Source organism: Delphinapterus leucas, chromosome 17, assembly GCF_059928025.1.
Source record: "Delphinapterus leucas isolate spDelLeu-1000000601 "Yukka" chromosome 17, BTC_Dleu_Yukka2, whole genome shotgun sequence".
Lineage (NCBI taxonomy): Eukaryota > Metazoa > Chordata > Mammalia > Artiodactyla > Monodontidae > Delphinapterus > Delphinapterus leucas.
The window spans coordinates 1,420,549-1,484,039 of NC_143145.1; the positions used below are offsets into that span (position 1 = coordinate 1,420,549).

The following is a 63,491-nucleotide window of genomic DNA, read 5'->3' on the forward strand; positions in this document are numbered from 1 at the left end:
CAGCATGTGCCGAGGCCCTTTATCTCCAGCTCCGGACGCTCCCGGACAGGGCCAGGTGCCCTCAGCCTCGGGCTTCCCTGCTGGGAAGACTCAGGAGCCCCAGTCGCCTTTTTAGCGACAGCCGTGTGAGCTGGGAAAGCGGTGGGACTCCTGCTTCTGCAGGTTGCGCCCGAATCTGCAACGACACTAAAGGGACAATGGCAGCACAGTGACACTAGAGTGGCTTTGACGCATCAACCACTGGCAGCCTGGAGCACTTATGCGCTACCTGATCCACATTCTGTATCCGTGCCGTCCAGGTGCGGCTGTGAGCGAGGGGCTGTCACCATCCTGTCTTGTCCGTCAGAAAATGGGAGCCCATAGAACAAGGGTCTTTGTCCCAGGATTCAGGGCTAATCCGCGGGTCGGTGGGGATTGGAACCCTCATCCCTGTGACTGCAGGGCCTGAGCTCCACCTGGGCTCGCCCAAAATGCCAGGCAGGGGAGAGGACTCCTGCCGGGGGAGGCAGGGTCAGAGGTCAGGGAGCAAGAGGAGAAACAGTCCTGGGGAAGCTGACCCCAGAGAGACAGCCTGAAGGACTCCAGGCCCCAGCTGGGACGGACTCTGCAATTCGCTGGGGAAGAGGCCGAGTGTCCAGCGTTCCGTCAGTGCCTCAGTAGCTGAAATGAGAAGCATCCAGGCCTCCCAGGTCCCCAGCAAAGGGGCTGCTGCCAACAGGACTAACACCCCTCCCCAAAGGCTGCCACCAGCTAGCACCCACCCACGCAAGGAGAGCTACCCACGCACGCCCCGCACGACACTCAGGGCGCCGTGCTGTGGTCATACACAGCGATCACCGGTAACAGAGTCTCAGGTAACAGAGACACCCCTCCCCTGAGCGCCTCCACCCGAGGCACCTGCACCTGTGGCTCCTCGCACTGGGTGGGGCCTCCACATGGTCCCAGTCACGGGTCTGGTGCTCGTCCTTCCAACACCTGGTGCACAGCCAGCGCCTCCGATGCTCAGGCCCTCCTTCCTGTGAGATCTGGGAGAGCAGCCAGGGCCGAACCCAGAGCTGCCTGGAAAGAGGGCGCCCGCACCCTGCAGGAGGCCGGGCAGCATGCCTCGCGTGACACAAGTGCCTGGGAGCCTGACCAAACCCCTCGTGGCAGACATCGTCGGGTCGAAGCCACAGAGGTGGGCAGCCACTGACCTGGTGTCTGCTGGGGTGATGTGCCTGGCAGGGCCTTGCCTAGTCACCAGAGAAGATTCCAGAGGGAGTAAGGCTGATTCTCGTGGCAGGAGGGAAAGGCACTCATGAATCAGCCGCCATCCGTTTGGGGAGCAGTGAACCCCAATCACAGGAAGCCAGATGAGCACAAGGGGCCCTGGGGTTCCAGAACGGTCCAGACAGGGCACTGGCCTCAGTCCAGGAGGAGAACGGGGTGTTCTCACAGTCCCCCAGGAAGTGACCCCCATCTGGGGAGGCAAGAAGGGCCTGTCCGCACTGGGGCAGTGGTCAGGGCGTGGCAGCAGAGGTGACACAGACACGCTCTGGAGACCTCACCGTGTGGCCACCACTCTGTCCGCATCGGGGTAGGTTTCAACCAGGGTGACCAGCGCTCTCTTCTAGAGACCGGAGCCCTGGCGCCCACCTAGCTCTGATATGGAACTCAGAATCCAGTGCAGCAAAGAGATGAAAAGTACTAAGTAAGAAATGTCCCTCTCGCCCCACCCAGGCATTTGATGGGAGTGCCTTCCCGAGCTGGAGAACAGCTTCTTGCCCACTTACTGGTAAACACATGGCACGTGCTCTGTGCCAGAAACAGCTCTGAGCGCTTTGCAAACACTGACTTGTCTAGTTCCCTTCACAGGCACCACGATTCTCTCCACTTTATGGGAGGCGGCTGGGGCACGGAGTCAAAGGCTCACCACGGCCGCACAGGTGGTGATCCAGGGAGCTGTCACCCGAGGAGGGAGCCGTGGGTCATGGCCTTAGCCACTAGAGAAAGTACTCGACCTCTGCCCCACACCAGGCCCGGCGGGGCTGGGCCAGCAAAGTGGAGGGCGTGCCAGGCAGGGCGATGAGTGGGCAGACACAGCGTGGATGCAAAAGCCGCCGTTGCAGGGCAGCTCCACTGCAAGGATGTCCCCCAGTTAGCTGACGCCTTGGGGATGGAGAAGGACCCAGAGCCCCGCACCTGGCGCTTTGCGTGTCCCCTGCCTTCTCCAGGGCCCGCTCAGGCTCACCCTCCTCCCCAGCTCCTTCAGGAACCGTCATCAAATGACTAGCAAACCGAATTCAGCGACATCGAGAAAGAATTAGACATTCTGAACCAGGGCGGTTCATCCCGGGAATAAAAGGTTGATTTCATATCCAAAGGTCAATTAATTGTAAGAGGACGATAATACCATCAGTAGAATAGAAAAGAAAATTTACATTCTCCCCAGCTCAGTAGACACAGGAAGAGCATTTAACGAAATTCAGCACCGTCATCGTGGTAAGAGATACAGAACAAACTAGGAGTAGATGAAGGGCACCTATGGAAAACCCACAGCTAACATCATGCTTCATAGTGAAAAACTGGCTGCTTTCCTCCTAAGATCAGGAAGAAGGATGTCCGCACTCACCACTCCTACTCAGTGCGGTCCTGAGGTTCTAGCCAGAGCAGTTAGGCAGTAAGCAGGAGTCATCCAGGTTGCAGAGGACGAAGGAAAGCTATCTCGATTCACAGATCGTATGATCTTGTATACAGACTAGCCTAAGGAGATCATCTTCAAACTATTATATCTAATAAAGCAGCTCAGCAACACTTCAAGATAACGTGCACGATACAAAAATCTATCGTATCTCTCTTCATTTGTAAGGGTGAATCTGAAAATAAAATTAAGAAACCCATTCCATTTGCAAGAACGTCAAAAGGAGTGAAACACCTAGGAATGAGTTCAGCAAAAGATGTTCAAACTCTACACTCGGAAAACCACAAAGCACCGTCAAAGAAATGAAAGAAGATCTGTAGAGTTAGAAAGCATCCTGCATCCATGGGTCAGAAGCTGGTATATTGCTATGATGACAATACTCTTCATATTGGTCTCCAGATGTGATGCAACCCCTGTGAAAATTCCAGCTGACTTCTTTGTAGAAAGTGCCGAGCTGATTCTAAAATTCACATGGAATGCAAGGAACCTATGTAGCCAATGTAATCTTAAAAAAGAAGGACAAGGTAGGAGGACTCAAGCTTCCCGATTTCTAACCTTACTGCAAAGCCACAATCATCAAGACAGGGTGGTACCGGCACAAGGACAGACAGACCAATGGAGGAGAACTGAGTGTTCAAAAATGAAGTGATACATCCGTGGTCACTTGATTTTTTACAAAGGTACCAAGACTCTCCGCCAGGGAGCATATATTTTCAAGGAATGATGTTGGGACAACTTTATAGCCACGTGGGAGAACATGAAACTGGACCTTTACCTCACTCAGACCTTACACAAAAACCAGCTCAAACGCACCAGAGACCTAATCATACGAGCTAACACTGTAAAAACCTTCGACGAAAATATAAAGGTAATTCTTCATGATCCTGGTTTTGGCAAAATATCCTTAAATATGACAGCAAGGGCATGAGCGCCAAAAGAAAAGCTAGATAATTTGGGCTTCATCAAAGTTAAAAATGTTTGGTCTTCAAAGGACACTTCCAAGAGAGTGAAAAGACAAGCCACAGAATGGGAGAAAGTATTTGCAAAGCATATGTCTGATAAGATACTTGTTTTCTGAATGTATAAAGAACACTCAAAACTCTGTCATAAAAAGACAATCCACGGGACTTCCCTGGTGGTCCAGTGGTTAAGACTCTGTGCTTCCACAGCAGGGGGCGAGGGTTCGATCCCTGGTCAGGGAGCTAAGATCCCACATGCTGCTCGGTGGGGTTAAAAAAAAAAAAAAAAGCAACCCAATTTAAAGTTGGGCAAGTCATTTGAATGGACATTTCTCCAAGGAAGATGCACTCACAAATGACACACATGAAAAGGCGCTCAACCTCATGAGCCGTCAGGGAAACACAAATCAAACCACAGAGGGGTGCTACTGCATACCCACTGGGATGGCTAGAATAAAAAAATCAGAAAATAACAAGTGCTGGTGAGGGTGTGGAGAAACCAGAACCCTCATGCACTGCTGGTAGGGCTGTGAAATGGTGCAGTCACTGTGGGAATAGCCTGATAATTGTTCCAATGGTTAGAGAGTGATCGTAGGACCCAACAACTCCACTACTAGGCATACACCCAAGGGAATTAAAAACCTATGTCCGCATAAAAGATGTTCACATGTATGCTGGTAGCAGCATTATCCATAATGACCAAAGGTGGAAACAAGCCAAATGTCTTTCAGCTGATAAATGGATAAACAAAATGAGGCATAACCACGCAATGGAATATTATTTACCCAGGAAAAGGAAGTACTGCAACACACCACAACGTGGATGAACCTTGAAAGCTCTAAGGCAAGCTAAAGAAGCCAGTCACAATCGACTCCAGGTTATATGATTCCATTCACAGAAAATGTCCAGAACAGGGAAGTCTATAGGGACAGAAAGTACATTTATGGTTGCCTAGTGACGGGGGGTTGAGCCTGGGTAGTGTAAAGGGATAATCACGAATAGGTATGGGATTTCTTTTCAAAGTGAGGTAAATATTCTAAAATGGACTATGGTGATGGTTGACATAGCTATGAATATACTAACAATTATTGAATTCTATACATGAGTGAATGGCATGGTATGTGAATTACATCTCAGTAAAGCTATCTAAACAAACAAACAAACAAGGTAACAACACATGTCACAACAGGGATGAAGCTTCAAATATTATGCCCAGTGAAAGAAGCCAGACACAAAAGGCCATATATTGTACGATACCTTTTGTGTGAAATATCAAGAGTGATGGGTGATTTCACGTGTCAGCTTAGCTAAGCGATGGCGTTCAGTTCACTGGCCAAACACCAATCTCAATGTTGCTCTGAAGATATTTTTAAATGCGATTAGCTCTTTCATCAGGAGACTCTGGGTACAGCCGATTATCCCCCATAACGCGGGTGGGCCTCATCCAATCCATGGAAGGCCTTAAGAGCAAAGACCCAGATTCCCCAAGTAGAAGAAATTCTCCTTGAGAGACTGCCTCTGTGCATGGCTGTATGTTCTTCACTCTCGTAGTTGCATACCTGCCATTGATGAATATAAACCACAGTTTACTGTTGATGGACATTAGGGCCGTTTCTGGTTGCAACTACCCCAGGTGGTGCTGCAGTGAATATTCCAGTCCTTGTCTTGAGGTGGGGCATTGTGAGTGTTTCAGGAGCTCCGTACCCAGAAGTGGTAATGCCGGGTCTTTGACGTGCTTAAGTACAGCTTTGGCAGGGCTGTTGAAGAGATTTCCACAGAGTGTACCTATTTATACTCCGCAGGGTCCCGCACATGTCAAAATCTCGCCAACACATGGTGTGGTCGTCTTTGAACATTTAGTCACTCCCGTTGGGGTCATCGTATTGTGTTTTCACGTTGGATTTCCACCAAGAGGAATCGTGTTTTTCTTTTCTTATACTTATTACCCATACACATTTCCTATCTGGTAAACTGGCTTCATGCCTTTTGCTCAAATTTCTATTGGATGATCTGCTATTTTAGTTACTGATTTGTAGGAAGAAGCTCATTCTATATTCGGAATACGAGTCGTTTAGCAGATACGTGTTTGAAGTGCTTTCTCCCCATCTATGGAGCGCATTTTCACTGTCTTATCAGTACCTTCTCAGGGGCAGACGTTGTGAATTTTTACATAATGCCAGTTATCATTTTTTTCTTATGTGACCAGCAGAATTTTGTTCAGTTTTGAAAATTCTTAATTTTCCAAAGGACATAAAGATAGCCGTCTACATTTTCCACTGTAAAAACTTCATTTTTGAGTATTTATTGAGATCCACAAACGTCCTGAACCTGCTTCTTTTGCGTGGCGTGAATACTGTGTACGTTATCTTGTGTATCCACCGCTCGTCAAGGCAATCAAGAGTCTATCCCCACTCCAGGGCAGCGTCAGCTTCGTCAAAAAGCCCGTAACTGGATATATGTGCTTTCTGACTTTGCTTTTCTCCTCTGTTGGTCTATTTGTCAATCCTGAGCCCAACCCCACACTGTCTTCATAAATGAGACGATATAAATGCCCTTGGTAGTTGAGAGTGCAAGTCCTCCAGCGTTTTTCTTCTCCCACTAGCTTGCCTTGGCTATTCCTAGCCCTTTCCATTTCCATAAACACTTGAACATTTGGAATCAACTTCACGCGCGCACACACACACACACACACACACACACACCACCTGCTGAGACTCTGGCTGCAATTTCATTGAATTTGTAGATTAATCTTTACTCTATTGGGACTCACCATCAATAAGCTTGGTGTATCCTTCTATTGCTTTAAGACTTTAACTTCAATAGAATCTCTGGTTCATAGGGTTTTTGAAAAATATTCAGGTCATTTCGGCCTCCCTCTCTCATTGTGTTATGGTTAACAGTGTTTTCCAAGTTTTTGTCGTCATCAGAAATCTCACATTTATCACAGGGAGCCTACTCATAACAGCCCCTTATTTTCTTTATAAGGTCTATGAGGGCTGATTGATGGCTCCCTTTCGATTTCTGATATTGGCAAAGAGAATTTTATTTTTCTTCTTTGTGATCTCCTTCTGTGTTACCAATACCCTGAATCCTTCCAAAACACCAGCCTTGGTTTTGTGGATTTACCTCGTGTTCATTCTGCTATCCTCTTTATACTTCCTTCCTCATTTCTCTGGGTGGATCATCTCTTCTTTTTCTAACATCTTGAATGGAAGCTGAGAAAACATTCACCCTGTTCTTTCTTCTACTAGATGCCTGTGATGTGATATATTTTGCACTAAGCACTTTTTCAGCTGCTTTCCCCACACTCTCAACTTGTCATAACTTCATAATCGTTTAGACGTTACTATTTCCCAATTTCTGTTGGGGCTTGTCTTCTGTGTAATTGGTTTAGAAGTGCCCTGAATAATTAGTAAGCAGTTGGGGATTTCCTGTTCTCTTTTGACTAATCATTTCTAGCTTAATTTCACTGAAGTACAGAAGGAACTCTAAGTAACGTCAATCATTTGAGATTTGTTGATGCTGGGTTATGTCATGGCATGAACTCAACCTTGTAGAGTCACATGCGACCCTGTAAAAAGCTGTATCTGGTCATCTCTGGGTCTGTTGTTATGTATACTGATTTTTCCTAGTTTGTTAATGAGGCTGCTCAGAACTTCTATAGCACAGGTTGGCAAACAGGAGTGTGTGGGACAAACCCTGTCCACCAACCGTGTCTGTAATTAAAGCTTGGTTGGAACACAGGGACGATCATATGTTTACTTATCCTGTATGGCTGCTTCCACCCGCACAAAGACAATGTTTTGTAGTAGCGACAGAGGCTAGAAGGTCTACAAAGCTGAAAACATTGCTGTCTGCTCCTTTCAGGAAAAGATTATTGATCCAGGTCTATCGCTGTGATGTTTTTTTCTCCTTGCTCCAGCATCTAGAAGGGAGGGAAGTGTTGATGATAACTAAATATAGGATAATGGAGTTGTCTACAGTACCTAAATTCTACCAAGGTATCTTCTGTACGTATTTTGAGCCCGTGTTAGGGGTGCGTATGGATTTTGATTGTAATGTCTTTCTGCTATTTTGTCCCTTCGCCTCTACACAACGTGGCTCTTCACATAAGTAACGCTCTTGTCTTAATATTTACTCAGCCTGTGTGTGTGTATAAGAGGGTCCTTTGGGGGGCAATCAAATTGTAGACCATTTTCTATATTTCATTTCAATCTTTTCATGTCCTTGTTTTAAAGCATGTCTCTAATAAAGAGCATTTTTTTTGTTTACCCCAAAAGTCTTGAGTTCCTAATTGTAGCCATTTAAATAATAATGTAATTAATGATATGTTTGTTTAAACACTTCATTTCCATTAAACGTTTACTTTGAGATAATTGTGTATTCAAATGCACTTGCAGGAAATACAGAAAGATCCTGCGAGTCCTTTACTCAGTTACTTGTTAATATCTCGCAAAATACAGTGCAGTATTACGACTAATAGGGTAGTTCCATTCACAATAGTGAGGAAAAACATTGGTTTCATCGCTGCAATTTCCCTTATATGGACTCACGAACCTCTTTTCCAGCCATATCTGGAAACAGTGGCCCCTGCAATACTAATTTCATGTCCATTTATAAAAGTTTGTCACCTGTATGACGGCATATAAAAGAAACAGTGTGGTATGTAACCTTGGGAGATTGTCTTTTTTCACTGAGCATAGGTCCCTGAATATTCATTTAAGTCAGCGCATGTATCACATTTTCCTCTCTTTACTGCTGCGTAATTTCCCAGGTGAGAAAGTTACATGGTTTGTTTACCCACTGCAGGACATCTGGGGTGTTTCTTTTCGTGGGATATTACAAATAAAGCTGTCATATACAGCCATGCATATGTTTTCTATGGACACGTTTCAGTTTGTCTGGGGAAAACAGAGAAGTAAATTTGGGGATCTTATGGTAGTTGCTTGTTTAGCGTTTAAAGCAACTGCCACCCTGTCCTGCACGTTGGCTGCACCATTTTTCTGGGTCACCAGCAATGTGTGAACGATCTGGTTTCTTTGCATCCTGCCCAGCATTTGGTGTGGTCCCTCTGGAGACCTCCACGCCACCCCCGTCCCGCCCAGAACTTCTGGAACCATCTCCCCCTTCCGTGTCCTCCGAGACCTTCGGGCACCAGCCCGCCACCAGGCGCTCTGAGGGAACCGCCGCTGGGGACGCGCTTCCGCCCCGAGGCCAGGCCAAACCTTCTAGAGGCCGCGCAAAGCCTGACGGGAGACGCCCTTCAGTACTTCCTGGGTGAGGTCTGGGCTCTGAGCCTGACCAGCCTCTCCTCACTCACCTGCGGCGGCTGCGCTCTCTACAGCCAGTGGGAGTCCGTCTTGAGGTCGTGTCCCTGAAGGTTCCATAAGGTCTGGGCAGGACGCAGGGATGTGGGGGAAGGTTTCAGAAGGTCCGGGCAGAGCGCGGGCTGGGAGGGGGGAGGGGAAGGTTCCAGAAGGTCCGGTCAGGACACGGGCCGGGAGCTGGGAGGGGAAGGTTCCAGAAGGTCCGGGCAGGACACAGGGATGGGGCAGATTCCAGAAGATCTGGGTAGGAGATGGGGGGGGAGGGGGACGGATGCGGGGGCAGGGGGGATGACGGATGGGGGGGCGGGAAGGTGCCAAAAGGTCTGGGCAGGACGCAGGGTGGTGGGGGCAGTGCTGCAGGCTTGGACTGGGTCTTAGGTCAGTGTCTGAAGATCCTAGGGTTTGGCCCTGCCCTCCTGGAGCAGGGGTCGCAGATCCCACTACCACCACCCATCCGTTCTGACCACACGGCATCCCTCCCCTGGGGTCCCATGGCCTCTCCTACCCACCTAGCAGCCCTTCCTGTGGGTGTCCCTTTCACCACCCCCTGTGCCATATAATATATGATGATATATGGCATATATTATCACCTTTCTGGGTACGGATGGCCCACTGAACCCACACAGCATCTTCACCACTGAAATCCCTGTCCCACCCGGACCCCACCTAGCATCCCCTCCCCTGAGTCCCAAGGCTCCCGGACTCATATACCCGTGCCTTGTAGATTCCAGTTTTATTTAAATTAAGCCCCTAGGAGGATCAGGTATTTCCTGCTAAAAGCAATTCACAGATATGACACCCTGTTATCTTTCTGTTAGCCGACACCCTCAGTGGAGGACCAGCACAGAGATTTGACCAGGTCATCATTTTCCTTCCCAAACTAGTGGCCCCAACAGAGAGGAAAAATGAGTTTACAGGCTGCTGCTGAACTTTGCCTTCTACAACTTTTTGTAACCTCTGGAGCTAAAATTGCAGGGGGGGGGGTGCTCAAAATAATCCAGGGTCCAGAGTAATCCCCAGGATCTTTTTTCCAGAGATCTCTTCAGGTGATTTCTTTCCAGGTGGCACTGAATAAGGTTACTTATCACACATTTCTTTGAGGGAAGTCATGCACGTGGTATTATCAGTGTAGCTACTCGCTGATTCTCAGACTGAGACCCACCACACTGGATTTTCACATATGCTGGCAAATTCAAACTCCTCTGTGGCAAAACTATAAACGTATGATGAGTTTCATTTCCAAAGAATACACCTTTTGCCTGAATTGGGAGAAGAGGGCCTTAGCTAAGTTGTCCTCGATACGTCAGTTCTCCCATCAGCCGTTTTTCTTCTCGCACAGTCTTTGCCGTATCAGGGACAACTGGAGTGGTGCGAAAGGCCACCTGTTTTAATTCTCATTCATTTAATGATATTCTTATTCCTTTTTCCATCCCCATAGCTTGTAAGACTGTGACTAGCAATCCTAAAACATTCTAAATACCACCCCCAGCCCATTGAACTCTGCAAAAGCCTTAGATTCCTACACTCAGGGTTATGCAACCAAATCCTGGACCTTCAGTCTTTAGCTGAGGAGGCGAATTCAGCCTCTTGTTGAAATATTTTCTGCTCCGTGTCATGATTCTCATAATGGATTGAATCTGGGCTAAATCACGTACAGCCCATTTTTTTTTAATTAAAAATAATTTTTTTTTGCCCACGCCACTCATCTCACGAGATCTTAGTTCCCCGACCAGGGGTCGAACCGGGCCCGTGGCTGTGAATGCATGGAGTCCTAACCACTGGACCGCCAAGGAATTCTCTGTAGAGCACATTTTTAATCCCTGGCACTTTATATAAATTATTTGAAACAGTAAAGTTGAAAGAATTTACAGCAAATACAAGGATACCCACCACCTAAAGTCCACCCTTAACATTTGACTAGTTTTTCCACGTATCCATCCATCTCTCCAACCATGCTTTAGTTCATCTTATCTTTTGATTCATTTCCGAAGGAGCTACAGGCATCAGCATTCTTTCCCCTGCAAACTGTAGCAGTTTTGCCTTGCATGATTCATGCTTTGTGTGTCTTATTTAAAAATTCTTTGACTAACCCAAGATTGGAAAAATTGTTCCTGTTTCCTTCTAGAAGCCTTCTAGCTTTGTATTTAGATAAGTTTTATAGCTTATAGTTATACCTGTGATCCATTTCCAGTGGATTTTTGTATATGATGTGAGGTAAGGGAAAAGTCACGTTTATGTTTTTGCTTTTCTTTTTTACAAGTTCTTTTCATTTGGGGGCGTATCTTTTGCATTTGGTTGCTCAAAGGTCCCAGCACCATTTGTCACAGAGGTGGCCCTTTCTTCATTGCATTATCTTGCTTGGCACTTTTGTCTAAAATCAATCAATCACACATGGGTAGGTCTGTTTCTTGACTCTTTAGTCCGTTCTGTTGATCATATGTCTAAGCTTTCTGCAGCTGCAGCCTCACACTGTCTTGGTTACTGTAGCTTTTTTCTAACTACCATTCAAAATCCAGAACCATAAAAGAAGAGATGGTGATAAAGCTCCTCTCCTGACTAAACTCCAGCCAGGCTCCTCTGGGCCTTTTATCAACTAAGCCTCAACCTTGGCCTGTAAGGACTAAAGCAAACACTAAGGTCGCTTCTAACAGCTGAAGGCCGCATCCCTAGGATGACCCAAATCCCCCCACCCCTGCCTTAAAGTACCCGCCTGAAGAACTGTGTTCCGGCGGCCACCTGAAGATGGGCCCCTTCTCCCAGCCTCCGTGGGAGGGCGGGAGCTTAACTTAGATAAGTGCCAGTTAGCAAACCCAAGTGGGTTTCACAGGGACCAACCGTGCCTTCCCGCTTTTGTAATTTTCACCTCCCTGACTCCACTGAGCCCCTCTCGCCACCTCCGAACTCCCTCACTCTCCCTTTGAGATGCCCAGTCACCCCTGTGCAAATCCAAGTGGAGTTCCCTTCACACAGACTCTTTTCCCCACTGAAATAGAACGTTCCTGATCAAAATCCATCCTTACCACTTTAACTAGTGTCTGACTTTGTTTATCTTTGACGACGAAAAGCAAGCACTTCTGCTTGGCAAAAATACCAAGACCTGTATCAGATAGGAAAAAAGGTTTTTTTGACTTTTTATGGCAGACAGTGGATTTAGACGACAGACTTGAATAGAGAGCACAGAAAAAGGAATACACATATCTACCTGAATGCAAAAACTTGCTCAACGTCACTCATAATTAAAGAAATGCAAATTCATGCTACGGGATACTATTTTTATCTACTGGACTGGTGAAAACCCAAAGGGTGGATAAGAATGCATTCTTTTTTACGATACTGTGGGAACGGGCACTCACACTTCTCAGAGATGGGAGGAGAAAACTGATGTAGCTGCTGGGCAGGTGCATCTAGATTGCAAATACATTGAACCTGAGACTGTCAGTCGAATTTCTGGGAAACCGTCCTTCCGGTGTACCTGCACTCCTAAGAAATAACACTACGGACAACTGCAGCTCTATTTCTAGTACGACACGCTGTAAACAACACAAAGGCTCATCGAAGGAGGCTCTGTAAATACACTCTCTTACATCCAGGCCGTGGATGCTCCGCCACTGTAAAAAAACAGAATTCCTGCGAAGGTGCTGCCAGTGCTAACAAAGGCACGTCTGCAGGAGAGGGCTGCGGGAAGAACGCCGGCGGGGAACGGCCACGCACCACGCTGCTCTGGGGCCACGACGTGGGAGAAACCACAACGCGATCCCGTGCGGCCCGGGAAGCGACAGGGTGCGAGCACCAGGGGCACCCGGAGCAGCCTCTCCCCTAGCGCCAGGCGCCGGGTGCGCGTGCGCGGCCCACCCTCAGGGGGCAGGGCCTTGCGGAGTGGGATGGGCGGTGGGTGTCCGCTCCCTCCGCGGGAGGGCCCTGCCGTCCGCAGACGCGTGGCCAATGTCTCGACTCCTTGACCCGCCACCCGCCAGATAGCAGGGCGAAGGCGGGTGAGGAACTTGGGGAACATTCCAGAAGGAGCAGGAGAGAGGAGCCCGGAAGGGAGCGGGCAGGAGTGCACGGGGCACGTGAGGCCTGCAGGCTTGGTGAGAGGAGAGCCGGCCTCGGCATCAGGGGTGGCAAGGCCAGCCTGGGATGGGCTGGGTGCTGCAGGGGTACCCACGCCTTCCTGTGCCCTGGGGTCAGGATGCACTGGTGATGCCCTGGCCACAGATGGAGAGGGAGATGAAGATGGTGGAGGAAGGCCGGTGGTGCTGGGTGGGAGGGTGCCCCATGAGGGCTCCTGAGAGCAGGAGTTCAGATCCGCGGTGGGGGAAACCTGGTGCAGCCTTCAGGGAGCAGCAGCGGGCACACCTGCCGAGCAGGTTTGCTGGGGCGTGGGCGAATGAATGCAGAGTTCCAGGGAGTGCTGACGTCCCTGGGGATAGAGGGGACTTAGTGGCGGTGACAGGCCACCCAGCACCGAGAGGCCACACCTGGCCCCAGGCCCATGGGCGAGGAGGAGAGGGTCTGCCTCGGTGTCCAGCGGGGAAGGGCTCCGAATGCTGGTGGACACACAGGGGCCAGATCTAAGCGCGGAGCCACAGGGCTGAGCACGTGGCCTGCTCGCTTCTCACGTTCAGGGCCGGACGTCCTCGGAGATGACCGTCCTCCTTGTCTGGCTGCTGCTCATGAGCCTGCCACGGGTGGAGACCAACGTCACCGTGTCTGGAAGGCAAAGTAAGTTCCAGGCCCTCGGCCTCCTGGGCTGGGAGGAGGCGGTGGGCCGGAACGCCTGTGCGGACTCGGGGGTGGCCATCCCCGTTTGGACGCCGCCCTGGCCCCAGGTGGGCTTGGACAGTTGCAGCACAGAGGACTCAGTGGGCAAAAGAGCGTGAAGAGGGTGGTCAGCTCCTGGACGCCTAGTGGGGGAGCCTCTTGATGTGGAGCCCCCCGAGAGCAGGTCTGGAAGGCTGGCTTTATTCCCCAGCGCCCAGCTCTCCCTGCCACAGCCCTGCCTTCCTGGGGGAGGTCAGGCTGGAGGCCAAGCCTGGCGCAGCCGTCACTGGGCCTTCTGGGGCTGCCTTTGAGAACAGAGAGCTGCAGGAGTGTGACCAGCTTCTCCCCCAAAAGCAAGTCCCGCCGTGACGCAGAGCTGACAGTGGGCCACCGCTCCGGGGTCTCGGGAGGGGAAGGGGGAGCCGGGTGCTGAAGGAGGTGGGGCGGGCCAGGAAGCGGGGTGGAAAGGGTGTGTGAGAGCAGACTCCAAAGCTGTGGCGTTTCTTTTTCTAGAGAAGTCAGAGGTGAGACGCCAGTGTTGTGTGTGGATGGGGCACGTCCCTGAGGCTGGGCGGGGTGGGGGGAGGTGAGCCTTGGGTGTTGCCATAGGAAGGTGGGAGCTTGCGTGTCTCTGCGGCGAGTGTCTGTGCGTGTCGGGTTCGCGCGGTGGGTCTTGGTGTGGAGGTGTGAGAGAGACACACCCTGTGCGTGGATGAGGGAAGCCCAGAGAGCAGAGAAGGAGCTCCGGGCATGGGGAGGGCTGTGGGGAGCTGGGAAGACAGTGGGACCCCAGGCTGTTCTCATTTGGAGGAAGGAGAGGATGGGGGGTGTTGGTCTGACAGGACCTGAGAGCTGCCACATTCCATTTTCTTTTTATTCCTCATTTCAGACGTACTGAGGTGTCACGTTTGCGAGAAGGAGAACAGTTTCGATTGTGAAAGACCAACAGACTGTAAGCCGGGCGTCCCGTATTGTAGTTCTGTGGCCGTGAGTAAGTATCTCAGTTAGTACTGGGCTTCCACGGGCAGGTCAGTGGGATACTTTCAGGATTCAGGGTCTGTCTAGTTTTCCTCAGTAGAGAATAACTAATATGAAAGCTACCCTTTTTTTAAGTTTGAAGAGCAAAGTCCTGTGAAGCCAGGAGGGCAGGTGGGCCATGGAGGAGACCCAGCTTACGTAAGTCACAGCAGGGCCGACGTAGGGCAACACGCATTGCCCGCCGTTCAGGGTGAAGTACTGAAGTGTAGGAAGAAAGTAACGGAGATTTCTTTTCATTCACTTCTAAGTGAAAAATTAAGCTTTAAGGACTTCAGGTGTCCCACCAAGAGTAGCTTTCACAAGAGATGTACATAATTAGGGGCGTGGGCTTAAAATATGTTCTGAAATGAGTGTGCATGCTTTAAAACGACTGGACACCACTGCTGGGTCATCTGTAATTCGCCCGAGGACTTCTGGCCGCATGAAGAGCTCTCTCCCGAGGGCGAGTCTGAGGGCCCCGGCGTGACCCATCAGTGGCTTCGTCAGGGCTGGAGAATTCACTTTCCGTTCGTCAGTCGCTTCTGGAGGCTTCCATGTTCCAGGAAGTATGCGGGGTGCTGAGTGGGTCGAGGTGTAAGCCCCACTGAGGCCTCACGTGGACCTGATAACTTAGTGTGGAAAGATGACTGCACGGTGAAATATGAGATGAGGTGAAGTCGGAAGACTGGCCCTGTCACCCAGCGCTGAGCTGTGCCCTTGCGGCAGGCTCACTGGCACAGCACTCACACCCAGGCCCTGGGCAGCGGCTCCCCAGGAGGCCAGCTCCAAGCTCCGGGCAGTGGCTGGGGTGGCCAGAGCCCCTTGCTCTCTTGCATCTGTCCGTGGTCACAAAGGCCTGAGCGACCCTGCGTTTGAGAAGTTGAGGCCTAAGGAGCCTGTACGTTCCCAAACGGAGACTGCCAGGCCCAGGTTCCCAGTGCGCGCGGACAGGCCAAGGCTGGGGGCATCCGATGCCACACCCCACTCCCAGGAGCAAATCTGAACACAAAGACCTGATCCTCTTCCTCTGTGGTGATGGCTCCCGACTCCCCATCAGGTGCCCTCTTTGAGCGGGGCTTCTGAGAGGCGCCACCGGAAGGGTCAGGGTTGGGCAGATTTCAGACAGAAATGGTGTTGGTGTCGTTTTCAATTCTCGTGACTCCTTTCTGTCTCTGTCCTTATGTCCCATTAGGAATATTTCCACGGTTCTTCTATGTTTCCAAGCAGTGCGTAAAGTACTGTGGGACAATCAGTCCGCCTCCACAGATGGCCAAGTCGTTCGTGCTCATAAAGCCCACGCCCTTCCTGTTCATGGCGTGCTGTAAGCAGGACCTGTGCAACAACCAGAAACCAATCATCAAAGAGAACATAGAAGATAGATACAAAGAGGGGGGCGTCAGCAGCAGGCAGGGCCGCAGGGGCAGCAGTGCGGGGCTGGTGACTTTCCTGACACTGGCCTCTGGGCTCCTGGGCCTCAGGCTGCCATGATGAAGCCGACTGGCTGCAGACGGTTGGAACCTGTTGCATTAAACTTGTTTTCCGTTGATTAGCTCACTGGTGGTCTGACTTTCCAGGGACCTCGAAATGGGGAAGGAGTGGGGAGATCGAATCTGTCTGGCTCTAGCCGGCAGGTCAGCAGGTCAAATTAGAGCAAGGCCAAACCTTCCCCACAGCGATTTCGTCTACAAGTTGTTTCTCTCTGAAATCAAGACTTGTAAGTCTGTTTATTGCTGACAACCACTCTTGACTCCCCTTCACCTTGGAGGGCCTCAGTATTGTTGGAAGCGTGGGCCTGAGGCCCACCCATGAAGAGTAGTGCTCAGATGCTTCTGACCTTTGGGGGGGCCCAGGGTCAGTGGGGGAGACACAATGATTTGGGCGTAAGACATCCCTGAAGCGAAAGAAATACTGCTCAGCGTGGGGAGTGGGACATCGTCCTGGGGGCAGCCCTCTTCTGACGGGGGAGGCCCCATGGCTGCTCTCCGTCAGCTCTTGCTACCAGCTTTCAGGAGACAGAAGACAAGGAATTCTGCTGAATAAGCATGGACTTCACCCACCAACTGGCACAGGTGGGTGGACTCACGAATTCTTTCCCATGCATTTGTCCAGCATGTCTACCTTGAGCAGGTAGGCAGCAGCAGGGTCAGCCTTTTCTCGGTTTTCAGTTGAGATGCAGCTGTCCAAAGACAGCTGAAAAGTCGGAGTCACAGATGCACACAAAACAAAGGCTTTCTCCCCCGTGGCGTTGACTCGGTGTTAGGATGGGTGCAGCGCCGTCTGCAGCTCACCTTCCTCCCCCGTCTGCCCACACTCCAGCCCGCCCCGACCTGGTCTGACTCAGGGAGACTGCTGGTGGGGGCAGCCTGGGAACCTTCCAAAGAGTCTCGGTGGCCGCAGAAGGAGGCCCTGTGGGGCAGGCAGGGAGGAGGGCCCTCTCTGTCACATCTGGACCCTCTAAACCAGAGGTCTAGGTGGGCCAGAAGCCCCCTGAGGCTTGGCCAGCAGCTCCAGGACTGAAGATTTCCAGCCTCTGTTAGGCTCCTACTGCACGCATGTCCCTTTTCCAAGCACAGGCTTTGCGCTCACACCCTGCTACTCATGCCGGGGTCCAGGAATGGCATCCCCCAGCTTCTCCCGACTCAAATCCTAGGATAGGAGCTTGTGGAGCATCCCTTTTGTTAGGGCAGGCAAGAGAGGCAAGAGGTCAACTACGTGAGAGTTACCATGGCAACCTGACACTGGCGTCTCTTCACCAGGAGGACGGTTAGGTGCAGTGTAAGATAACCAGGAGGTCAAGACGTGTGCATATGGAGAATCCCTAAATTTGGACCTGGTGGTGTTCGGTGATGTGATGAGGATGCTTTCAATGGCAGGTGATGGGAGACACCAGCGCATTGCAGCGTGAGTTCAGGTGAACCGGGAAACGTGTTGTCACCAGTGTGACAGATACTCCTCCCAGAAGTCACTGTGGAAGGAAGGAGCTGCAAGAGGGTAGAGTTTAGAAAAAACAGATCAAGGGTCAACATCGGTGCCACATTAAGAGTGTAAAGACTTGGGAGCCTTTATCTGCGAAGAGTGGGGAGCCAGTCGGCGGAGGACAGAAGCAGGAGGCGGGGGCCCAGCTGGTGCAGGCAGAACGGAACGGGATCCAGAGCAGAGGCCGCAGCCCCGGCAGGGAGAGCGGACGCTTCTCCCGTGAGCCAGCAGAGCGACGGGCAGGAGTGCACAGAGAGCGTGCGTGTGGGAAGGGGCCGGGAAGTTGAGAGGATGCACTCCCCACAGTCACACTTGCTCCGTGAGCAGCAGACGGGGTATCTGCTGAAGAGAGGGAGCGAACAGACGGGGTGGGGCATGATGGCAGCTTGGGACCGTCCCTGCAAGCTGCAGAGAGGAGGTCGTGGCTGAGACCGTGCAGAGGCCCAGAGGAGCTTGCTGGCAAGAGGACGCAGGAGCGGTCGAGGCACAGGAGCCAGCCGACATGGTGGAGGCTCTCTGAAGCCTGCCGTGAGCTAATCCCCTGGGTCACCAGGGCAAGAGGGAACTGCACGTGGTTTCAGGAGAGCAACTGAGTGACGACCTGTCGAAACTTGGCCGGATAGAAAAGGAGGTCCAGCCAAGGTGAGTAGGCCCAGGCCAGGCCTGCAAGGCCACGTGGAGGCAGAGGGCAGAGTGTTGGCTAGAGCTGAGGGAAGAGCGTGAAGGGAAGCGCCTACAGTCACCCGGACCCCTCAGAACTCCATGCAGAGTACGAGAAAGCTCACGTGCTGGGGAAGGACGCGTGATTCCGCAAGTGGTGTTGCTAAGGTGGGCTACCGTGTTCCTTAAGAGCCGGTGTGGGGCTTCCCTGGTGGTGCAGTGGTTGGGGGTCTGCCTGCCGATTCAGGGGACGTGGGTTCGTGCCCCGGTCCGGGAAGATCCCACATGCCGTGGAGCGGCTGGGCCCGTAAGCCATGGCCGCTGAGCCTGCGCGTCCAGAGCCTGTACTCCGCAGCGGGAGAGGCCACAGCAGTGAGAGACCCGCGTACCGCAAAAAAAAAAAAAAAAAAAAAAAAGCCGGTGTGGTGCAAGTGACAGAAAACCCCAAACCACGGTGACCTCAGCAAGGGCAGAAAGTATTTCTTTCTGGCTCACGTACACGAAGCGCAGCGCTCAGCAGCCCAGAGCGGCGCGGCGTGGCGGGGAAGCACGCTCCGCCTTGCCGAGCGCTGCTGCAGCTCGGGGCACACGCTTCAGGGAGGGGAGTGTGTGGGCCGCAAAAGCAGCATCTCTTTCAAAGTGACAAGTTCTCCAAAATATATATGCATGCCCAAGTTGTCACCTGTACATAGGCTTTAAAAACCAAGAAAACTGAGAATTTGAGGGTCCACTTTGAGTATAGGAAGCACTCTTCTAGGGAGAACAGGTACCTCAGGTGCTCTGAGCTGCCGGTCCCTTGGACGGTTGGACTCAACGGGCCACGTGAAGACATGCAGAGGAGCTAGGGACTGTAGCCTTCAAACGTTGCTCCTCAACCACAGCAAAGGCCCCCCCCCATCCTGATACATATGGAGCAAATCACAAGGTGCTGGACACAGGGTCGCCAAAGCCTGTGTGCACCTCTGAACAAGCACGTCCACCTTCTGAAACGTCATCTTCTGTCTCAAGCACTTGGAACGCTCCTACCAACTCACTCCCTTCATAGGCCAAGCGCAGAACCGATACTACCACAAAACAGAAGCAGTACAAGAAAGGAACACTAGAGGTCCACATAACTGTGAACTAAAAACAAAAACTGGCTAATTGGCTGTATTAAAATAATAACAGGTTATGACCAAGTACAATTTGCTCCAGAAACGTTAAGAATGAGTCAGCCTTAGAAAAAGATGTCAACCAAGGAGATAAAGGATAATAACCAGAGGATCATCAACATTCACTTATATGATTTTTTAAAAATCCTGGATCACTAGGAACTGGAAAAAATGTCAGTAATTTACTAAAAGTCACCCACCAGAAACCTAAAACAAACACCATACTTAGTGGTGAAGCATTCCAAATGCTCCCACGTAACCCAAGAACATAACGTGCACACACACTGTCCCGGCTACAGTCAAATGCTCAAGTGGAGGCTTAGACATGTCACAAAGGAAGGAGAATAAAGGAAGGGCTATAGAAATGCTTTCCCCCAGCAACAGGTCTAACCGGGCAGCTAAAAACCCTCCTATTACAAAACACTTAAAAATGTTGCATGAAAAAACATTCTAAATACTTTTCAACTGTATGCCAAGCTAATGTGAACATTTCAGAAGAGGAAGAAAGGAAAGAAGAGAGGGAGGGAGGGCGAAAGGGAGGCAGGGAGAAAGGAAGGAAGGGGAAAAAAAAGAAAAGAAAAGGAAACAATCTTGACAATATATGGACAGCAAGTAGTGAAGCTGGCAGCTGCCTTCAGGATACTTGCTTCTTTCCAGTCACCTAGAGCCACAGGCTGGGTGGCAGACAAGGCACTGGTCTCCATAAGAGAGGAAGTGAAGGTAAAAAAACATAAATGAGGAGCTTCAGAAGGGATATGCCCTAAATTAAACACTAAACTAGAAAAAAAGATACTCTCTGCACAAGGAAGCTTGTCTGTGTCAGTATTGGCTCTACGTGGAGAAAACATATGAAGAGAAGTTATTCCTGAGAATTAGAAACTCTCATATGACCTTGCGGCTTGTATTTCCACTACTGGTTTATTCCAATCAACCTCAAGCCACAAAATAAATGTTAAGTGGCAATGATGGGTTTCACCCTGTAGATACCTAGAAGAACAAAGGAAAATCCTCTCTGAAGGAATATCTGCTCAACTCAGAAGTCAGAGTCCCAAAGGTATTATCTCAATAAATACCTGCTAAAAAATAAAAAATCACAAAAGACACAAGAAAACAAGAAACAATGAGTAAGCAGAAGTAGACCACCAAAGGTTTCAAACATTGGAAATCATAGATATATAATAAAAAATAAATTTTCTTTAAGAAATAAAAGAGCATAGAAAACATGAGGAAAGAACGAGATACCATCAAAAAATATTAGGCAAAAAAATAAAGGAAACTGCTGGAAGCGAATGATGTAATCTTTGAATATAAAAACTTTAGGGAGATGGTGGTGGGATGAATTGGGAGATTGACATGTATACACTAATATGTATCAAATAGATAACTAATAAGAACGTGCTGCATAAAAAAAATAAAATTCAAAAATAAAGACTTAAGGGAGAAATTAAATAACAGATTACACATAGATGAAGAGAGAACAATAAACTGGAATCTGAGCTGAACAAATTATTCCACTGCAACCTAGAGATTAAAAGAAATGGAAAACACAGAGAAGAAACTAGAAGACATGAAGAACAGAAGGAGAGAGGCTAATACAGAAACAAGCAGAATCCCAGAAGAAGAGAACACAGAAAATGGAGTACAGACAATGTTCAAAGAAAAGAGCAATGGATGATTTTCCAAAAGTGATGAAAGACATGAATACTCAGGTCAAGCAATCACAACAGACCTGTACTGAGACACACTCAGAGTAAAATGTCCAGATTTCAAACCAAGAGAAAATCCTAAAAGCTGCCAGAGAGAAAAGACACGTCTCGGAGGCAACAGCAGTTACACCCTATGCAGACCTCAGCTCAACATGGGAGACAGAGGACAAGGCAGTGATCTTGGACTCGCAGCCTACACAACTGTGAGAAATAAGTGTCTGCTGTTTAAGCCCCCCAGCCTACGATGTTTTGTTGTAGCAGCCCGAGCAGACTAAGACATGTGGATAAAGCAAAACAAACACTGACTAGAGAGCACAAAAATAATAATTTCTTATTTGGGAGGTTAAAGAAAATAAGACAACGTGGGATACAAACAGCATGAAAAGACAGGAGGAACGTGCTTAACGATGAAGTGTTCTCTGGTTTCTACGTGGTTCACAGAGAGGTTAGAGATGCCATAGGCATAAAGGGTCAATGCCAAAGGGTCATAGAAATAGCGTTTGTTACCTTCCGCATAGGTACAGAAAAAGGAAGTCATAATTGAGAAAAAAAACGGATAGAAAAAATTAAAAGTACTACATAACTGATGATAGAAATACATCTGCCTGCCTTAGCAACCACAATAAATAAAATCACCAGCTCAGAGACAGATTATTAGATTGAAGTTTTTGTTTTCATCCAGAAAAACACTCAAAACAAAAGACCACAGAAAAATTCATCATAAAAGATGGAAGAGGGCTTCCCTGGTGGCGCAGTGGTTGAGAGTCCACCTGCCAGTGCAGGGGACACGGGTTCGTGCCCTGGTCCGGGAGGATCCCACATGCTGCGGAGCGGCTAGGTCCGTGAGCTACGGCTGCTGAGCCTGCATGTCCGGAGCCTGTGCTCCACAACGGGAGAGGCCACAACAGTGAGAGGCCCGCGTACTGTAAGAAAAAAAAAAAAAAAAAGATGGAAGAAGATATCATGGACTTATACTACTAATGTTAGACAAATAGACTTTAAGGCAAAAATCACTAAGAGATGTAAATGACAAAATATTCAACTCACCGGAAAAAAAATTTTTTTAACAACTTAAAACTTATGTGTATGTATCTAACAGAAGTGCTCCAAAATACATAAAAAGTGCTAGAACAAGGAGAAATGGACAAAACCAGCAACACTGTGGAATGTTTAAACACACCTCTCCCAACAACTGACAGACCTGAGGGCAGAAGTTTAGTAAAAACACTGAACAACACAGCTAACATATCTTGTACTCTGCACCCAACAATTACAACATAGGCACTCTGCTCAAAAACAAGACACCATGATGAAAATTTTCAAGTACTTTAAATTGGACAGTTAACAAAGTCTACAGAAAACAAAACAGTACACAACAAAACACTGGGATAAAGCTAGAGCAGCTTCCAGGGGAAAACTGATAAGCATTTTTAAACTCAAACGCTTATAACAGAAAAGAAGAACATCGGAAAATTAAGGAATTGGACATTCCATTTCAAAAGTTAGAAATTTGTAATGAGAAATAATGAAGCGGCAGAAATTAATGAAATAAAAATCTAGGGTATAATAGAAAGGACCAAGAGTTGGATTAGCAGCATTTGAGACAAAACCAAGGAGAGAGATTTTAGTAATCGAGAAGAGTAGTAGGTAGAAAACATCAGACTAAACACAGTACCGCTTTTAAAGGACTAGAAAACAGCAAAGAGATTGATATCTGGGACATGGTGAAGGGTCTAACATACTTGAATGCAGATGTAAATATGGACCCCATTTCTTAACCAACCCTTTGCCATATAACTCTGCAGTCCCTTCAACCAAAGGCTGGATTTATTTCCTTGACCTTGACTTGGGGCTCAATCTTGTAACTTGCCAGGGGCTGCTTTCTTATGCCGCTATCACCATCATGAGAGAAAATGCTCATTAGTGCCCTTGTAGCAGGAGGATGAGAAACACATGTGGCTGAACATCTCAGCTGACCCCAGATCTGCAGTGAGAAGCACTGAACCCAGCCTACCCTCAGATGCATGGATGATAATATCAATGCTTTAACTCTGAGAGCTGTGTAGCCACTTGATAGGCAGCAGCAGCAGCAGCTAACTGAGACAATGTGGATCCACTAAGAGGAAAGGAAAGAGAATGGGTCAGACACAACATTTCATCAAGATACAGGAGCTAATATGATTCCAAAACTGATTAAAGATATCATCCCACAGATTTAAGAAATCCTTAAGGAACTGAAGCAGGATCAAGAAAAATCATACCCACGCACATCACAGTAAAACTGCTGAACACCAAGGATAAAGAGAAAATCTTAAGAGCAGCCAGAGAAAATAGCCACCACACTTAAAGGGGCAACATCAAGACTAACAACTGAGTTCCAAAAGAGAAAATAATCAGTGAAAGACAGGAGACAATGGAATGACATCGTCAAACCACTGGCAGAAAATAACTACCAATCTAGAAGTTAATACAAAGCACAAATATCCTTCAAAATTCAAAGGTAACAGGGACTTCCCTGGTGGTCCAGTGGCTAAGACTGCGCTTCCAATGCAGGGGGTGCAGGTTCAATCCCTGGTGGTGTAACTAAGATGCCACATGCCTCGCAGCACAGCCAGAAAAAAAAAAAAAAACCCTAAATAAATAAATAAAAAGAAAGATCAAAGGTAACAACAAATTCAAAGAAAAAAAATCTCAGAGAACTTACCCCCAGCGAACCCCACTCAAAAAAATTATAAGAGGTAGAAGAAAAATGATCTCAAACATAAGCACACAAATGCACAGAAAGAAGGGAAGAAAAAGGGTGAATGTGAGACAATGTAAATGAATATCATTATCTGAAGCAATAACAACGAGGTCTTGGGGTTTCACTACATAAAGAATTACATAGCATATTTAACCCAACGATATCAATAGTGTAAAGAGTTGCCTGCGACAGGAGTGGCACAGGTGGCAGCGAGATACACGGAGTCAGAGGCGGTAAACATGGAAATGAACAACCGTGGCTACGTTCCAAAAAAACTTTACTTATGACAGGCGAAACCTGAATTTCATATATTTCACAAAAGTTGCTTCCCCCCGCTCCCCCCACCCCCACCGTTTAAGCGTACAAAAGATATTCTCGGCTCCCAGGTGCAACTAAAAACAAGCAGCCGGACTGCTCTCAGGCTGCAGTCGGCCAACCACTGCATCAGGGAACCACTAACACCTAGAATCGCCATCGAGCGGAGCCCACGGAGCGGTCACAGAAACCCCCGCCAAGAGGAGAGCGATGCACGAGGTTTCCACGCCGGCGAAACCGCAACCTGGTTAAACAACTGCGGAGAAAAACGCCCGCATCAGGTAAACGAGCTGCGCCCCAAACTCCGCAGAGCCGCCAGCGAACCGGAAGCGGCCATGCGCAAACCGGAAGCACGGTGGAAGGAGTGTGTCCTCCTTCCTCCCAGCCCCACTGCTCCCTCTGGCACCCCTAGCGGCCCAGCCTCGCCCGGCGGCACCAGGAAGATCCAATGGGATCTGCAGAGCTGAGGCCAGGGGCGGGGGGCTGTCCTGGGTGGGCACAGATGCTGGGTCAAAAACTAGTCATTGGCGTACCCTGCAAACAGTAAACAAAAGAAATCTGGTAGAGCATCTAATATCAGACAAAGGTGATCCCAACACAAGAAGCATTACTGTCATAGCTTTTGGTAATTACAAAAGTGTAAATCCAAGAGGCTGAAATAATTCTAAAACAGTATGCATCTATTAACATGGCCACAAAATATAAAGCAACCATTAACAGAAATAAAAGAAGAATTGGTAGATTTCAGTATAATTTTCTCTGTGTACGATAGAACAAGTCAGGACATTAATAGAGGTATAGAATATTTGCACATCGTGACTAACAGTCTTGACTTAGTAACCGTCAACTTCAATAATATAACAGCCAGGTATTTTACCAGCAAAAATAAACTATTCCTGAGTTTATTCAGGAATAGCGAGAGGAATTTAGACTCGAGAGGAGCCAGCTAGGGCCAACCATAGGCAAACCCAGAGAATGAGGAAGGGGAACTTGCTTTTATAGGGAAACGGGGGAGTTGGGCGGGGCTGCCGTGATAACCAAACAGCCCATTGGAGAAGCTGGGAGGCCAATGGATGGAGGCTTCCCATTGGTTCAGCTGCTGCAGTTTCTGACTGGCTGAGCTGCGGGTTGCAGAGAGCAGTGTCTTCCTTCTGCTAGACAGGAAGTAGGGGTTCCTTTTTGTGGCAATGTAGGTAGCCCCTTGTGTGTTCCCCTTGGGGTAACTGACTATGCATATAGGGGGAGTGCTCCCCACTCCAGGCCTGTCCCAACTACAACTTTAGCTGAGATTTCTTTAATTAATTCCACATAACATATATAGAGTATTACATACAACTGAACAATCTTTTCAAGGGACATGGCATATTCACCAGACGTTTGTCCATATGCTGGGTGTAAAGCAATTCTCAACAATTTCAATGGATTGAAATCATCTGGAGTGTGTTTTTTGACCACAGTGACATTCAATAAGAAACTAAGAACAAAAATTAAAATACTCCCAAATATTTGGAAATTAAGCAATACATTCCTGAATAGCCTAAGATTCAAAAAAATCACAATGGAAATTAGAAAATATTTATATTAAATTACAATGTGTCTATGACATATTATTACCTGTGGCATAGTGCTAAAGCCATGCTTATAAAGAGAAATTTGTAATCTGAAATCATATATTAATGGGGAAAACCTGAAAGTCAGAGATCTGAGTATCTATTTCAAGGAATTAGAAGAAGAATAACAAACCCCAAAGAAGTAGAAACAGGCTAGTAAAATAGAAATACACAAAATAATAGAAAAATCAAAAGTTATTTCTTTGAAAAAATAGTAAAACTGATAAATCCCTAGAAAGAATGATTATGACTAAGAGAAGACACAAATTATCAATATCAGGAATGAAAAGGATGACATATCTACAGGTCCTATAACCATTAAAAAGATATGGAAAAAGATACCATCTAGGGCTAAGCAAAGAGTTCTTAGAGTTGATACCAAAAGCACAATCCATAAAAGGAAAAGTTGATAAAGTGGGCTTCATCAAAATTAAAACCTTATGCCCTGCTGAAGACTCTGATAAGAAGATGAAAACACAGACTACAGACTGGGGGAAAATATTTGCAAGGCACGTATCCAGCAAAGTGTCATCTAAAATTCTAAGGAACTCTCAAAACTCAACAATTAAAAAGAAGAAAATCCGATTAGAAAATGGGCCAGAGGACTTCCCTGGTGGTCCAGTGGTAAGGAATCCGCCTTCCAATGCAGGGGATGCGGGTTCGATCCCTAGTCAGGGAATTAAGATCCCACATGCCTCGGAGCAACTAAGCCTGCAGGCCGCAGCTACTGAGCTCGCGTGCCTCAACTAGAGAGAAGTCCGTGCGCCGCAATGAAAGATCCTGCATGCCTCTACGAAGATCCCGTGTGCCACCACTAAGACCTGATGCAGCCAAAAAAATAAAATAAAAAAATAAAATATTAAAAGAAGAAAGAAAATGGGTCAGAACGTATGAACAGACATTTCACCAATAAGCAGAGGTAGGTGGCAAATAAGCACATGGATTTTCACCAGCATTATCCTTTATGAAAATGCAAATTAAAGTCACAATGAGATATCACTATACACCTATCAAAGTGCTAAAGTAAAAATAGTGACCACACCACATGCCAACGAGGATGCATAGAAACAGGACCATCCATACATTGCTGGTGAGACTGTAAAGTTATATCACCACAGTGGCCAACAGTTTGACAGTTTTTTATGAAACTCAACATGCAACTACCGTATGACCTAGCAGTCGCACTCTTGAGTGTGTATTCCAGAGAAATGAAGATGTATGTTCACAAGAAAACCCCGTGGATAAACGTGTATTGCAGCTTCATTTAAAAGTGCCAACAACTGGAAACAACCGAGATGTCCTTCAATGGGCAAGTGGCTAAACCAGCTGTGGTCCATCCATGTCATGGAATATTTCTCAGCAATAAAAAGCAACAAACTATTGAAACAGGCAACAACCTGGATGAATCTGAAGGGAATTGTGCTGAGTGAGAAAAGCAACCAGTCTCCCCCTACGTACTATGGGGATCCATCTGCATAATGATACAGGCTTTCTCAAACCATCCAGAAACCCAGGACCTATTATGGGGAAGCCTCATGGTAGGATCCCCTGAGGATGAGAAGCCAGCCGAGTCTATGCAGCCGGTGATCAATAAATGAATGAACAGTACGTGGCGAGCTATTGTCCTAAGCTCGGTATGCACAGATCCACCCGGTGAGAAGGGCACTCACACCTTCTCCATCCTACAGGTGACAAAATGAAGGCCCAGTTGAACACATGTTTCAAGCTTGCCACGGGGTAAAGCCCCAAGGCAAGCCAAGTGAGAGACCTTCCTCCTCTTTGGGACACTTTATGGAAGGAAATTGGTTAGATCAGCCCTGATCCATGGGCTCTGATGGCTCCCCAATGGGGCGTTTCTTATCTTGTTAGGTCTTTGGGAAGCGTATGCAGGGCTTCGGAAGGAGCGACAGAACGCACAAGGGCTGGGATGCAAAGCTCTGTGGCAGGGCTGCCTCCCCACAAACTGTCAGTGCCTCTGGCCGGCAAATAGTGAAAGACGGGGTTGTGCTCGCCCCGCAGGGTCACCGGGACGAGTGGAACTAGAGAGACATGTTTGATTTGCCAGCGAAAGAGCTGTTGATGCAGCGGAAGCGTTGGCTTGTGTGGAGCTGGGGATGTGGGAAGCGGGAGGAAGGTTCTGTGACCACGGCGGCAGGTTCCCCACCTGTCAGCACTGCCCTTCCCCCGGGGCTGCTTCCACGCCCGTAGCCGCCCGCCCGCAGCTGCCTAGTGCGTGAAGCGTTGCCCCGTGTGATAGAGGAAGCGATTTTACGTTGTTTAATTTGAATTTAGATAGTCATACTCGGCTCCAGGTGATGTCAGAACACGATCCGTCGTAATAGATCTTAAATGTCTATGTCTTGCTGTTCCTTGTATTTTTAAAACTGAATCAAGAAAATACATTCCTCACGTCCTAACAGTTGCAACAGCGAGTTAAGTGCACAGCTCTTCCTGCTCTATGTGATCTCAGCAGGCTCAGTGTGGTCTGGGGGGGTGCACCTGGCTCAGCTTCCCCTTGGGAAGGTTTCTGCAGACTCAGCAGCCCAGGGCAGATCCAGCCGCAGTTTCCAGGACCCTTGGCTGTGGGCAGACAGATAGACATCTGGTCTACCATCCAGGTGTTTGCAGCCTCTCCGGGAACCCCATAACCCCTGAGATAGTCATTAGCATCATGGCCGTAGCTGCTGGTGGTTGATCAGCTGTGTGTCAGGTGCCGAAGGCACTAAGTTCCAGGCCTCCCAGGAGCAGCCCTGAGACAAGGGCTGGAGAGCAGGTGGCTTATTCCGGAGGTGAAGGCTCATCTCCAGGGGAGACGGGGAAGGGAGGTCACCATCCAGCTGCCACTGCAGACGGTCCCCTGGGGCTCTCTGACGCCCATGTAGAACCCTCACCTCAGAATCGTCCCACCTGGGCAAGGAAGTGCGGGTACCGTCTCCCAGTTGTCAGTGCTGGGGCCTCAGGGACTGAGGGGGGTATCGATTCCCTACCTTGCTGGGGGGAAATGGGATCCAGGCCAGGAAGTGCAGCGCCGGTGCTGGGAACGGGGCACAGGCGCGAGGCGGCCAGGCCTACGGCGGTCCCTGGTAGGTGCCTTCCAGGGTTGGCCATGCGGGGGCTCATGGTAAAGCCGAGAGTGAAGCAGGCGGCTTGCCTAAGCTCTCACTGCTGGAGGCCAGAGGCTACAGTCAGGTGTCTGAACTACCGGCCCGCCGCCCGCGCCTGAGGACCTCCCAGAAAGGTCTTCTCCGCTCCCTGGGACTGTGGCAAGCGTGTGCAGAGACCATTCTCTTCACTCTTCTCATGCCCAGGGCCCCCTTCCTGTGGAGCCACTGGCCCTTCCAATCCAGCCAAGGCCAGCGTGAGCCAGTGCTGGACACAGCGCCCAGCACAAGGAGGTACATAAGTGTCTGTGGATGAGTGAATAAATGAAAAGATCAGTGCGTAGGGGCCTCACTGTCTCCAGCTCGCCCAGTCCTCCCCTACCTGTCTCCCGTTTGCAGACTGAGGACATCTGCCAGGGTCCTGGGGGCCAAGATGCCAAGGCCCAGCCTGCCCACTGGCCAGGCCTCTGCAGCAGAACCAGCAAGGTGGTGCTGCCTTCGGGGCGTTCCAGCCTCCAGGAGGCCAGCTGACTTCTCCAGGCCCCGCACGGTCCTGCAGGAGCTGCCTGCCCTACAGCGACACAGGCCCTCCAGGTGGCAGGCTCCAAGCTGGGCACTGCAGGCACGGGAAGGCAGAGGGGACCCAGTGGTGGTATAAACAGCGTGGGGTGGAGTGTGGGGAGGGGACCCTGAGGCCTGGGTACCTACCCGCAGACCAGCAACCTGGCTTTTACCTCACCAGCCAAGAGGGCACCTGAACTTTAGGGATGGAGAACCTCAGGGCAGCACTGGGGACACAAGGTTCTCCTTTAAAACCATCCCTGCTGGCATCCTCCAAGCTGGGGAAAGATGGGCGGCAATCCTGTATCCACTCAGCCACTTCAGTGCCTGTTCAAGACCCTTCCCCACCTGGCAAGGGGCACGAACTCGAGGTCTGAACCTGGCAGAGAAAGCTCCACTGCCCCGAGCAAGCGTAGCCTCCACTGTCCCCTGCTTCCTCGTCCAGGTGGGAAGTGTGGCCCTGGAGCCACCCTGCTCCAGCCCCTACCGGTGGCCTCGCTCTCTGGAGCCCTAGGAGGGTAACAGGAGCAGACAGAGCTCTCCACAGCGCAGGAAGGGGGAGGGAGTGTGCTCTGGGCCAGGCCCAAGTTGCCCATTAGAGGCATCTTCCAGTCCTGGGCTGGAGGGAGGTTTGAAAGAGCCCTGAGGGGCGCGTGGTCTCGGCTATGGGAGGGGGTTGCTAACCTAAAACAGTATAACAGCCAGTTCTTTTACCAGCAAAATGTGTTTGTTCTGGAATAGCAAAGGATTGCAATTTGGGATTTGCAAAGAATGCAACTGTGGTGAACTATATGTATGTCTGGTAAAGCAAAGAAGAGACTCTTTTGCAGAGGAGAAGGGGAGTTGGGAGGGGCTGTTATAAACAGAGTCCATTGGAGGAAACTGGGAGTTGACGGAGTGGTAGCTTTTCATTGGCTGGGCTGTTGTCGGGCGGGGAGAAAAATCTTCTTTCCTCCTGCTGGTCTTGGTGTCACTTCTTGCCAGAGATGCAAGGTAGGTCTCTTCCTGTTGGGATCTGTATTGACCTTGAGGGGTAGGTGCATGAGAGCGCCCTCTTCTGGCATCCCAACTCCATTTTAGTGACTTTCCCTTTATTAATTTTCACAGGGTGCTGGTGGTGAAATGGGCTCAGGTCCACGCCTACCCTCTGTGCCCAGCTTCTGGCAGCAAGGCTGCCCGCCACACTCCCACTTTGCCAGCAGAGGGTGCTAGAGGGAGATGGACACTGGAGGGCAGGAGCTGTGCCTGTGACACGGCTGTCCCTTGGCACCGCATTAAACAGGATAACGGCTCTGCCCAGGGTGTGACGAAGTTTCCATGACGTTTTGCTGGAACAGAACCCAAGGGCACCATCTCAGAGAGGGAGCCTCTCCCATGCAGACATCCCCTGAGATGGTGTACCTGTTCACCTTGGCCCCTGCTCTGGCTGGTGAGCTCCTATTCTCCCTTCCTGGCCCATCTCTAGTGCCCCTCACTGGGGAGCTGGCAGTGCCCCCCCCCACTCCGTGGCTCAGCCCCAACCTGCAAGGAGGGCGTGCCGGGCTGTCCCAGGTGTGCCCTGCTGGCCGCTGGCTGCTGGGACTCCCTTGTTTATCCAGTTTCCCACCTTCTTGCTCCTGGAGAACACCAGCTGCCCATGATCAGGAACAAGGGCGTCCCTGCATCCTGGCTCCTTGCTGCCCAGACCAGCCCAAAGAGGAGCAGCCCTCCCACCTGGGGACCCAGAGTGAATTATCCCCATCCTCCACCTCTCTCTCTGTCCCTCCTCTGAAGGAGCCAGGGAGGCTCAAGGAGGGGCTAGCTGGGACACTCCCGGGCCAGGTGGACACTCAGAGACCCCCACCCCGAGACTGGGGCCCTTCAGGATGGGTAGGGAGGTGCTGGTGTTCTCCCTGCTGCAGGGAAACAGAAGGCTGCAGTGCGGGGGTAGGGGCCAGGCTCTGCGTGAGCGGGAAGGGAAGGAAGAGGGGAGACTGGCCGAGGGCAGGTGCCAGAGCAACTCAGGACACCGAGCTTTCTACTCAGGACACTCAGAGTCCCACCAGCCTGAGCTCTCTGGTGGCTGCTTAAGCCCTTTCTGAGGCGCCCTGTGCCCGTGCGCACAGCAGCCTTTCTGTCCTTCCCCAGCACTCTGGGCATGGGTCCTAAGACTAGAACAGCATCCGTTCCTTATGGCCAGGAATAAGGCTCAGCATGTGACCAAAGCCCAGGCTCAGCGTGTGACCAGGGTCAGGGCTCAGCGTGGGACCAGGGCCAGGGCTCAGCGTGGGACCAGAGGGCTCTGGAGCCCCCTTGGTGAAATAGGCATAGGAACATCCCTTTTCCAGACCTGCCTGACAGCGTGGGGCCTGAGTTCACATCCTGGGTCCCCACCACTCTGTCCCCAGCACAGGGCGGGAGGAAGGGTCAGACGCAGGGAGGGGAGGGAGGAAGGGGGAGGCAGGAACAGGACTCAGCCTCTTGTTCACGTGGCGGTCCTGGGTTCATAACTGGGGTCAAGGACTTTTCCCAGAGGGAGGGATGGAGCTCCTCTGGGCAGGTGTCCAGTCCAGGGCCTCACTGGGATCTTAGTTTTCTCGCCTGCCCTGCACACCTGTGGGGCAGGGAGCTCCATGTCTCCTCTCAGCCACTCTGGGGAGTGGAGGCCAATGCCAGGCTGAGGAGGCCATGTGTTAATTGTGACCTGGGGTAGGAGCCTGGGCCTTAATTGGAGAACGTCCAGCTGGTAAAAGAGTGAGTTTCAAATGCCTGGTTAGTTTAATGAGGGGTGGCTCCCCCCCCCGCCCCCAGCCCCTGGGCAGGCTGGTACTTGGGACGCATTTCTCTGCCCATCCCCAGGCCAGGGCAGCCTCTGCCCTCCTGCCCTCCTCGTGCGGAGGATCCCCCCCTTCCCTGAGAGCATCTCTGCAGATAGCTGGGCCCTCTCAGGCCCCTGCCCCACAGGACTGCAGAATCTTTGCTGCAAAAGGCCCTTTGAGAGTCCTTATGTTCAGTATTTCCCACATTGCCCTATTAGGGGAAAAAAATCTCTTACAGATCCCCAGGAATATAGACCTCAGTTTGAGAAACGCTGTGCCCCGGGGAGAAATCCAGCGGACTTTGCTTGTGGGAGGGTTTTGGGAACCCACTCCCTTGCCTATTGCTCTGCACTGGCTCCTCCTCTTCTTTCAAGCCCCGCCCCTCATCGCCCCTACTTCAAATGCAGTCCACCTTCTCCAGGCTGCGCACAGGGCTCCGGTGTGTTACCCGACAGATCACTGAACGCGGGTCCCCCAACCCCTCACATTCAGCCCTTCGTCCCTGCACCCCAGGACCAAGGGGTTACGGAGTAGAAATCAGCAACGCCTGGGGCAGGGGGAGCCCAGAGCCCCAGGAGCTCTCTCCCTCCCACAGGCTGTCTGCTGCACCCACAGACCCAAGGCCTGGCTTCCGCCTGCTGGCCTCTGAGCTGGGTCTAGGGCCGGCCCACTGCCTGGCGCTGCAAACAAAAGGCTCATGGCCCCAGTCTGGGCTCCATCGTGCCCTTCCCAGCCACATGACCCTCGAAGCAAGATCAAAGAACTTCCTCAGGCCTGGGCTGAGGGCTGAGGTGGAGTCTGGAAAGTCACCCAGGCTTCAGAGTCCAGTCCATATCTCAGGACAGCTCCAGGCAAGGCTGGGCTTCAGGCCAGGGAAGCCAGGGGCTGCTGGGCAAGGCCTGGCTGCTGCCATGGCCCGTGGCCGCAGGAGGTCACCAAGCTCGGAGGGATGATGGAGTGGACGGAGTCGAATGGAGTGAATGGTGTGGATGGTGTGGACGGGGTGGGTGGTGTGGATGGGGTGGGAGGTGTGGATGGAGTTGAATGGAGTTGAAGGGAATGGAGTGGACAGAGCAGAGGGATGGTGTGGGTGGGATAAATGGAGTAGAGTGGATGGAGTGGACGGTGTGGACGGAGTGGACGGACTGGGCAGTGTGGACGGAGGGGGTGGTGTGGACGGTGTGGATGGAGGGGGTGGTGTGGACACCAGGATTGCTTGTTCAGTGTCCGTCCCATCTCAGTATACAGATGTGCACAATTTTAGGGGAAGTGATCAGAACTTTGGTTTCTTACCCACCCTTATCTTTTGGGGCCTGGGGTAAAAGGCAGCCCACATACCATAGAGCCAAAAATATGACAGTTCTAAAAGAAGCTTTAAAAAAGTTAAAATAAAATATCATTGACAAATATACCATCGAAACAAACTGGACAGGGACTTCCCTGGTGGTCCAGTGGTTAAGAGGCCCAGGAGGCATGAGTCAGGCTGGCCTGGCTGGCCCAAGCTCACCTCTAGCTAAATTCCTAGGTCTGCCTGACCAGGAAGCCGGCCGTATAAAGGCCCCCGGTGTCGGCTGTGGGGGACACGGGCGGTGTCCTGTGTTCCCAGTCCTAGCTGGTAGATGCCCCACGATGAGGCCACTCCTGGTGTTCCTGCTTCTGGCTGTGCTGTGCACTGACCTGGGTAAGGGACGCTGACCTGGGTGGGAGGTGCCGGGTAGGGCTGGCTGCGGTCTGAGGGTCTGCGGCATCAGCCTGGATGGGGGGCTGCAGGGATTGGGGGGAGAGGCCCTCGTGGCTGCTCCCTGACCAGCCAGACGCGGAGACCTTGGTGTCCCTTTGGGCACAGTTTCTGGCATATCTGCCTCTTGTGGGGCGAAGGACCCTGGCGAGCGGTCCGAGGTGGCAGAGCTCTGGGCCAGGCAGGGGGACCTTGGTTCCAGTGAGGGTAACCAATTGTCCTGTTTTCCTGGGATTTCTGGGAGGTGGGACTGTGGTGCTAAAACCAGGGAAAGGAATCGGTCACCCCCTTCAGTCCCAGTCCTGCCCCTACCTGATGACCTGGTTTTATGACCTTGAACACCAGCGCCTACCGGAAATGGGGCCTGAGGAGTGGGTGGTACAGCCCTCGATTATCAGCTGAATGATTATCAGCCGGGGGTAATTAGCCCCACCTGTGGCTTCCCTTGAGGGTGGCTGGGGGATGAGGGTTGAGGTGGAGCCGTCAGCTGTTGGGGAAGGCCGGGGCGGGGGGGGGGGGGGGGGGGGGGGTAGAGGGCAGAGGGGAAGGAGGCACCTTGGGGATCAGTCCCAGATTGGGGGGTCTGGAAAAATAGGTGGAGGGGACTTTCGGGCAAGGGTGTGAGGCTGGTTCCGTGGACCGGGCAGTGGGCAGGGTCGCTTCTCAAAAGAAAGCCTGGTGCAGAGGTGGGTAGCGGGAAGAGAGAGCCGGTGCTGGGGAGGCGCCCCACCGCCTGTGCCCCGGGTCCAGCTGTGGGAGCAGGGCAGGGGGCAGGCGGGCTTGGGACGTCTCTGTCCTCCAGGGCTTAGAGCTCCTGGGAGGCTGACACTGGGATAGCACAGGGACCTATGGAGCATTAACCCATTAATGCTCAGCACGGCCCAAGGACGTAGGGACGATCTGGACCCCTGTGGGGGAAACTGAGGCACAATAAGGTTCTTGGTCAAGGGAAGCTAGGAGTGTCTCCCCACCCCACCAGCGCCCAGGACTTAGTTGCACACAGAGGATTAGGAGCAGCCGGGGGTCACCCTGAGACACAGAGGCCTATTCTTCTTGGGGAGTTCCAGAAGCCTGACCTGGGAGGTACGGCCTCCGAGCCCGGGGCGGGGGCTCTGGAGGTCTGAGCTTGACCTCCTGCTTGCCTGTGGTCCAGCCACAAGTGCCCCAACCCTCCCCATAGGCGGAAATAGATTTGACATCAGTTGACCCATGTGGGCAAGGACACCCCACGGGGTACCCCGCCCGGGTCCCCCACAGCCCCCTACCCCGAGCCCTGGCAGAGAGGCGCCCTTTCCTACAGCACAGCCCACGTAAGGGGCTCCTAGCTTTCCCACCTGCCCACTTGCCCTGTCACAGCTCCTGGGTCCTCGCAGCCTGGTCCCCGCCGGCCTGGCCTCCGCCAGGCTGCACGTTCCGCCCGAGGGTTCTTTCCCCAGATGACAAGTAAAAATCTGTTCATCTGTCCAGGCCCAGCTCCAGGGCCACCCACTCCAGGGAGCCTTCCCAGATGGCCGCCACCCTCTGTTAAGACCGTGGTCCCTCTCGGCCAAGTGCCCACAGGGTGTCTGTTGCACACTCCGCTCCAGCACATCGGGGTTACGCGCTGCACCTTGGGCGGGCGGCCACCTTTGGACGGCCTTTGGGGCCTCCAGGACAGGAGCCTTGTCCCGGTCTCCCTGTCGGTGGGACCTAGGGCCGGCTGCTCAGCGTTCAGGGGTGAGCCAGGACCGGACCTTTTGCTGCAGGCTCCCCATCGATCGGCCTGGGGTGGGGTGCACCAGCAGGCCCCAGGCATTGAGGGGCAAGGCCTTTCCTTCCTGTTAGTAAGCAACACTTAACACCTACTGTGTGCAGGCAGCAGCCCTGAGCCTGGAGCCCCATCCTGTAGGTAAGGACACTGCGGCCCAGAGAGGGACGGGGCAGTGAGGAAGAGGACCCAGGTCGTCTCTGTCCCGGGGGAGCCTGCAGACCTCCACCCACCGCCTCTGCCCGCACTCCTGCTGCCAGACTGGCGCTCACACACACAGGGCCAGTGGAGCACAGCAGTCCCTGCCCCTCGGCCTGTCCCAGGGGACCAGGAAGAGGGGGCGCTCAGTCTAGCCCCAGGCCCGGGCCCCCAGGCTGCCCACCCCAGTGGCTGCCCGAGCCCCCAGCCCAGACTGACCACGGGTCTGCTTCCTTTCCTCCCAGCCCAGGCCCTGCCGTGCTGCGGCCTCGAGCCCTGCGAGCCTGGTGGAGTGCCCCGCCCAAGTACTGTGTGATTATGCGCCCCGCTGGCTTCTCCTCGGCCCACCCAGACCCTGGGGGACACCACGCTCTCCAGCAGGAATCCCCGCAGTGGGGCCCACCCCGGGGCTGTAGGGGGCAGGGACTACCCGTCCTTGTTTGTAATGCTCACGTGTCCATACAAGGGTCGGTTAAGAGAAACTCCTTCTGCAGCCCAACAACACCGTCCCAGCAAGGCCCCAGCGTGGGCTTCCTGGTTTGAGTGAGTCCATGTAAAATACTTGGGAGGGAGGGAGCAGGCGGTCCACGGATTCTGCAAGATGTGGGCACGCAAGGAGGGTGATGCCTGGAACGCCTGGCCTCGGTCGGCAGCCCGGCCGGGGTGCCTCTCCCGGGCTCCCTACCTCACATCATGGGTGGCAGGACCCCCGACCTGGGCACCTCGCACTGTGCTGGGGCCCCGGCCTGCCCTGCCCAACCACACCCAGACCCTGCCTTCTCCAGGCTCCCCTCACACCCCCAGGGCAGGCCCCTCCTTCCTCCAACCTTCCGGGATCCCCTCTTCAGGTCTGAGCATCCGCGGGCTGAACCGGGGCCCAAGCTCTCGAGTAGGGCCTGCTGGTGACAGTGACAGGCACGGTCAGTGTCCCTCCAGCCGCCTCGCTCTCCCACCTTCCGTTCATGCATCACAGACCCACGGCGCCTCCTTACTTCCTGCCTCCGGGGCTCAGGGTGCGGAAATCGGGGAGGGACGGAGCTTCTGGAAGGCCACTGGCGCCCCTGCCAGCCCCTGCCAGGTGAAGTCAGACCTTTCCCACGGTACCCTGGTTGCCCACGGGGGGGCGGGGACATCGGTACTGGGAGGTGGCCCTACCTCCCCCAGAGGCGACCCTGCAGGGTGTTGAGAGAGAAGGAATAAAGCTGCAGGGCTGCTCTGAGCTGTCTGAGGCGTGGGGTCTGGTGAGTTTTCTCGTCCTCGGCGTTGGGGGCCCCGGAAGGAATAGAGCTGCAGGGCTGCTCTGAGCTGTCTGAGGCGTGGGGTCTGGTGAGTTTGCTCGTCCTCGGTCTTGGGGGCCCCGCTGTGCCTTGGAGGGGGGTCCTCAGCAAGGCACATGCTCAGGTGGAGACGCAGCACTTACTTCTGTCCCGAACCCCCTGGGCCAGAGAGGCAGAAACATGCTTTCAGCAAATCCCACGTTGGGGGCTGACACGGCACCCCCGGGTAGCCCCTCGGAGCCTCAGTGTACCCCGGCAGGGGTGCTCAGCTCTGTGCCCACCCCTGCCCATCCTACATACGCGATCAGGGCACGCCAGGCGCCCGGAGCTCTGAGTGGCCCCAGGGCCTGTGTGCGCAGCCACTGTCGGTCCCCTGCTCCTGTGGCAGGGCAGTGGTGGCCGTTCCGTCGGGGAGCACAGCAGCCCCGAGAAGTGCAGGGCAGCAGAGGTCTCAAGCCAGTGGGAGGGGGCCTGCCCTCCTGTGGGACTCCTGCCCGCTGTCTGCACCTTGGGCTATGTCTGGGGGACAAGATAGGCTGAGGGTGCCCTGCATTGAAATAAGGGTGTCAGGGTTCCCTTGGGGGCCCTCCCAGCCCCCAGCACAGCCAGGCCCAGAGGCCCAGGAAGAGGTGTTTATGGGGCACGTATGGGGCAGCCATCCCAGCAGCAAAGGTGGAGCTCAGGGTTGGACCACTCCACCCAGCCTTAGAAGCTTGGGGTTTCTTCTCTTAAGGAAAGTGGAAATTTCCTTTCTTGCCTCTCTTCTCTGACCAACCTTCCCTCTGGGGCAGGCCCCACCCCTACAAGTCCCAACGGAGAGCCACGTTGGACGCCACATGACGACTCATGGCCACCTCCTCCAAGAGCTTCTGTGTTCAGAAGTAGGGGTGGGGCAAGGGGGCTGTTTCCAGATGAAGACACTCACTCTCCCTCACTACAGATGAGCAAACTGAGGCACGAAGAGCCTTCCGGACCCCTTCCCGGCCCCCCAGCTCCTGGTGGGGGAGTGGTGGCCTGCACCCAAGCCTGAGTTCTCTCTACGCCCACCTACAGGTGCCCCCCAGTCATTAAATCAACAGACACTCAGAGATCACGTGGACACTGAGACATCACGGTGACACAGCAGACCTGGGGGCCGTAGCCCGCAAACCGACAAGCAAAAGTGGGCCCGCAAGTTCTGACGGGGACTCGGGAGGAAGTCGGGTGCTGCAGGGCTCACTGGCCTCTCAGAGGGCGAGGTTGTGGCTGTGATCCTGACCACAGGCAGGCAGCCGGACAGCAGGTGCAAAGGCCCGGAGGTAGGGAAGGGCTGGAGGGACTTCAAGAGGACCCCCGGCGGGAAGACTGAGGGTGGGCACCTGATGTGCCAGCAGAGCAGGGCTCTCGGGCAGCGGGGCAGGGAGGCTGGCTCTGACCCTCGAGCCCCCGCTTCTGCTGCTGGTTTAGGGAGGAGCATTTAGGGGGCGTGGGGGTAGGGCCGTCTGTGGAAGGCTCAGGCTTCGACCTGTTATTTCTGAAATCCCTGAGGGAGGGTGGGGTGGGAGCGCAGGGAGGCAGCTGGAGCTCAGAGGGCTTGGGAGCAGGGGTGACTCTGCAGTCTTCTGGGCTAGAAGCCCAGACTGCCAGCCAGCAGGGGTCCTGGAGCACCAGGCCCTCCATGTGCCCTGGGCTTCGCAGTCAGAGCTGCTTCCTCTGTTCTGGGCACATCCCTGGGGGCTCCTGGGCCTCTGTGAGTCACCTTTCCTCCAGCCAGGGGGGCCGCCCCTGCTCCCTTCTTACATAACATCCGAAGTTATGACGGCACAAACCCTCTGATCCCCTGAGCCCCTGGGATTGTAGTCATGAGCTCCTGGCAGGCCCAGACTGGGACCCACCTCCCTGCCCAGGGGCTGTACCCACACCCAGAGCGGGCTGCAACAATATGCAAACTCCTGGACCAGGACTGCTGCCAGAGCCAGGTCCCTGAGGCCACCAAGCTGAGCAGAGAGCGTTGGAGCTGGGCTGTTCCGGACCCCAAGCTCAACAGCCGCCTGAAGCCTGGAGGAGCAGACAGCCGGCCCCGTGAGGACAGAGCGCCACTAGCTCCCAGGCCACGTGGCTGCTGCTGGCTCCCACCGCCCTGTGCCCGGGAACCGTGTCTGCAAAATGCAGGGTCTGCAGAGAGGCTGTCCACGTCTGAAATCGGGGTCTCACTGCAGACTGAACACTTCCCCGACACATAGTCCCAATTCCAGAGTTTCATCAGCTGTTTCCAAAAAGCCTTTTTGTTAAATTCTAGGTTGTCCTGGCCATACTTTAGTGGGGCTTAAAGAGTGGCAGCACCCCCAAGGGGCAGGGGTGGAGGGTTGCCAAGGAAAGGAATTTCCACTGCCCTGTGTAACAGGTACTAGTGCCAAAGACGGACAGACACGGAGTGCATGATTTATATTAGATATTTATTCCCCTCTTAAGGGTCAGGATAAGTGATGTCCTCCCAAAGCCCTTCTCCTCTCCAGTTAACATAATCTTAAATAAAAAGGGAGTGTCTGCATGTCAGGTGTTGCAAGTTCCAGAGCTGCCTGCCAACCACCTGCACACCTAAGGCTCTCAGAGTCCCGCCAGGTTTCACTCCGTGGTCTTTGAGAATTACTGTTTTCTCTTGTCAGGGGTAGGTGTGTGTATAAAAGAGGAAGGGAAGAGGAGAGAGGAGAGAGGAGATAGAGAAACATCACTGTAATTATTTCCTAGAGGACATGTAAGTGGAATGAGTAGATGGGTAGATGGTGGATGGTTGAATGGATGGATGGACAGATGGATAGATTGATAGACGGATGGAAGATGGATGAATGCATGGATAAAAGGATGGGTGGATACATGGATGGATAGGTAGATGAGTGGATATATGGATGGGGAGGATGGATGGATGGATAATGGATGGGTGGATGGATACATGGATAGATGGGTGGATGGATGCATGCGTGCATGATGGATAGATGAGTGGATGGGTGGGTAGGTGTTGGGAGCAAGTGAGGACAGAGAAGTGAGGGTGGAAAGTGAGAAGGGCCCCATGGTCACTACCCCAGAACCTATACCCATGCCTTCATGGAAGGACGCAGCTCACACCTGAGGGCTTCGCCCTCATCACCCATATCTCCAAGTCCCAGTGTCCTCTCAGGGACACAGCCAGAGAAGCTGACGGTCAGGGCCCATGTGGGGCTCCGTGGAGAGGTGCCCAGTGCTGGCCCTAGGAGCTGCTGTGAGCAGGGCTCCTGTGAGGTCTCTCCTAGGGCTCCTGCCCAGCCACTCCTGGCAACAGGCTGTGCTTCCAGGCAGGGAAGGGCTGCCCACGTAGCTACTCCCTGGATTTTCGGTCTGGCAGAGCAGGAAAGAGGGGCCCCGCATGTATGAGAGGCCAGCGGAGGGGCAGAGCCAGCCTTGGACCCCAGCCCCCAGCCCAGCCCAAGGATATTAACTGCACCCAGAAGCCTCGCCCAGCGATGGGGAGAAGGTGTCTCTGGAGAAGGGCAGCTGGTGGCCAGGGCCCCAGGGGATGATCTAGGATGGATGGGGCCACGTCAGGCCCTGGGCAGTTGGTGAGAGAGACCTACATCTAGGCCCGCGGCGCTGGGTGTAAAGGCAACTCTCCTGCACCAGGAAGGATGAGTGGAAAGGCCAGGGTGAGGGTCAGAGCCCCATGCTGGGGGGCCAGGCCCAGCTCTGGCTCCCACTCACTGACTGGGTGACCCTGGGCAAGGCCCTGCCCTCTGTATGTCAGCTGAGGGAGGCCCCATATGCGTGCAGGTGTGTGACTTACAGGAACAGAGCAGGCCCAAGGGAGACCCTGGATCACTCCGCTGCCTGACTCAGGGGAAGTCACCTCACTCCAGCTGGTGAAGGAGAGAGACAGAAAGGGAGCATGACACCCAAGTCCATGCATGGCCCCTGAGCCAGACCCTGGCTGCCTTGCCGGGATGCCCTTCCCCACTCCACCCCGGGGAGAGCCCCCCTGGGTCCCTCGGCCTCCCTGATAATCATGCTCACGTGGGGTACACACAGAGCATTACATGTCCACCCCCTCGACATCTCCCCAGCTAGTCAGGGGGCCCTGAAGCCTGGACCCTGTCTCTCCTCGTTCAGTCTCCGTTGCACCCTCTGTGCCTGGTACGTGCTGAGTCCTTCTAAAACTCTGTTGAAGCAATGAAGGAGGGGGTGAATGGGGTGCCTCGAGGTGGAGGGAAGTTTGGGGGTATAGCCGGGGCCGGGGCTGCCCTTATGGTGACCTGAGCTGAAGAAGCCTGTCCCGGCCTGAGGTTTGGAGGTGCCCACCCTCAGCCCGGGCAGGCCTGGGGGCCTGCTGTGCCACGCTGAGCCAGGCACTTCCCTCTCTGGGCCACACTCCTGCTCTGTGTAACCCCAGTGGCCCTGCCCCTCTCCCATGCCCAGGCTGAGACGAGGGGGAGAGGGCAGGAAGGCAAGGTGCAGGGAGAGGGCCCGGGCAGGAGAACCTCAGCTGCAGGCAGAGGCCTGGGCTTGTCCTGGCGTCTGGCTTCCTGGCCAGCTGAGTTCAGGGAGCAGGCAGGGCTAGGGGGTGGGTGTAGGGGGTAGTATTGCCTCCAAGGCCTCTCCTGGGCGTCACGCCTGCTGGTACAGTCAGGTCTAGGGACCCAGGCTGATAGGAGGGCTCGGGTTCTGGAAAGCAGCTGCTCTCTCCAGCATGTGAGGGCGGAGGGAAGGAGGGGTCAGTGGTGACAGAAACAAGCCAGTCTCTGCCCCACTCCCGGATGACCTGGGGCCAGCCCAGCCCTCTCTGGCCCTTATTTCCTCACCAGTGAAAGGGGTTGGTAGGGGACGAGCTTCGGGGCTCCTCTCTCTCCTGAACCCGGCCTCTAAGACCATAGTGGCCAGAGCACTGCCTGCAGGAAGCCCTCCCCGACTGCACCGTCCTGATAACTCCCAGTTCTCTGAGAGCTCCAGTCATTGGAATCACCCACTTTCTCCCACAAGTAAAGTGTATCTGGGGTTGATGTTTCTGCTAGGAAGCCCCAGGAGAGGCAGCTCGCGTCCTCGTGGGCAGCCCTGCTGGGGCAAAGGCCTCCTTCCCACAGAACAGGACCAGCTGCCGCCTCTGCTCCAGTGTCTAGCCCTGCCACCAGGGCACACAGCCACGTAAAAGCCTGAGGTGCCTCACGGAGGTGGATCGGGGGTACAGGGCCCCCTCCAGCCCCACATGCAGGGAGCCCGCTGCCCAGCTCCCTCACGCCCAGACCTCCACTCCCAGTCGGCCCGACATCCCTGGATCCTGCAGCGCCACCGGGCCTGACAGGAAATCCAATCCCCCAAAGCTATTTTTCCAGCAGCTTCCATGACCCTTGGCCCAAGTAGTCACCACTCCCCACCTGCCATCTGCCACCCCTTGCTAGTTACCACCCTGTCACTGAGCCCTGTGCCCTGCTTCCCAGGGCCTCCTGGGCACCCTCCCTCCCACTCCGAGGGAGGCCTCGGAGCTCAGGGTGACTTTCTCTCTCTGGATCAGGGCCCAGGGACCCCCACGTCACCTGCCTTGTCAATCCAGACCCCAGCTGCCTTAAACAAGCCCCAGGGACCAGCCAGTAGGACAGGCAGCCTGATGCGGGGCTGCCTTGGGGGCTCCTGCCTGCCCCCTCCCTGTGCCCCCCAGGATCCTGGAAGGCACCGCAACACCCCCCCTCCACCATCGTGCAGGTCTTGCAGGTCCAGTGACTGCTTCAGGGTGTGCACACCTCTTTGGCCCCCCAGCATCACGATATGCACCCTTGACTCGGCAGGGAGGAGGTGAGGCCCAGCTCAGAAGCCAGCTTGCCCGGGGGCCTGCCAGGAGGAAAGGCCAGGGGTCTGTAGCCCAGACCTGACCGTCCTGAGCCTCTGCTCCAAAGAGCCTCAGGCTGGCCCAGATCCCCACAGCAGGCACTGCCCCACCAGGCCCTCAGGGGGACGTCCACCGGCAGGTTCGGCTGCTGGCAGCGGCCCAGGGCCGACCTCCATCGGTGCCCCGGCCCCAGTCAGCGTCATCACAGCCTGCCTCTGTGGGCCCCACCCGCACCTCCCAGCAGGGTCTGCCGGGCACATCGGAGAAGTAGTGGGGTCCCAGGGCCAGCAAGCAGACAGGGAAACCTGTGGGGAGAGGGACAAGGGAAGCGGGAGCCTACGCGCAGAGGCCCGAGTCCCTCCTGTGAGCAGTGCCGGAGGGGCAAGGTGCGGTGGGATCTGCCCGGCGGCCCCCAGCCGAGCCCCACACCGGGCGGGAGCCTAGGCCTGGCCTGGAAGAGCACACACTGCCTTTCGGGACCGAAGCAGACACAGAGCAATTGTCACAAGGCAGAGCGCAGTCAGCTGCTGGCGGAGGGAGCACTTGGCGAGGAGGGGGCCTGGGGCCTGGGAAGATGGCAGGTAGGGGCGGTGGAGACGACGGGGGTTGAGTCTTTGCCTCCACACCACCCCCTCCCCAGCATCCAGCCCCTGCCCCTCCTCCGAAGCCCCAGGCCCCGCTGGACTTCACATCCCTCACCCCGGTGGTGCTCACCTCTCCGCAGGTACATCTGGCATCCACGTCCCTGCCCCGAGGGCTTCTCTTTCCCCTTCTCCCAAGGTCCAGACATCTTAGTGAACACTTCACTTCCCTAGGGTCTTTTCCCCAGGACCCCTGGGGGTCAACCTAGCAACCCAGAGCCCCCGGGAGCCCAAGAAGGCAGGGCCTGAACCTCCTCCTGCACCATGCCCCTCGGCCCCGAGCACAGCACTGGGCACCCCCAGGGCAACCACACAGGCTTGGGACTCTGTGACCTTATCTGAGGGTGGAAGTCAGAGACAAAGTGGAAGGTCAGAGACAAAGTGGAAGATCAAAGACAAAGTGACCAGAGCTGGCCAGAGGACAGAGAGGAGGCAGGCTGCAGAGCCAGCTGAGGCCGCTGTCCACAGCCCAGAGAAGGGCAGGCGGTGGGGGGTGGTGGGGGGCGGTGGTGGAGCGCGGGCAGAGATCCCTCCAGCTGGCAGGGCAGGGGTGTGCCTCGCTGGAGGGTGTGGGCCAGGCCGGAAGGGGCAGGTCCCCACCCCTCCCTGCCACCAGCACCGGTCCCAGCTATAAGGCCTCCGGAGAGGAGGGGCTCCCACTGCCCCGGGAACGCCCCGAGATGAAGACAGCCCTGCTGTTCCTTGTCGCCCTGGCTGTGGCTTCTGGGCCAGGTGAGGGGCTGGCTGGGGGCTGGGGGCAATGGGGAGCCGGACCCTGGAAGCCTGGAGTTGCTCACCTCTAGGCACGGAGAACCTTGGCGTTGTGAACCCTAGAACAAAGTGAACCCCGCATCTTAATTTTGTGGGATCACAGACTTAACAATATTTCAGAATCAGAAAATCAACCCCAAGAATCAGACATTCTGAGAGGGAGCGATGCTGGGAGTTGTCTTGAAATGCCTCTCCTGGGGAAAGACAGATACCCAGGGTTCAGCCCCTGATCCCCCTCTCCAGGGCCCAGGGCCCTCCTGGGTCACCCTTCCCCCTCCCCCCCGCAGGCTCAGCATGGCCAACCTGACAGCCTCTGGGACCCCAACGCAGCCTCAGGTCCTCACTGTGGGCTCCCCACCAGGAGATAGCCCCCAGGGTGGGGACTGCAGCCAGGTCCTGTGAGCCACTATTAGCAAATCCCAGAGCCTCTGATGCTCCTGGGGAAGGGTCTTCAGTGCACCCCATACTGGCCACCTCCTCACTGGTCCTCTAGGGATGCCCGGCACTGGACAGCTCCTCCGGGTGGGGTGCCAGGGCCCCAGCAGACAGGGACTGTCACCTCCTGCCTCCTGAGGCTGTGTGCAAGACCTGAACCCTGGCGGGGCCCAGGGGCCTCAGAGGCGACTGGCCTAGGGCAGGGGTGACAGAGGGCTCTGTCCAGGAGGAGCCTTTTCTGGCAGTAAACCCAGGCATCCCTGTCTCCCTGGGAGGTCTCCCTGGGGCCTGCTGAAACCCCTACACCCTCGCCCCCAGCCCAGGCTCTCCGGTGTCACGTATGCACAAGCTCCACCAACTGTGAGAAACCTCAGGTCTGCTCAGTCAACTCAAACTTCTGCAAGACGGTGACCAAGGGTGAGCGATCTGGGGGAGGGGAAAGGGGCCCCTGCAGGACACTCCAGGGCTCTGTCCCGGTGCCCCAGGGCTTGGAGGATCATCCCTGGGGAGGATGGTGGGAGTGATCTCGGTGACTGACCCGTCACGGTGGCGATGGACGCTGGGAACTGGTACTTGGGAGGCCCTGGGGGTTGGAGGCGGTGCCTGGCCTGACCTCGCCCGCCCGTCCCCAGTGGAGCCCCTATCTGGGAACCTGGTGGAGAAGGACTGCGCGGAGTCGTGCACGCCCACGCACAACCTGCAGGGCCAAGTCAGCAGGGGGTCCTCGGCCACCCTGTGCTGCAGGGGCGACCTGTGCAACGAGAGTCTGCAGAGTGCTGCGCCCGCCCGCGCCCTGCTCACCAGCGCCCCCCTCGGCCTGGCGCTGGCCCTGGGCCTCCTCGCCCTCACCTGGGCCGCCAGCCTGTGACCCTCGGGACCGGGGCCCCACCCCCTCCTCTCCCTGGCCAGGATGGGGGCTCAGACACCCTGGCTGGGGGCTCCCCTGGAAGGTCTAGGGCAGGGTGGTGGTGCGGCACGAAGAGCTGCTGGCTTGGAGCTGCCCCTCCCCCAGCACAAGAGGACGCCCCTCCCTGAGCAGCGAGGGGAGGAGGGGGGACAGGAGGCATTCGGCTCCCTTCAGGCTTCATATTCGTTCTGTTTGGTTTCCGTTTATTTTTCTACCCAAAGCCCTGCACCGGAATAAATGGTTGCAAACCAGTGTGGTCATGTCTGTGCTGGTTCCGCGAGTAGAGGAAGTGGGGAGGAGCCATCCACACACACAGGCCCCCAAGTCCCAGGGTTTGTCACCCAGGGCCAGTCTTGGCAGCGTGCATGATGCCTGGAGGGGCACCATCACCCTTCACCCCCGGAGGGGACACGACCCTCCCCAGACACCTCCTCTGCAGCCCCAGACAAGGAGGGCCCTCCTGGGGGAGGCCTGAGTAGGCGCGCCGGCAGAAGTCTGTCAGTGGAGCAGTGATGCGAGGCCATAGCTCTTCACCAGGCAGCCACCAGCCTGCCTGAGGCCACGCGGTGGAACCTCTCCCTGCAGCGCCGCCCCGCCCACCCTGCCAGCCCGTCCCCCATCCCTCACGGCCAAGCCCCGCCTGCCCAAGCTCGCCCGGGTCCCACCTTGTCCTACCAGGTGACCTTGAGCAACACCCTCTGCCCGCGGCAGGTCTCTCCCGCTCCGCGCTCCCGTGGGCTGCGATCCGACCGTAGCTCCTGCTGCGACGGGAATATCCCGAGGACCAGCGCGCCCCCCCGGTGGCCACCGGAGAGCCGGGCCTTGGGAGGAGTTGCCAAGGGGGCATGCCTCTCCCCTCCCTCAGAGCCCACTCTGTGCCCTCGGCACCCGGCACCCGGGGCAGGGAGTGGAAAGGCCGGATCAGACACGCGGGCCACTGCGGTCGGACAGACGGGCGGGGACGCACAGGGCACGGACCATCCCGAGTCCTCGGGATATCCCACAGCAGGCCGGCCGTGTGGCTGGGATTTGAATCAAGAGGTGGGGGGTCAGGGACATCCGCCTCCGGAGAGGGGAGGGTGCTCTGAGCTGGGCCAGCTGGAGCCAGGGAGGAAAGTGCCTCCTGGTGCCAAACTCCGGAGAAGACCCCTCACCCCCACCTGGAAGCCAGCGGTGCAGTCAGCAAACTTCCGGGGCAGAAGGAGGAGGAGGCCGCCACACGGGGTCAGAGAAGGCTCCGCAGAGCAGCCATCCCTGAAGGGACACCGAGGCCACCTGGGCCCCAGGTTCGAAATCCCCACCAGGTGGAAGAAGTTAACTACATGATGACCAGGCTGTAGCCATGACATAAGCGGCCACAATTCTGAGAACTGGCCTCAAAGAAATGGGAACAAACCAACCCTGGAAACGAAGATTTAACTTAAAACAATCAAGATGACGCTGACCAGAGCACTGACGGCCAATTCCAAGATGACTGCCAGTTGATTGATTTTCTCTATTGATTTTCTTCTTCTATTTCCTTGGTTTTTTTGCTCTTATTTTTATCATTCCCTTTATTTTGCTTACGTGGGGTTTGATTTACTCTTGTTCTAGTTTCTGAAGGTGGGATCATAGGCCATTATGTCAAGAACTTTATTTTTTCTCATACAAGTGTTAGTGCCAAAATTTTCCTTCTAAACACTGCTTTAGCTGCATCCACTAACTTTTTTTTTTTTTTTTTCATCCACTAACTTTGATACCTTGTGTTTTCATTTTCATTCAGTTAGAAATACTTTCTAATTTCCTTTAAAATTTTTCCTTTAGCCCACCAGTTATTTAGAAATGTGTTGCCCAGTTTCTAAATATTTGGTGATCTTATTTTTCTGTTCTTGATTTAATTCCATTGTAGCCCAAGAAAATAACTTGTAGGATTTCAATCCCGGTAAATTTGTTGAGATTTACTTTATGGCCCACAATAGGTCTATCTTGATTAATATTCTGTGTGTCCTTGAAAAGAACGGGCTCTCCTTCTGTACTTATCAAGCAGGTCACATGTGCTGGTAGTGTTGTTCAAGTCTCCTTTATCGTTATTCATTTTCCATTGACTTCTATGAGCTCTTAAGAAAGGAGTGTTGGGCTTCCCTGGTGGCGCAGTGGTTAAAAATCCACCTGCCAATGCAGGGGACACGGGTTCGAGCCCTGGTCTGGGAAGATACCACATGCTGCGGAGCAACTAAGCCCATGCGCCGCAACTACTGAGCCTGCATGCCTAGAGCCCATGCTCCGCAACAAGAGAAGCCACTGCAACGAGAAGCTCGTGCATTGCAACGAAGAGTAGCCCCCCCACTCACCACAACTAGAGAAAGCCCACGTGCAGCAACGAAGACCCAATGCAGCCAAAAAAAAAATTCTCTACGAAAGGAGTGTTGAAATTTCTGGCTGGAATCATGAATTTTCTTTTTCTTCTTTTTGTTCTATCAGGTTTTTTGGCTTTGTGTGTTTTGAAACTCAGTCGTTAGGTGCATAAACATTTAGGATTGCTATGTCCCCTTAATGAACCGACCCTTTTATCATTATGTAACATCCTTCTTTATTCCTGGCTATATCTTTTGCTCTGAAATCCACTTTGTCTGATATGAGTGTGGTCACTCCTGCTTTCTTTTAATTACTGTGAGTCTGGTGTCTCTTCCTCCGTGCTTTGCCTTTTAACCTACATGTGATCTTACATGTACAGTGGACTTCTTGAGGGCAGCAGAGACATGGCTCTTTCTCGTTTTATTTAACCTGACCACCTCTGCTTCCTAGTTGGGGTGTTTGGACCTTTCAGTGTGATTAGAGGCGTCATGGGTTTAACTCTCTCACCCTGCCTTCTGTCTTCTCTCTGTCCCACTTGTTCTTTTTCCTTTCCCCTCTTTTTCTGCATTCTTGTCAATGACCAGATTACTCCCTGTGATTCCATTTTATCTCCTTTGTTACCTTATTAAGTAGAGCTCTTTGACTTTTTTTTTTTGCTCTTTCTTTACATTTTTTTTTTTAATTCTAGAAAAGAATTCTTTTTGCCTTTGCATGTCTGAAAATATCTTTATTTCCCCTTCACTTTTCAGAGATGTTTTTGGGGGGCATATAATTCCAAGTTGTTTGTTTTGTTTTTGTGTTTTGGTATTTCAAATATTGCTTCACTGTGTTGGCTTGTACTGTTTCTGACAAGAAATCTGCTGGCGTCCTTCTCTTCTTGTGCATTACACAATGTCTGCTTTTAGTGGTTTCTCTTTATCACTGTTTTTTTTAAAAATTTATTTATTTGATTTATTTTTGGCTGCGTTGGGTCTTTGTCGCTGTGTGCAGGCTTTCTCTGGTTACAGCGAGCGGGGGCTACTCTTCGTTGCGGTGCATGGGTTTCTCATTGCAGTAGCTTCTCTAACTGTGGAGCACGAGCTCTAGGAGCGTGGGCTCAGTAGTTGTGGCTCGCGGGCTCTAGAGTGCAGGCTCAGCGGCTGTGGAGCACAGGCCCCGTTGCTCCATGGCATGTGGAATCTTCCCGGACCAGGGCTCGAACCTGTGTCCCCTGCACTGGCAGGTAGATTCTTAACCACTGTGCCACCGGGGAAGCCCCTATCACTGGTTTTAAGCAATTGATCACGATGTGCTTTGGTATAGTTTTCTTCAATTTCTTGTGCCTGAGGTTCATTGAATTTCTGGGTTCCATGAGTTTATAGTTTCCCTGAGGGGAATTCAGGATAGAGGAAAACAGGATACTTGCCCTAAATAGCTAAGATGCACATCAAAGGAATAATTTCAATGAGCCCAGACTCTTGCATCTTCCCGAACAGAGAAAAGCACTAAAATCATTAACTTGCGATGTCTGCTTTTTGTGACTAGCAGTGATCTTTTGATGTTTGAGTACATTTGTTTGTTTTTTCCCAGCAAGAACTCCTATATGTCCCAGCTCCTCCCTTACCTCTTTGGACCAGTTCCTCAGAGCTGAGAGGCTGTCTCCTGGGCTATAGTCCTCAGTAGGGTCCCCAAATAAAATATTAACTCAAGACTTTTAGGTTGTGCGGGTTTGTACTTTTTTTAGTTGACACAAGGTTTCTCCTCCAGCCCTGTGTGAGCTCTGGGAACCCTTGTGCCTGCTCCTTCCACATCTTGGGGTTGGTTCCTCAAATGTGTGCACTGATGGGCCCTCAGCTGAAGACACAGGCACCCTCTGCTGACCTCCCCAGCCCTGTGGGTTGGAGAGGGGACAGCTCTCTCCTCTCTGCCCTGTGAGATCCAGCTGCTTTGGCTTCCCTGAACTCTCCTCTCCTCAGTCAGAGTCCCGGGCTCTGTCTGGGTTTCCCCTCCCTGCTCTATGGCTTGCAGCTCCTTTGTCTCCCCCACCTCCAGGGTCACGGCCCCTGCTGCCTGCTGTGCGACCTCCAAGAACCGTGGCTTCATTTATTTTGCCCCATTTTTCAGTTGTTTAAAGGCAGGTGGAAAATCCAGTTGCTGTTAACTCAACATGATCTGATGCTGAAGCCCACAGCATATGCCCCATTAGAGTGTGAGCTTCATGACCGTGAGAATATTTGGGAATGTTTGCCCATTTTATCTCCAACTCCTGGCACCCTGAGGCATCTCAGGGACTATTTGGCAAATAGGGTGACCAACCATCCCAGTCTGTCCAGGGAGAGTGCCCACTTCGCTCTGGAGGCTCAGGGCCTAGGGTCCCCAAAGTGGTTCAACTCTTTTAAAGAAAAATAAAATTGAGGGTCAAAGAAAATGTTGCATTTTTTTTCCTCACATTAGAAAAAAAAAAAATTTAGGGCCCATGAAAATCTTAAATTTTGCCTTAAACATTATTATTACCGTGGAAGGGGGTCCATGAAACAATGGGCTTCTTTCAAGGCTTGCTTTTACGCTTTGTTAGGAGGGACCTGGTGTGGGGACCGAGGCCCAGAGATGCTAGGTAACTTGCCCAGGTCACACAGCAGGTAAAGCGGGGCCACGTGGGGACCCAGAAGCCGGATCCAGAAATCAGCGCCTCCCCCCCCACCCCCGGCACTCGCTGCAGCTCCGCTAACATCCCTGTACAACTGGGCTAAAGGAAGAAGGGGCGCGGGCTGCTGCTGGGGTGCGGGGCTGACTAGCAGCACGGGGGTGAGTGGGCGAAGGGCGGCGGGCGGAAGCAGGGAGAGGGAGGGAGGGGCAGAAGATTCCGTCCCCGTGCCCCATCGCGAGGTGCACGTGCGTCTGAGGGTAGCGCGGGTGTCACTGCGGGGGCCTAGGTCTGGGCGCGGTTGGCCCTCCGCGGGGGGCGGGGGGTCCCGGTCCCCGCGGGAAGGACGAACTCGCGGGCGGGGCGGGGCGGGGCGGGGCCTGCGGTGAGGTCACGCGCGATGGGCGGCTCTGCCGCGGGGCGGCGGTGCGGCGTGGGCACTGCGGGGCTCAAGGACGGACGCACTGTCAGACCCGGGCTCGCAGGGCCGGCGAGGGGTGAGTCCTAGGCGCAACGGGGGCTCATGGTGGTGAAGGTCATGGTTGAGGTCCCCCCGACAGCCGCCCGAACTTGGGACCGCAGTCTTGGGGGCGGGGCTCCCCGGGAGGGGGCGAGAGGAGCTGGAGGCGCAGGCCCGGGCTTGCTCAGACCTTCGACATCCCGAGGTGCACGCCCGGAAAATGGGTCATGGAAGATGGATTTGTTGTTCTCGGGAACGGGAGGGTCTAATGTAGTTCCCCGAGGCGGGGACCCGGGGCTCGACTATCCGCGCGGGGAGGGGAGTCGTGCTCCAGACACCCCCCCAGACCCTTTCCGAGAGAGTGGGCATCTCCGCTCCAGACAGCAGATCCAGACTGGGAAGTTCTTGTCTTGCCCAAGTGCCCCCCTGGAGTGCATTCAAAGCACATTCCCCCACAGGCTGGACAGAGTCCGCTGCCTATCGGGGAAGCCCTGTGCCCACCCCCACCCCGTCGGCTGTCCCCTCGTGTCTAGGCAGCCCTTGGCAGGGGAGGAAGTGGCTCTGCCTAAAGAGGCCCCTGAGGCCCCTCCAGACCCGGCGCTGGGCCCCTGTGCAAGGCCTGAGCTCTGCAGTACTGACTCAAAACCCCAGGCAGGGCTCTGGAGGTCTTCCGGGAGAGGGGCCCCTAGCTGGGCCCTGAAAGTGTCAGGAAGTGGGGGGGCCCACGCGGGGACACGCCAGGGGCAAAGGGTAGGGGTAGCAGTGAGGATAGACCCACCCCTGGGGCCCCAGGGCCCTGGGTGGGAGAGGGCTGGATACCAAGCTCCTGGGCCCCTGCATCAACCATCCCTGGTAGACTGTGGGTTTGGCCTGGCATTCAAAGCCCCTCCAGCCTTCTGGCCTCCCCTTGGCCCCCCACCCCTGCTTCCTTCTCATCTCATTCGTGTCGTCTCCTCCAGGAAGTCTTCCCTGACTCCCAGGCTGAGTTGGGGGACTCCTCTGCCCAAACCTGTGGGTCCCTCAGGCCCTGCTGTGACCACCTGTCCTCATCCCCCTCTGTGCAGGGCTATAACGCCTCCAGTCGACCAGGAGCTCCCAGAGGGCAGGGGGTTGTCCCACCCCCTCTGTGCCCTGCCCCAGCCCTGGCCTGAGTTGAATCGAAGACCAGCTGCTTTCCTCTTCCCTGCTCCCACTCTGCCCTCTCACCTCCGGCCATGGTGCCCCTGCTCGCCCTGTTCCTGGTGGCCTTGGTGGGCCTGCCTGTGGGTAAGATGGATGGAGAACAGAGGGATGGACAGACCCACCTTTGGGGGCAGGCAGGCTGGAGGGGGTGGGGGCGGAAATCCCAGTGACCGCCTCTCCTCCCAGCTCTTCTGACCTGGGGAGGCTGACGGGACCAGGGGGCTGATGGGCTGGAGGAGGGGGCCTCTCGCTGTTCTCTGACCCCAGTCTCCCTCCGGCCCCGGCCCCCGGCCCCCAGCCCAGGCTCTGGACTGCCACGTGTGCGCCTACAATGGCGAGAACTGCTTCAACCCCATGCGCTGCCCGGCCATGGTCACCTACTGCATGACCACGCGCACTTGTGAGTTGCTGGGATGCCCCTCACAGCCCTGCCTGGGGAGCACGGTGGCGGGTGGGGGAGTGTGAGGCAGCTGAGGAGGGAGGCTCCCACCTGCCCCAGGATCCTTTTTGGGAGCTCCTGGCTTAGGGGAACCTGGCCGAATGGCCCTGCATGCTGGGGTTGGCCCCCTCAGGGTCCTGGCCCACCTCCCCATCCCTCTGCAGACTACACCCCGACCAGGATGAAGGTGAGCAAGTCGTGCGTGCCCAGCTGCTTTGAGACCGTGTACGATGGCTACTCCAAGCACGCGTCCACCACTTCCTGCTGCCAGTACGACCTCTGTAACGGCGCTGGCCTCGCAGCCCCTGCAACCCTGGCCCTTGTACTCCTGGCCACCCTCTGGGGTCTGCTCTAAAGCCCCGTCCCGCCCTCCACAGACTCACTCAAGGGCAAAGTGCTGAGCAGCACGGTCCCACCCTCTCCCCCCGCGCACCCACCCCCCGCCCTCCCCAGACCCCCCCCCCCCGCCCCCAGCCCCATCCAGGAGTGTCTGCAAGAGGACTCTTGACCTCCCCCAGCTACCCGGGGGTCTGCTTCCAGGTCATGACCTGTTGTTTTCAGAAGGCCGATGTGGGACCACACCTCCCAAGGCATCTGGCTTTGACGGGGCAGCTCAGCCCCCTCCTCTAAGAATGGGGGTGTGGGCACGGTGTGCTGTTTATGGGGGATCTTCAGTTGGCCGGTGAACACTGACGTGAAGGGGACCTCTGCGTCTGCCCTGTAAGTGTGCTGGAGGGGGAGGGGAGATTAGGGACCCAGGGGGTGGGGAACAGTCCTAGAAAGAAGGCTCTCCAGGGTCCTAGGAGGGCTGCCCAGGGCAGGTGTGGCATGGCAGGCCGATCGGGGAAGCCCTGTGCCCCCCGTCCCCCGTCGGCCGTCCCCTCGTGTCTAGGCAGCCCTTGGCAGGGGAGGAAGTGGCTCTGCCTAAGGAGGCCCGTGAGGCCCCTCCAGACCCGGCGCTGGGCCCCTGCGCAAGGCCTGAGCCTGGAGAGGCCAGGCTATATTTGGTCGAGCTTGAGAGCTGATCCCAGTACTATTTTGGGCCAGGAGGGAAGGGAGCAGAGAGGTAGCCACCCGAAGCCTGGCCTTCAGCCCTAAGCAGGCCCTGGCGGAGTGCGCCTCTTTACGGGGGGCGGGTGTTTGGGGCGCCGAGGATTCGCCGGGGCGCCGAGGATTCGCCAGGGCGGGGGCGGGGGCGGTGCATCCTTGAACCGGAGCGGGGCGCCCTCTGGTGGACGCTTGGGGCCGCGCCGGGCAGGGGTGGGCTCGGTCCGCCGGAGGGGAGGGGAAGGGAAGGCAGGGTCCGGGGAAGGAGGGGAGGAGGGGTCGGGGAAGGGAGGGGACTGTGGTCAGGAAAAGAGGGGAGGGGAGAGGGAGAGGGGAGGTCCGGGGGAGGAGAGGAGGACGGTTTGGGAAAGAAGGATGCAAAGGGCCGCGCTCCCTCCCCGCGCAGCCGGGATCCCCTCGCCCCTCGCAGCGGCTTGACTGCTATCCGGGCGGCAGCAGGATCCCGACTGAACGAGTGCTGGGTGCGCCGGCCTTGGCCCCAAAGGGTTTCGCGGGCCCCTCGACCTCTGACTCTGCCCACGGGGAGGGCGGGAGCTCTGCTCCGGCTGGAGCGCTCCAGCCTCAGCTCAGGGAGTGGCTCTCAGGTGCCCCCAGTCAAGCTGGGCCTTGGGACCCCCCAGAGACCCAAGAAAGGGCATCATTTAAAAGGCACCCACCCTGGGCTTCCCTGGTGGCGCAGTGGTTGAGAGTCCGCCTGCCGGTGCAGGGGACGCGGGTTCGTGTCCCGGTCCGGGAAGATCCCACATGACGCGGAGCGGCTGGGCCCGTGAGCCATGGCCGCTGAGCCTGCGCGTCCGGAACCTGTGCTCTGCAACGGGAGAGGCCACAGCTGTGAGAGGCCCGCGTACCGCAAAAAAAAAAAAAAAAAAAGGCACCACCCTAGGTGAGCCCCGCCATCGGCCAGCTCGGGGAAGCCCGGTCTGCCCAGCGTCTGCTGTTCTGGATCTGGGTGGCCTGGGGAGCCGGGCCCTCCTTTCAGTGAGGCCAGTCGATGTGCAGCGTTGTGCCCGGGGTCACATGGCACCTGAGGCCTCCTCAGCTGACCAGTGCCCCCAGCTCCAGTGTCCGGGGAGGGGCCAAGGAGCCCCTTCAGGTTGGCACGGCCCAAGTGTGCAGGATGGTGGCAGGTGCCCACGTGGGGGGTTGTCCCTGGAACTCAGAAGCCCTTGGCCCCTAAGCGTGGCCCCTGTCAGGGGGACCTGTGCTGGAAATTCCCTCTTGAGAGCTTCCCTCTGGGACCGCCAGACCTCAGGGTATCCGGTCCTTAGGCAGGCCTGGGTCAGGCTTCCCGGAGGGCCAATAAGCAGAAGGATCGAACCCCAGACAGCCGTCCAGGTGGCCCCTCCCCCTGATGCCCAGTGTGGTGTGAGCCCCTCCTTGGGGGAGGCTGGGGGGAAGCCAGACCCCACCCCCAGCTCCTCCACCCAAAGACTCCCAGGAGTGGTCCATCTCAGGGAAGTGACTACACTCCCCGCAGAGTTGGCTGCGGGGCCACGGCAGCTCCAGATGCTTTCTGGGAGGGAGGGCAGCCCTGGGCAGACTGCCCTCCTGACTCAGCAGGAGAGGCCTGGAAAGCACCGTCACTGCCCTGCTTGTGCAAGCACTCTGTCCTGGGTCCGGTGGCTCCTCGGCTAGATCGGGTCCTCCCTCCCTCCCTCCCTCCGTCCTGTCCTGGCGGGGATGGAGTAGAGCCCTGCCTGGCCCCCTGTGGGCTCTGGGGTCACTGAGAGCAGGGATCCAGCAGCTGGGCGTGCTTGGTGTTGGGGGAGCTTCTCACACCTGCCTCTTGCCTCCATCTGTCCAACCCTCCTCCACCCTGACCTGGTCCCATCCCAATACCCATGGCACTGCCCCCAGCACCGGGGACCATGCTGCCCATCCCACCTCCACAGACTGGGTTCTGCCTGGCCCAGCTGTGGTCGAAACTCAGCACAGACACACCTAACGTGTTATGCTCACGCCCTGGCCGGGCCCCCTAGTGGGAAACGCGTGGCACTGCAAAATCAGGGGACCGCACCAGTAGTGCACTTGGAAATCAAACAAGTCAGCTTGTCCCAACTGACTGTCCATGAGGTTAGTGACTAACATCTGCCCGTTTCCCTGCAGTTGTGGCTCTAAGCACTGCAAGACAACCCTGCAAGGTAGGAGCCGTTATCATGCCCCTTTCACAGATGAGGAAACTGAGGCACAGGTGAAGTAGTTGCCCAAGCCAGGTGGGACTTCTTGTCCCCCGCCCCCACTGCACCCCTGCCCCACCCTGCAGTCGTTTCTCCCATCAGCTGGGAGAGGAAGGGGAAGCTGAGAAGGTGGGTTTATAAATTTAAGAGGATTTTAGCATGTGAAATCATTGTAACAGCTTAGGGTCAGGAAAAGAGAAAATCAGCACCAGGAGGTTTGAGAAGCCATGAAAGACAGAGTCAGGCCATCCAGCCCTGTGTCTGGGTGCTGGGCCAGGGGTGGAATAGCACAGAGGAGGGCAGAGGGGTGCCAGGCACTCCGAGCTCGCCTGGCCCAGACCCCTTCCCCACCTGTGTCAGGATCGTGGGTCAGCAGGCGGAGAGGCCCAGGCTCTTCCCCGCGGCTCTTCGCGGCGTTTCAGATCTGGAAGCAGCCTGCCTGTCTCAGGAGCGGCTGCTTGACTGTGTGGCGGCACCTCCACGGACTCCTGTGCTGTCCATCTGCCTGGAACACAGCTGCGGCCCCGGTGCAGACGGACGTGCGGAGGGGAGGCTGGACAGCTGCTTCTCACCTCCCTTTGTAACAGCTGATTTGTGGTGATGAACGTGTATTTTTTTCATGATTCTAAACCTCTAAGAAAGGTGAAAAGAAAGTGAGAGCTCTCTTTCATCTCTCCCCCTCCCATAAATTTTGTTGGATCCTATCCCTCGGGCTGATCTGGAGCTTGTCCTTCACACCTCTGAGGCTCTGTTGTCTTGCTGATAAAATGGGGACAATAGCGCCCACCAGGCTGCCCAGTGGGGCCAGTAACTGCCCAGTCTGGGGCCTGGCACACAGGAAGCACCGGGTGGACAGATGGATGAACGGACGGACAGACGGATGGATGGTGCCCTTTCCGTCCACTTCCTGACCCTACCCAGCATGGGCATCGACTTCAGGCCATGGCCCCCCTCCCTCACACGGCCTCCCAGAGAGGTCTCCTTTGCACCTCCTCGAGCTAGTGAATAAACGGATGAATATGTGTGTCGACTTTCTGTCCCACCAGCCACCCCTCCTGCGCTCACCTCTACCCTGTGGGCTGGTTTGCTGGTCCTGCTGGCTCTGTCTGTCCTAGACTCCCGCCCACCCTGGGTTGCCCAGTCTTGACCTCGGAACCAGCCCTGGTCCAGGGCAGGGGGTGACCCATGGGAGGGATGGGAGCCAGGCAGGAGAGGCAGGAGGACTCCCAAGGTTCACGGGAGCGGCCCCAGTTCTGGTTCCCTGGGAGCGAGGCAGACCTACCACCTCACCCAGCGGCCCCCTGGGGAAGGCTGACGGGGCTGGTGGGGGAGGTAGGACCCCAGGAACTCACCCACCACCCAGCTTTCTAGCTCCTGGCACCGGCTCTTCCTTTCTGCCTGGGAGCGGGGTCTGAGACCGACTACCCACAGGGGCCCACCAGATAGAGGGATGGACAAAAGCCACTCGGGCTGCCAGGGCAGACAACGGCCTCTGGGCCGGCAGGGCTGGCCCCCTTCAGACAGCCACCCACACTGCCCCCACGGTGCACCTCCTGTTTTGGCAGAATGGCTTGGCTGGCGCATCGCCCCCACAAAGTCTGGCTCCTGCTCTCAGGAGGGTCCTTCTGGGCTCTCACCCATCATGGGGCCTCTCAATACCAAGGGCCTTTCTGCTCCCCGCCCCCCAGCACTGGGCAAACACCCACAGGTCCTGGGCCCTGCGATACAGTCACGATCATGACCAGGGTCCCTCGTCACTCCCAGGGGGTAGGCAGTGCAGAACCACCACTTCTGGAGGGAGGCCCATTTGACAGACGGGAAAGCCGAGGACCGTGCTTTGTGGCTCTTCGGAGGGCAGCTGCTCCGCTAACTCACCACAGGGGGCCGTGCTGGTGAAGCTTCTGGTTTCGGCGGACCCTAAGCTTTGTTTGCATGTTTAGGGCCAGGGCCTGGCCCCCAGGCCTGAGCCAGACCCTCATTCCTGTTCACCCGGGAGGCCAGAGGCTGTGTGCTGAGGGTTCATCGTGTGTCACGCCACCTTACGTGATCCCCAATCGTATCATTTGAGGACCAGGAAAGAGGTTTATGGAATTAAATGAGGCTCTCCGGAGGCCACACAGCCATCGAGCCTGGGGACCAGGCTGGACCCCCGTGCTGCCCAGGCCCCAGTCCAGTTCCTCGGCTGCACTGGCCTCTGGGACGGGACAGAGCAGCAGCTGGTATAAGACGGCAGCCCGGGCGCCCTGGGAGCCAGGCCTCCCCCAGGAGGACATGAGGCTGCTCCTTGGGCTCCTGCTGGCCGCTGCCTTGAACCTGGAGCTCGGTGAGTCCAGGGGTCACGGCCACCTCCTTTCCAGCTCTCCCCGCTTGCTCTAAGCCTGCCCCTCCGATCTCGGCCACCACTGAGCTGAGACTCCCACCTTGGGGGAGCCCACTTCCTGCCCCCGCACCCCCTTTCCTGAGGCACTGGCCCTCCCATCCACCAGCTCCTACCCTCTGCCCAGCCCCTCCCCGGACCTGCGGGCCCATCAGCTGAGCCCTCACCCTGTCCTCGTCCCTGCAAGAGCTGCGGACCGCTCAGCGCCCTGCCCCTGGCTTGACCCCTCCTTCCCCCACCCACAGGCCTTCCCCGTCCAGCAGTGACCCCACCCCCCTGGCTGCTCCTGGGCCCGCCCTCTCCTGCCTTCCCCCTTCCTCTCCCCCAGGGAGGATCCAGGCCGCTCCCCTTCCGGTCTGGCCTTATTCTGGAGGCAGTTTTCCCACTCCCATCTCTGCAGTCTTCTCTGGCTTTGCCCACATCCACTGTCGCTGGCTGCATCTGCCCCTGAGGCCTGCTCGAGGGCTCCTCGGGGACATGCCCCCAAATGGGGCTGCCCACACCTGGCCTCGTCATCTCCCCACCGACCCCTGTGTTGGGGTGGCATCTCCACCCACCCAGATGCTTGAACAAGACCAGCTGGGCCCTCCCAATCCAATCCCAACCAGCCCACTCCCCCAGCCCTCACCTGTTTTCCCATCTGGGTCAACACCCGCCTCACCAGCCCCATGGCCCTAAATGAGACGGACAGAGGAAGCATCTGGACAGCCCTGGCCCAGGCCCGGCACTCCCCTTCCCAACTGTTTCTGGGATCTGCCCACCGTCTCCCCTCGCAGGGACTCTGGGGAAGGGGAGTCTCTGCCCTGTGGGAAAAGACTGTGAGGCTCGGGGCCCAGGCCTCACCAATGACCCCCGAGAACTGCCCCTGCGTCATCAGGGTGGATGGATGAGGACAGGAAGACTGGGCAATCTGAGCTCAATGCAGAGAAAGCCCTTGTCACCGCCAGGGCTGGGTCACGGGGGCTGGGCAGCCTCCTCTCCCTCCCCCGGCTCAGCCTATGGCCAGGGGATCATGGGAGCCCTGCCGGGTGCTGAGAGTCCACTGAGACGTTGCTGAGTGGAAAGAGATGGTGCCATTGTGCAGGAGTTGCCCTCAGCTCTGTCCCTGTGTCTATGCATCCATCTGTCTGTCCCTACGCCTGTGGCTGCAGTCCAAGCCTTGCAGTGTCGCCAGTGCAAGGGCTTTGGAGGATGCTCCCACAAGTCCAGATGCCCAGCAGGCTCCAGCCGCTGTATCACTATTGCCACCCATGAGTAGGGGGTGCGGAGCGGGCTGGCCACACCCTCCTGGCCCAGGTGGGGAGAGCCAGGCTCAGAGGGGCATAGCCTGACCCAGGCGTCCAGCAAGTCAGGAGCAGGGCAGGGAGAGAACCCACTGGCCTCAGCCCAGAAGAGGGCCTGAGAGAGGGGACCAGGTCCACCCAGGTGGGGGGCTGACCCTCCGCCCCCAGGGGCCCCCATCAGGGGGTTTGGGGGTGACGGCCAAAGGGTAGGGGTTTCTTTTTGAGACAATGAAAGTATTCAAAAACTGACTCTGATGGTTGCACATATCTCTAAATATGCCAAAAACATTTCACATGGGTGAACTGCCTAGTATATGAAATATACCCAATAAAGCTGTTGAAAAAAAAGAAAAAACATTTTAGGAAAAGCAAGACTCAAAATTCAGATTGAGAAAGATTCATGATGACAATAAAAATCTAAAAAGAAATGTGTGAAAAATGCCATAAAACTAAAGGAAGACAAGGTGGGAAACATTTGCTATACGCGAAAAAGAGGTGGATTCCTTTCCTATATAAAGAAAACTACAAATCCACAGGAAGGGGCAAGGATGTGAGTAGCACGTTCAAAGAAAAAGACATTCAACCACACTTCCAATCAGAGAGGAGCAAAATGAAGGAAGTAGCATTTTAAATCCTTGAGCAAAATAATGGCAGGACAATGACGCCAAGGCGGCAGGGACACGGCCCGCTGTGTGCCCTCGCGGGAATCGCGCAGCCTCCTGGAGGTGCCGTCTGGGAAGCTGTAAGATGTCCCTGGAGTGTTGTTGAGTGCAGGCTCCCGAGAGGTCACCCAAACACCTGGGATGGGAGGGACGTGGGGTAAGAAGCTCTAACCACTGGACCAGGGGGGCCCTGCCCGTGAGGGAGGGCACGGTGCTCGAGGGACTGATCTGGCCCCCGTGTGTGTGTCCCACTGCCCGTGGCTAAAGGCCGTGAAGACTCTGCAGTGGAGGACGCTCACAGCAGTGTTTTGAGCACAGACTGAGCAGCCTGAGTGCCCACTAGGACAGGGAATAATCCATGAGGGCGTCCCACTGGGTGCTGCAGAGAGAAGAAACAGGCAGCAGCCCCAGGAGCCCTTCGCACCGTCTGTGCAGGTTCTTCACATCTTAGAAACATGGGTTTAAGGGCGCTCGGTCTGCTCTGCCGGACACAAGAGGGGCACAGGTAAGTGGAAACCCAGGGAGGGAAACCCCTTGGCCTACTTGCGGATCCACAGAGCCTGCTCTGAGGAGACAACCCCACAGGCAGGCTGGGTAGGAGGCCATGCCAGGCAGACGGAGCAGCGGAGCCCTGGCCCTGGTCCCAAGCTGAGCCCGGACCCTGGTCACAGGCTGAGCCCTGAGCCTGGTCCCACGTTGAGCCCTGAGCCTGGCCGCACGCTGATCTCTGATCCGGAGGCTCCTGGAGAAACAGAGAGAAGGATGTAGACCTCTTAGCAGGGAGGCATCCTAAGCAGAGCAGCCCAGACGCTGGCTGGGGCACATTTCTCCTCACCCTCAGTAGGTAGCAACCTGTGTCTCCCCAGCAGGGGTCACGCAGAAACTCTAGGAGGAGCTAATGCCCAAGGGCCAGGTATGTTACGGAAGGAAAGAACAGGTGGGGGCCATGGGTCTGAGGGCAGGAAGGCGGTGGGCTGGGCCGGCCACAGCAGAGGAATTGGGCTCAACCCGAGGAGGAAGCTCGGCTGTGCGTGGTGGCGTCTGCACCGCCAGGATTAGCTGCACCCAGCCTCAAGCCTGGCAGCCTGGTGAAGAGTAGGCAGACAGGCCCGGCTGCTGTCTTGGCGTTTGCCCAGGCCTCACTGGATGACCGGCCTGTCAGCGCGCAGCTAGAGCCTCCCATCCTGCATCCAACATCCAGCCATTAGCACTGGGTACCATCGCTGGCTGTAGTGAGGAAAATAAGATCCAGCAGGCGGAGTGTCTGACACATTCTGGGTGTTAAGGAAGGCTAGGTGTCCCCCGACCCAGTGCCCAGGGGGACATGGGCCCTCCCAGTCTCGGGGTCAAAGACCAGACGCCAAATGGAGCTGATGCCCGGAGGCTAGAAAAGGCTGTGGGGTGGTGGCAGGGTGAGGCGGGCGGTCCCAAGACAGAATTTCAACAGCGAGAGGCAGGGGTGGGGAGGGCATCCCTGGTGCAGGAAGGGTGGGAGTGGAGTCTGGAGGGGAGTGAGCTCTGGAGCCTTTGGTAGAAGATGGAGGGTCTAACGCGGCTGCAGCAGAGTCCCAAGTGCATCTGCGCACAGCCTTGTCAACAACCCGCCCCTACCCTCCCAGCGAGTGTTCCGGCAGCATGGGGCCTGGAGGAGGGGGTGACAGGGTCACAGGTGGGGCACACCTGGCGAGGCTGAGGCGCAGGCCGCCCTGGGGCAGGGAGGGGGAGCAGTGCCTGGAGCCGCTTGAATCTAGGGCCCAAATCCACATCTCCCCCATCTGAGCCCGGGCAAGGGCCTGCCTGTCAACTTCGTGACCTGCAGTTGGGCCAGGGGAGCCCTGCCTGAGGGGCAGCCCCCTGGGCCCTGATCCAGATGTGCCTGCCCCTCCAGGGGATGCCAGGATAGCATTCCCAGGCGACCCTGCCCCTTCCCCTCCCACCCTCCAGGGCCTTCCTGTTGGCCCAGCACTTGCCCTGTCTTTGTCCCCTTAAGCCTGTGGGCACATTTTGGCTGGTGGTCCTGGCGGCCATCTCCCCATCACTACGTCCCACGTGACCATCTCAAAGAAGCTGGGTGCTGGGGCCTGGGGCGCCCTGGGAGGATTCGAACGCGGAACCACTAGACCAGGAGTCCACCCTGGAGAAAGGAGTGGGGGCCCCAGGCCAGACAGGTGCCTGACAGAGGCAGGAGTCAGGGTGCAGGAGAGCCCTCACCCTCTGCTGCTCCCTTCCAGGTAGCCTGGGGGTCTTCCTCAGGTGCAGGGGTGTCTCGGGTTGGGGTCGGGGGAGAAGGTAGAGAGCCCCACCGAGGGAGTTGCAGAGGCGGGTGAGGAATCCCCAATCCTAAGAGGGGGGTCATGAGGGTGCGGGGAGGGGCCCAGACTGCGGGAGGCGGAGGAATGAGGAAGGGGCAGGCAGGGACGGCGGAGGACCACAGAGAAGCGGGTGTCCAGGTGGAGGCGGGTGGGCCCCAGTGGGCGGGTGGCGGGTCTCCGTACCTCTGCCACCCACGGGAAAACCAGGCCCCCTGATTTGCTCAGCTGACCAGTCTGGTGGCTGCAGTGGGTATTCACCATCCCTGCGGGGCAGGCCCGGGACCGCGCGCTGCAGGGACGAGACTCAGGGGACACAGCTGGCACTGCTGGCACTGGTGCTGGCTGCCGGCTGTGATCTTGGTGAGGGGTGCGGGGCCGCCAGAGGGGGCAGTGCCTGGGGGGTTGGGGGGACGGAGGGAGAGGAAGAAATCAGGGAGGCAGAGGAGATGTGGTGTGCGAAGGGAGAGGTGGGAGTGGGGTGGGCCAGGCACGGAGGGGCTCTGGGGCAGATGGGGCGCCTGCGACCTGGGCCAGGGGGAGGAGGGGTGTGGCGGGGAGGGGCCTCTTCCCAGGGCTGAGACTGGCAGGGGGGTTTATGGCCAAGGCCCTGGGTGCCCACTGGAGAACAGCCCTTCATCAGCACGGGGCGCCAGAGAAGGGCTTTCCGCTGG

The 63,491-nt window shown here is 55.3% G+C and overlaps 3 protein-coding genes and 1 long non-coding RNA gene across 5 annotated transcripts; 3 read left to right on the forward strand and 1 right to left on the reverse strand.

The window, feature by feature from the left end:
• Positions 1-9,842: 9,842 nt before the first annotated feature.
• Positions 9,843-44,460, reverse strand: LOC149746902 (uncharacterized). 2 transcript variants are annotated; one of them, XR_016388271.1, is made up of 4 exons: positions 36,876-39,261; positions 36,502-36,642; positions 19,151-30,895; positions 9,843-17,725 (listed from the first exon to the last, which is right to left on the reverse strand). It is a non-coding gene; the product is annotated as an uncharacterized LOC149746902 (long non-coding RNA). The 2 variants fall into 2 exon arrangements; XR_016388270.1 differs by lacking the exon at positions 9,843-17,725 and having other exon boundaries at positions 18,779-30,895; positions 36,876-44,460.
• On the forward strand, positions 11,763-16,267 carry LY6K (lymphocyte antigen 6 family member K). The gene is made up of 4 exons (XM_089898654.1): positions 11,763-11,955; positions 13,590-13,688; positions 14,617-14,718; positions 15,937-16,267. The coding sequence occupies exons 1-4, from the start codon at positions 11,889-11,891 to the stop codon at positions 16,230-16,232; spliced, it is 564 nt and encodes a 187-aa protein (XP_089754780.1). The 5' UTR covers positions 11,763-11,888; the 3' UTR covers positions 16,233-16,267.
• On the forward strand, positions 44,414-46,154 carry LY6D (lymphocyte antigen 6 family member D). Its single transcript, XM_022555498.3, has 3 exons — positions 44,414-44,522; positions 45,315-45,413; positions 45,629-46,154. The coding sequence occupies exons 1-3, from the start codon at positions 44,471-44,473 to the stop codon at positions 45,862-45,864; spliced, it is 387 nt and encodes a 128-aa protein (XP_022411206.1). The 5' UTR covers positions 44,414-44,470; the 3' UTR covers positions 45,865-46,154.
• A 5,092-nt stretch (positions 46,155-51,246) lies between these two features.
• On the forward strand, positions 51,247-57,208 carry LYNX1 (Ly6/neurotoxin 1). Its single transcript, XM_022555501.3, has 6 exons — positions 51,247-51,357; positions 52,385-52,586; positions 52,801-52,902; positions 53,106-53,661; positions 54,716-54,892; positions 56,116-57,208. The coding sequence occupies exons 2-4, from the start codon at positions 52,535-52,537 to the stop codon at positions 53,294-53,296; spliced, it is 345 nt and encodes a 114-aa protein (XP_022411209.1). The 5' UTR covers positions 51,247-51,357; positions 52,385-52,534; the 3' UTR covers positions 53,297-53,661; positions 54,716-54,892; positions 56,116-57,208.
• Positions 57,209-63,491: the final 6,283 nt, after the last annotated feature.

Coding starts and splice junctions, on each gene's coding strand:
- LY6K (XM_089898654.1), top strand. CDS start 11,889: ATGCCCAGTCACCCCTGTGCAAATCCAAGTGGAGTTCCCTTCACACAG. Junction 13,689..14,616: donor CACCGTGTCTGGAAGGCAAA/GTAAGTTCCAGG, acceptor TCCTCATTTCAG/ACGTACTGAGGTGTCACGTT. Junction 14,719..15,936: donor TTGTAGTTCTGTGGCCGTGA/GTAAGTATCTCA, acceptor ATGTCCCATTAG/GAATATTTCCACGGTTCTTC.
- LY6D (XM_022555498.3), top strand. CDS start 44,471: ATGAAGACAGCCCTGCTGTTCCTTGTCGCCCTGGCTGTGGCTTCTGGG. Junction 44,523..45,314: donor GGCTGTGGCTTCTGGGCCAG/GTGAGGGGCTGG, acceptor CCTCGCCCCCAG/CCCAGGCTCTCCGGTGTCAC. Junction 45,414..45,628: donor CTGCAAGACGGTGACCAAGG/GTGAGCGATCTG, acceptor GCCCGTCCCCAG/TGGAGCCCCTATCTGGGAAC.
- LYNX1 (XM_022555501.3), top strand. CDS start 52,535: ATGGTGCCCCTGCTCGCCCTGTTCCTGGTGGCCTTGGTGGGCCTGCCT. Junction 52,587..52,800: donor CTTGGTGGGCCTGCCTGTGG/GTAAGATGGATG, acceptor CCCGGCCCCCAG/CCCAGGCTCTGGACTGCCAC. Junction 52,903..53,105: donor CTGCATGACCACGCGCACTT/GTGAGTTGCTGG, acceptor ATCCCTCTGCAG/ACTACACCCCGACCAGGATG.